Source organism: Rhamphochromis longiceps, linkage group LG20 (genome assembly GCF_057381845.1).
Source record: "Rhamphochromis longiceps isolate RC_006_pf linkage group LG20, R_longiceps_female_GT1.1, whole genome shotgun sequence".
Lineage (NCBI taxonomy): Eukaryota > Metazoa > Chordata > Actinopteri > Cichliformes > Cichlidae > Rhamphochromis > Rhamphochromis longiceps.
Window position 1 is genome coordinate 30,960,538 of NC_140576.1, and position 60,948 is coordinate 31,021,485.

General features: G+C 39.0%; 1 protein-coding gene and 1 long non-coding RNA gene across 6 annotated transcripts; both read left to right on the top strand.

Moving 5' to 3' along the window:
- Positions 1-6,839: 6,839 nt before the first annotated feature.
- On the top strand, positions 6,840-9,211 carry LOC146645633 (uncharacterized). Of its 5 annotated transcripts, none has more exons than XR_014909081.1 (5): positions 6,840-7,480; positions 7,966-8,086; positions 8,338-8,446; positions 8,552-8,673; positions 8,750-9,211. It is a non-coding gene; the product is annotated as an uncharacterized LOC146645633 (long non-coding RNA). The 5 variants fall into 5 exon arrangements; XR_014909080.1 differs by having other exon boundaries at positions 6,841-7,480; positions 7,961-8,086; positions 8,338-8,376; XR_014909082.1 differs by having other exon boundaries at positions 6,841-7,480; positions 8,794-9,211.
- Positions 9,212-32,855: 23,644 nt separating this feature from the next.
- Positions 32,856-59,314, top strand: LOC146645634 (uncharacterized). Its single transcript, XM_085394703.1, has 26 exons — positions 32,856-33,005; positions 33,086-33,137; positions 33,396-33,539; positions 33,631-33,816; positions 34,485-34,640; positions 34,737-34,904; positions 35,367-35,396; positions 35,927-36,082; positions 36,196-36,363; positions 36,666-36,695; positions 37,470-37,625; positions 37,739-37,906; positions 38,035-38,143; positions 38,228-38,822; positions 38,931-38,983; positions 51,587-51,699; positions 51,824-52,042; positions 52,802-53,005; positions 53,208-53,336; positions 53,430-53,608; positions 56,236-56,412; positions 56,514-57,887; positions 57,982-58,023; positions 58,497-58,547; positions 58,663-58,729; positions 58,963-59,314. Exons 1-26 carry the CDS (start codon positions 32,856-32,858, stop codon positions 59,019-59,021), a joined length of 4,935 nt encoding a protein of 1,644 aa, XP_085250829.1. The 3' UTR covers positions 59,022-59,314.
- The last annotated feature ends 1,634 nt before the right edge of the window (positions 59,315-60,948 follow it).

Here is a 60,948-nt window from a genome sequence, read left to right on the forward strand (position 1 = left end):
GTTAAATAATCAGCAGATGGCCCCGCCCCTCCCTTAGCCTGAATCTGCCAGAGGTTTCTTCCTGTTAACACCTGCAAAGCCAGGCTTCCACCTTTCTACCTATAAAACCCGAGAGCAGCCAAATGGCTGGTAGGCTTTTAGCTAAGCTTTAGCTTCAGCCAAGTGGAAGCTAAATTGGCTAGTCATTCATATGTATATTAGGTCGTTACCTGGGAATTCTGGAGGGAGGGGAGTGGGGGTGTGTGATTGAGGGCGTGGGGGAGCTGCTAAAAGCTGTGCACTTCCTTTTGTGTTTCATCTTGATGCATTCTCAATCATCCAGGGAAATAAATCTCCAAAAGTCACCAACTTGGAGTGTTTCAGTTTGCCATCTTAGGGAGAAATCAACACACATGGGTGTATGTCCTTTGTTGCTGAGATTTATTGATAAAAACAGTACAAAAAACCAACCATTTGTACACATATTTACGGGCTTTGTGCCTTCAGAACTGCCTTAATTTTCAGCAAGATGATGGAAAGATTCCTTAGACTTTGACATGATAGCATTACTCTGTTGCAGTAGATTTGTCAGCGAATATCCATGATGCACATTTCCCATCTAAGGTGCTCTACTGGATTGAGATCTGGTGACTGTGGAGTCCATTTGAGTACTGTGAACAAGGAATGGGAATGGATAAGAATTTAGTAATTATGATTCTATTATTGATATCACTTACTGATTCGATTCCTCATTGATTCACTTTGACAATGACCACCATTGCTAAGCTGCATACGAAAGACATTACATTGATACAATGTTGTTGCATGTTTGTTGTGATCAGTGTTCGGATCTCTACTCAGAAAAAGTAATTATTACACACATTACACTGAATGCGTTTCCCTAAAAGTAATGCAGTATGTTAATTACACCAAGAAAAATTAATTCCTCCACTTTACCATCGCGGTGTTGTGCAATAAAAATAAAAGTTATGTCCATATCCACACTATATACTGCAATGCCATTTCCCTCCTCTGGCACACAACCTGAAATCGGATGGATAAACAAGCAGACTAGCAAATTCAAAAAATTGGATGCTGGGTACCGGTTTTCTACAAGAACCAGTTCACGATTTTTCTATGGTGCCAGTTAATATTACTTTTTATTTTTCGCATGTATCTTTTGACAGTCTAGTCTGGCCATGCATCTTGCGGGGGGTTACCAGGGTTCCATCTCTAAATGACTGCTGGTCAGCAAACCTGGGAAACCCACAGATAATTGGAACTATGGCACGAAACCGCTTCCAAGACATCATGCAACACCTACGCTTTGATGAAAAGTCCACCCGCAGTGATCGAGCAAAGTTCGCTGCAATTTCCAGTGTGTGGGGATCATTTGTCACCAACTGCATCACGTGCTACAACCCTGGTCTACATATTACCGTTGATGAACAGCTTTTCCCATCAAAGACTCAGTGCTGTTTCCTGCAGTATATTGCAAGTAAACCTGACAAGTTTGGGACACAAACACACAAATGCAAGAACAATCATGCCACTGTGCGATGTGTTCACTGCAACAGATACACATGTGGTAAATGCAGACTACAGATACCATGGCAGTGCCAGGATTGTGAGTGATTGCTGAAAATGTTGAAATGTACTCACTCACTTTTTATTATTATTTGTAAATATGTGTACAAATGGTTGGTTTTTTGTACTGTTTTTATCAATAAATCGCAGCAACAAAGGACATACACCCATGTGTGTTGATTTCTCCCTAAGATGGCAAACTGAAACACTCCAAGTTGGTGACTTTTGGAGATTTATTTCCCTGGATGATTGAGAATGCATCAAGATGAAACACAAAAGGAAGTGCACAGCTTTTAGCAGCTCCCCCACGCCCTCAATCACACACCCCCACTCCCCTCCCTCCAGAATTCCCAGGTAACGACCTAATATACATATGAATGACTAGCCAATTTAGCTTCCACTTGGCTGAAGCTAAAGCTTAGCTAAAAGCCTACCAGCCATTTGGCTGCTCTCCGGGTTTTATAGGTAGAAAAGCCAAATGGCTGGTCTCTGAAAAACTCTGAAAAACTCTCAGAGAGTTTTTCCTTTCCACTGTCCCCATAGGTCTTGCTCATAGGGGGTCATATGACTGTTGGGTTTTTCTCTCTATATATTATTATTATTATTGTAGGGTCTACCTTACAATATAAAGCACCTTGAAGCGACTGTTGTAATTTAGTGCTGTATAAATAAAAATCAATTGAATTGAATTGAATTGAATTGAATTGAATTGAATATCCACTCGTGCCTGCTGCCTCTCACCAAGTGCAACTCTACATTGGAACAAAGTCCAGCTCCTCTTGAGGAGACTGATTCCAAAGCTCAAGCGCTGCATTGTGGTGAGCTCCATCATATCTATCCGGCATATCCCAAGCTCACGTATTACCTCAGGCACCTTCCACACCGATGAGGTGACGTTCCATGTCGCAATGACCAGCGCGGGATTGGCCAGGTATTTTTTTTTGGTTTGTTCATTCAGATGGTTGTTGCAGAACACTAGTTAATGTGTTTCTGTTTCTTTAATTATTCATTTGATTTTTTTTAACAAAACAAAACAAATCAATTACATTACAAATCATTAAAATTTATATATAATTCATATATAATTCACAGGTATACCATTAAATATGCATTTATACAACAAATATAACGTCCAAGTAAGATCACAGTGATAAAAAAGTTGACTGTCACAGTTGTAAATGTTTTCAGGGAACAGATACTTTATAAAGCTGAAATACTGGATTATATAATTAAATTTTGACATATCCCTTTTATTATATATGTATTCTGACAGTTTATTGCAGCCTTAAAAAATTCAGAGTACAGTAACTATACTGAACATAGGGTTCTAAAAGTCAGCAGTATAAATTCATTTGAGCTGTTTGACTTCATTTACTCAATATTCAATACTCATTAAGGAAGTCATGATGCATGCTCAATCATCCAGCTAAGCAAATCCCAAAAGGTTGATTCTGTTCATCTGGACGTGTTTTCAGAGGGAGAAATGTTTTGTCACTTATCCAAGCGACTTCTTCAGTCTCCGCTGACTGCAGGTTTCCCGCTCAAACCAGCATTCCTTCCTGTCCAGAATGTGTACATCCTTATCATTGAAAGAGTGTCCACTGGCCTGTAATTGTGAATAGACTGCAGAGTCCTGGCCTGACGAGTTAGCTCTTCTGTGTTTTGCCATGCGCTTAGCCAAATAATTAATTGCCATAATTGCCATGATGTGTAAATCATAGCAATTATCCTGGCACTTAACAGTGTACACTATATTATTCTGTTTGTGCTGGGCAGAGCTAATTCTTGGGGTGGACCAATTTTTGGCACAGCATGCTTTGGTGTTAGAAATTCACAGAGAAGCAGTGTTTAGAGAAAATGCTTCTCAGCTGTTCTGATACTCCTGGCACATAAGGGATTACTAAGGGTTTCCGCTTAGGCAACAGTTGTGCTTCTTCTCTCCCTGGTCACCTGGAGCTTTCTTTAGGTGCCTTCCCAACTTTGACAAATGTCCAGCTTGGATAACCACATTTACTCAGGGCCTTCTTGATATGATGTCCCTCTGCATCCCTGACCGCTGTATCTGTGGGGATGGTGTTCTCTTGGTGTTGTAGTGTCCTGATGACACCCAGTTCGTGCTGTAGTGGATGATGAGAGTCGAACCTTAAATACTGATCCGTATGTGTTGGTTTATGGTACACATCAACTTTTAAATGTCCCCCATTACTGATGGAAATCTCAGAGTCTAAAGCTAACATATCATTTCATATCCTGCCTGGTGAATTTGATGTCTTTGTCCACCAAATTGATGTGATCAGTGAATTGTGGTACATCCTGAGATTTAATCCTCAACTCATTGTTAGGCAGCTCAAACTCAAACTAAGGACATCTCTTGGATAAGTGACAAAACATTTCTCTCACTGATAACTCTCTGTCCAGAAAAACAGAATCAACTTTTTCAGATTCATAAAGATGGCTGACTATTTGGATGGATACTTCTTTTTTAAAGCTTACCTTAAAAATGTACTGTAGAATTTAGTGAATTATTATTGTAGGGTCTTTACCTTATGATATACAGGGAGTGCAGAATTATTAGGCAAGTTGTATTTTTGAGGAATAATTTTATTATTGAACAACAACCATGTTCTCAATGAACCCAAAAAACTCATTAATATCAAAGCTGAATGTTTTTGGAAGTAGTTTTTAGTTTGTTTTTAGTTTTAGCTATTTAAGGGGATATCTGTGTGTGCAGGTGACTATTACTGTGCATAATTATTAGGCAACTTAACAAAAAACAAATATATACCCATTTCAATTATTTATTTTTACCAGTGACACCAATATAACGTCTCCACATTCACAAATATACATTTCTGACATTCAAAAACAAAACAAAAACAAATCAGCGACCAATATAGCCACCTTTCTTTGCAAGGACACTCAAAAGCCTGCCATCCATGGATTCTGTCAGTGTTTTGATCTGTTCACCATCAACATTGCGTGCAGCAGCAACCACAGCCTCCCAGACACTGTTCAGAGAGGTGTACTGTTTTCCCTCCTTGTAAATCTCACATTTGATGATGGACCACAGGTTCTCAATGGGGTTCAGATCAGGTGAACAAGGTGGCCGTGTTATTAGTTTTTCTTCTTTTGTACCCTTTCTTGCCAGCCACGCTGTGGAGTACTTGGACGCGTGTGATGGAGCATTGTCCTGCATGAAAATCATGAAAATCAGTACTCCACCTCCACCTTGCTGGCGTCTGAGTCGGACTGGAGCTCCCTGCCCTTTACCAATCCAGCCACGGCCCATCCATCTGGCCCATCAAGACTCACTCTCATTTCATCAGTCCATAAAACCTTAGAAAAACCAGTCTTGTGATATTTCTTGGCCCAGTCTTGACGTTTCAGCTTGTGTGTCTTGTTCAGTGGTGGTCGTCTTTCAGCCTTTCTTACCTTGGCCATGTCTCTGAGTATTGCACACCTTGTGCTTTTGGGCACTCCAGTGATGTTGCAGCTCTGAAATATGGCCAAACTGGTGGCAAGTGGCATCTTGGCAGCTGCACGCTTGACTTTTCTCAGTTCATGGGCAGTTATTTTGCACCTTGGTTTTTCCACACGCTTCTTGCGACCCTGTTGACTATTTTGAATGAAACGCTTGATTGTTCGATGATCACGCTTCAGAAGCTTTGCAATTTTGAGACTGCTGCATCCCTCTGCAAGATATCTCACTATTTTTGACTTTTCTGAGCCTGTCAAGGCCTTCTCTTGACCCATTTTGCCAAAGGAAAGGAAGTTGCCTAATAATTATGCACACCTGATATAGGGTGTTGATGTCATTAGACCACACCCCTTCTCATTACAGAGATGCACATCGCCTAATATGCTTAATTGGTAGTAGGCTTTCGAGCCTATACAGCTTGGAGTAAGACAACATGCATGAAGAGGATGATGTGGACAAAATACTCATTTGCCTAATAATTCTGCACTCCCTGTAAAGCACCTTGAGGCTACTGTTGTTGTGATTTGGTGCTATATAAATAATAATAACAATGAAGAGGCCTGTATAACACACAGATTTTAGGCTGATAGCCATCTTCACATCTTACTTTCAGCAAGAAAGTAAGCATATTACTTTGGTTATTAACCACTAAGGTATTTTCTTTTTTTTAGCTGTAAACTAAAACAAAAACAAACAAAAAAAGAACACCTACAGGCAAAACTAGGCACAATTTAGCTCTATGACAGTACAGAGAAGCTGCCGTAGCGCAGTTAAAATAATGGCCAGCATATGGATTGACTACACACACACACACACACACACACACACACACACACACACACACACACACACACACACACACACACACACACACACACACACACACACACACACAGACAGGAATAATTTACCAAAAACATTACATTACAGAGAACTGAACTTTTCTACAAACAGAGAGATCATAATGGAACAGAAACATCATAAGCAAGGATGTTTCTGTTCTTTTTGTTTGTGAATGACCCCTCCAATAAAATGACTAGCTAGTGTTTACAGAAGTGAATATGCATATAACCTCACGTGGTTATTTAAGTTTTGTAATGAGTGCAAAAACAAAAACAACAGCAACAAAATCAACAACAACAATATTATTAATAATAATAATACCAGAAGAAAGGAATATAATAATGTAGAGCGAAAGATGGCTCCTCCTCCCTGAGCCTGGTTCTTCACGAGGGTTCTTCCTGATAAATTGAAGTTTTTCTTTCCCATTGTTGCCAAAGCACATTCTCATAGGGAGTCATATCATGTTGGGGTTTTCAGTGTTTTCTCTCTATTAATGTAGGGTCTTTACCTCACAAACAGCTTGTTCGCCTGGGCCATTCAGGCTGTTAACAAACCCTATCCTCTTACGCTCCACCCCTGCCCACTCACCTCACCAATCTGACCCATGGTCTCAGTAACTTTCATATATTTTGCTTGATTGTATATATTTCTCCTGTTTGTTATTTATTCCTGCTGTTTTACTATTTATATCTTATACCCCCACAGTTGCTATGGAGCACTCATAATTTCGTTGTACATGTAAAATGACAATAAAGGGCCAGAGCACCTCTGACACTTTCTGTGTAATAAGCAGGAATGTAATAACAAGGCAGTGATAACTGATTAAAATGCATCAGGAAGTCTGGAATGAACTGAAAACATGTATGCATACATAGTTGTGGGGAGTCCCCCTTACTGGGGGGGGGCCGGATGACAGACCAGGGGGCTCCTCCAGACAGCATTTTCTATCTCCCAGCTGGAGTTTTTGTTTGTCTGTGACTGGAGAGTCAGATTTTTGTTGAGCTTCACACTTGCAGACCTAAGTCAGTTTGCAGAGATCCCTCCCACTCTGGCTTTTATGTCCTAGATTTCTTATCTGAAACAGTAATATTTCAGTGACTGCTGCTTGTACCACAGGTTAATACACGCTACTGATCCCTGATAGGAGAATCATCAATTTTGGCAACAAAGAAGCCTGGTGGATGTTTGTTTACAGTCTGATGATGGGACATCATGCTCTGCATCGTCAAAGTTTGCCTCCTCATTATTATTCATACCCAGTAATGTGAAGTATGCTTATATCTACTATAACTGAACCAACCTGGTGCTCTTCATTTATGGAGGCTGTTGAGTCTGAATGTTGGATGTTGTGTATCTCGTGTTCTCTGGGCTTTGTTGTCCTCAGTCTTTTCGCAGGATCAGAAAACAAAACCAGGAGGCGCGTAAATGTTTCTTCAAATGTTTCTTCTGGATGATGATAAGACTGTGACACGGGATGCCACCTTTGGTCTTGTGATGAAGCAAAGCTCAGGAAGAAGTGGGATTAAATGGTACCCACATGTGTGCTGCTGAGAAGGATGTACAGGGGCACCTGCAGCCAAATCCAAGCCTCAGGTTAGTTGTAGTTGCAGAACGCTATAGGACTGAGACAGCTGAGGCATCAAATGTTTGATTAAACGGATGAAAAAGAGAAGTTTCTTCCCTATAATTATCACTTCTTAAAATCTGTAGCAACTTCAAGTCTTTCAGCATGCTGAGCATGCAAAGAATGTGACAATATATTTTTGTTCAATATTTAATTTCTTTTAGTTGCAATTGTTAAATGAAAAAAAATATATATTCTTATAATTTAGCAAACTAATTTATCAAAAAAAATATACATATATCTGTATTAGTTTTAATAAATTAATTTGACACCTGTATTGAAAATACCATATTGTATTCATACAGAATCAGTTTGGTATCATTGTTTGTCTGCTCACTGATTGTTGAAACTAAGAGCTACTTTGATCTGTTTAGATCTAAAGTATCCAAAGTTGAGCTCTGATGTTTCTTCACCCCTGTGTGTGATATGTGATTCCTACATGCTGGCAGAGCAGCAGTTTGTGCTCACAGATGGTGACGGTGTGGAGAGACGGTGGTGTTTCCTCAGAAGAACCAGCAGAGTCACTTGCTGACTGATGCTCATCTGCACTGCACAGAGGAAATCAACTGACCGAGGTTTGTCCAGTGACGTGTTATGAATGTATATTTGTTTTATGCTTACAGTTATGTTTTTCTTGACAGAGGCTCTGCAGAGGTTAGACAAAGCAGAGAAAACATGTGCTTTACATTTTACTGTGATTTATTGAGATATTTGTTGCCTGATGTTCAGCAGGAATGGAGAAATAGAATCAAAGGGAGATGTTTTTGATGTTTTTGTAATGATGTAAGTAAATCTTCAATATTATTTATTTGCTTGGTTATATTAGGAGTGTTTCTGAGTGAGGGGGAGAAGAGTCATCATCCAGGTAAAGTGACGTAGATCAGTGGATACACTTGTCTCCCCTTTAAAGGAGACAATCCAAGTCATCCTTAAATGTTAGTGCTTTCAAATACACAAACATTTTTAAAGGACAAAAATGAACATCCAACTTTGACTGTAACACAAAATAAATCTTTCCATGTGTGTTTTCAAACTCTCAGATGGGCAGCATATCAGTCTTGGACTGTCTAACCTGCCGGAGCAGCACTGAATGACCACCACACATGAGCATGTTCCTGCAACATTCAGCATCTGATCCTTCATCTGTGTGCTTCTGCTTTTGGTAAGTAGAGTTACCCAACTCCAGTAACTCTACACACATGCCATCCATTTCTGACGGCCTGGTTACTTCCTGTCAGTTACTTTAGAAACCATGTGGTCACCTGACCTAACACTATTCAAGTGTCACATGTCAAACAGCTGGAGAGGAAACTACACCAGTGTACTGGGATGTTTCACCAACACGTGCCAGATGCTGTTCCTTCATGGTGACATCACAGAGACAGCCCCACCCACCTCAGGACCTCGCCATTTATCATGATGATTATAATGATGACAGCGAGCGGAACTAAGACTGTAAAAATCCACGACCAGAATTTTTCTTTCTAATTATTAATGAATACTGAGAGCCTCTTTCTGTGTTTTGTATGTTTTGGGGTTGTTTTTTTTTTTACCTCATTTGTTACTAACAAAGTTCACCAAACTCACACAGTTTACATTCTGTATGTTTCCATCTTTACCAGCCACACTCTAACTGCATTTAAGAAAATAATCCTTAGAAATCATCATTTTTCTCTTTTGTAATTGATGATAATTCAGTGAATATAAGATAAGATAAGATAACTCTTTATTGTCATTGCACAGTCATACATAGTACAGTAGTACAATGAAATTGGAAAAACTGTCCTACGTCGGCACTACATATAACACAACACGACACGATATGACACATCACAACGTAACAAACAACACAACACAGTAACACACTGCTTCCTTCTATTGCGTCACACATTGCTTTAAGTTTTTCAGTGTCCAGTTATTTTTTACTGCTGTTTAAATTCTCTGAATGTTTGACCCTGTAGACTGTTTGATGGACTGCTTGTCTTCCTGTTTGTAACCGCCGCCTGTTTTTTTAAATAAAGATTTGGATTTCTGACTTCAACACAGCCTCTGCGTGTCCTCCCTTTGAGTCCTCTTCCTCTGTGAACGTGTTGCATGTGTCACAGATTCATTTTATTAGCAGCTTTCCCACAGTGAGTTGCATCAGCATTCATTCACAGCACATTTCAGAAGGATTCAGATTAATACAGTGATCTTATAGTCAGAATGATCCTGACAGAGTGCCACTGTAAACTATCTTTCATCAGGTAAATTTCAAAGTTCAGTATTTCAAAGCAGGAGTTATGAAGACTCATACTGGCATTAGGACTAATAATATGTACTTACAAAGTCAAAGTTTTTTAATTATGCTAGAATATTGGAAGACAATCAACTTTTAGTGTTTTCCGCATATTAATTATTCTGAAATAGAGACGTGACCCTAACTGTACAGAAGCAGTAAACAACTGACAATCTTAACAGACATCATTGGCCTGAGCTGTCATGCACAGTGAGTCTGATCCTTTGCTGTGAGAGTCTGACAAGCATGTTTCTGGTCAGTTTGGAAGAAATAATATCACAATGTTGATCTTTTTTTCAATATTCCTTCTCTTTTACAACACAAACTGTGATCAAAGGTACTTATGTTCACAGCATGTAACTATACTGACAGTCCAGGGCATTGTGGTCTGTTGAGCTAGGGTTAGCAATTCAGACATATGTAATCAATATTAAACGTCTCTGACGTGGGCCACTGTCCACAGTGTTGGGAAATCCATACCAGGCTGGAACGAGTCAAGGTAGGTGAGCATCCACGAGAAGACACAGCAGATGCATCCTACTAATACTGACAGGACCAGGAGACTCCAGAAACCGAGCATCTTCTCTTCAGTGCCATCCTCGCCTGTCACCCTCTCTGCCCGCAGCTGAGTATGGAGTAGATAAGGGCGCAGAGAAACCCTTATTACTAATTTGTATTATAATTCAATTTTCATGAAATATTCATATTCAGTATTGGTCCTTTTATATTAATAACCACGTATCCACCCAGGCTCATGGTGGGGCAGGGCTCTGTCCTGGGATACTTGAGTACAAGGTAATGTACACCCTGACCAGGTATCCAGTCTGTCAGAATTGTTTTCAATATTTGGTTCAAAAATATGAGTGACAACAAAAATCCAACTAGGATTCTTGCATATGATGAATGAAGTCTGTCTTTGACTGAATTGTCCAGCTGATCCATCAAACCCCCAGCAGGTAAACCTTATTCATGACATAACACCGCAACAATGTAAAAAATGAAACAGCAACAGTCTAAATGTAAAGTGCATTCTAAAGTCCTCTTCAATAAATCATATGCAAAGAGTCATTCAGGACTGTAAAACGTGAACTACAGAACCCAGAGTCTTCATCATTAAATCTCTGGTTGCTTCGTTTTTCTATCCTATATCAGATACTTTAAGGTTAGGTTAGGTAAACTTGCATTCTCATGGTGAGGCAAAATGCTTTATGTGTGTGTGTGCGTGTCATGAACGGCTATAAAAGGCCTATAATTAAAGAACAAAGCGGGGTTTGAGTTCGAGTTGCGGCAGACTGTCACTACTTGTAAATGGAACGCAGCCTTCCTACGGCGGACAGCTAATAACAGGAATCGGACGCGGTCCACCCAAGTCCACAGCAACCACCATAGCAACCGCCTAGCATGACCTTAAAAACATATTCTGTCTTCATAACTATCAAAACCATGAAATGATTTGCAAAGTGTGAAAGTGTTACAGCTGCAGAGAGCTATGGCGGTATCTTTGGAAGCTGTTTACACAGCTAATAATATACGATGTAACCATGGAGACAGTCAGTCACGTGAGCTAGCGGTGCATGTTTACTACAGTGAATAAGGTGATTGTGTGCACAGCGTCCACACGCTGCAGAGGGTAAAAGCATTACTTCAATATTTTTTTATATTGATATATATTTGCCTTCTGTTGACCATCACCTCAGGTTCACCATTACAGTTTCAGCATACAGATGCACACTGTCTAAATATCAACACATTCAAAAACTCATGTCTCAGAAATAAGCAGTTAATTTCGATTTTTTATCGGACCTGTCTGTGGTCTTTGAATTATTCTGACCCATGTTCAGTGATTTCCAGAGGGGTTTACACGCTTGAAGGATTTATGTTAGTATTTCGCTGCGGCACAGCTGAGGTTACTTTAAATTTATTGCTAGCAATTTTTGTTTGGGTGAGCAACTCTCACTTAACGAGCAACTTCTCGCTTAACGAGCAACTTCTCGCAAAACAACAGGCAACTTCCTGTGTCTTTCTGCTTTTAATTTACTGCTTTTAACCCTTGTATGGTAATCGGGTCTGTGAGACCCGTGTTCAGTTTTCTTTTCTTTCGTTTTTTTTTTTTTTTTAAAGAAAAGTTAAACAATTAATTATTCTTTCACGTGTAAATGTGTTGTGTCTTTCCACTTGATTATAACTGATTTATTCATAACATTTTATATAAAAGAAAAACGAGAAGCACATTAATTCATAGTAATTTAACATAAAATTGTTTGATAGTGTTAATTTGGAAAGCCACAACTCTAGCGGGTCCACCAACACCACACAAGGGTTAATTTACTTTATTCGGGGACTGAGGAAGTCGTCAGTGTATCTCTCTGGATCACTAAGTGAAACTTCGTCAGCATATCCCGTTTTTTTTATGGATCGATCACTGAGAGAGGTATAATACGGTCTTTATATAAATATGAAAGACGCATATTTACCTTCTGTCAGCCAATCCCACTTCTGACACCAAAATTGAAGGAAATTCAATTTTCCTCCAAGGCGTGAGCGATAAGCAGAGTTTTGTCCTTTCCTTATAAGATTCCTAATTATTCAAAGTAACACTCAGGTATGCCGCTCAGCTGGGTTAGTTACGACGTCGGGAGCAGCTTGGGAGAACAAGGAAACACAGACTGCTTCAGGTTGCCTTCCCAAATCGACTCAAAGGTTTATTTAGTACATAACAGCTTATATAGAGGAAAAAAAGGTTCGTGTGTCAGCAGGTTCCGGTACAGACCAAATAAGGAAACGTCTTCCTGCCTTCTGAGCAAAGAAGTATCCTTTGTGTAGTTTATCTCTTCAGTTACAATTTATGATCATCCCAGCAAAATACACTCCTAGACATAGAATACAGAGTTCTTTCATTAGTGAATTCTGAAACAAACCACCTGGCCTTTAACGAGCCTTTTTCTAAGAGATAAAGAAGGGAGGATGGGAGTAAGGAAGTGGTCTCGTCTCTGTGGTATTTTCGACCTTGGGGTACCAGCCTGTGATTCTTACACATCAATTCTTGGGTCAGAGAGAAAGAGAAAAACAACTAGTAAATGGGCCTTATTGAGTAACTCTTTTCTGTATAATATCACTACAAAACAATATCCTGTAAATGCTACCATGGTATCAAAATATCACAACAGTCTCTAATGTAGACATGTACAGTGTAGTGTAAGCATTAAAAGATCATAAAAGAAAACACTCATAAGACCCTTATGAAAAGGACACCGAGGGAACAGTTTACCCTGCCCGGGATAGGGTTACCGGGGCCCCGCCCTGGAGCCAGGCCCGGGGAGGGTGCCCGAGGGCGAGCGTCTGGTGGCCGGGCCTTAGTCCATGGGGCCCGGCCGGGCACAGCCCGAAGAGGAGACATGGGCCCATCCTCCCGCAGGCCCACCACCCGCAGGAGGCGCCATAGGGGTCGGGTGCATTGTGTGCCGGGTGGCGGCCAGGAGTGGAGGCCCTGGCGGACTGACCCCCGGCTGCCAAGACTGGCAATAGGGACATGGAATGTCACCTCTCTGGTGGGGAAGGAGCCTGAGTTAGTGCGTGAGGTTGAGAGGTACCGGCTAGATATAGTTGGGCTCACCTCTACGCATGGCTTGGGCTCTGGAACCAGTCTCCTGGAGAGGGGCTGGACTCTGTCTCAGTCTGGAGTTGCCCCTGGTGAGAGGCGGCGGGCTGGGGTGGGTATCCTAATATCCCCTCGGCTTGCTGCCGGTACGTTGGGGTTTTTCCCGGTGGACGAGAGGGTTTGTTCCCTGTGCCTTAGGGTCGGGGAACGGGTCCTGACTGTCATCTGCGCTTATGCGCCGAGTGGCAGTTCAGAGTACCCAGCCTTCTTAGAGTCCCTGGGGGGGGGGGGGGGGGGGGGGGGGTGCTGGAGGGTGCTCCACCTGGAGACTCTGTTGTCCTGCTGGGAGACTTCAATGCTCACGTGGGTAACGACAGCGAGACCTGGAGGGGCGTGATTGGGAGGAACGGCCTCCCTGATCTGAACCCGAGTGGTGCTTTGGACTTATTGGACTTCTGTGCTAATCACAGTTTGGCCATAACGAACACCCTGTTCGAACATAAGAGTGTCCATAAGTGCACGTGGCACCAGGACGCTCTAGGCCGTAGGTCGATGATCGATTTTGTAGTCGTATCAGCAGACCTGCGACCATATGTTCTGGACACTCGGGTAAAGAGAGGGGCTGAGCTGTCAACTGATCACCACCTGGTGGTGAGTTGGATCAGGTGGCGGGGGAGGACGCTGGACAGACCTGGTGCACCTAAACGCGTAGTGAGGGTGTGCTGGGAACGTCTAGCAGAGGCCCCAGTCCGCGAGATCTTCAACGCACACCTCCGGCAGAGCTTCGACAGCATTCCGAGGGAGACTGGGGACATTGAGTCCGAATGGACCATGTTCAGCGTCTCCATTGCCGAAGCTGCGGCATTGAGCTGCGGCCGCAAGGTGGTTGGTGCCTGCCGTGGTGGTAATCCCCGAACCAAATGGTGGACACCAGAGGTGAAGGGAGCCACCAGGCTGAAGAAGGAGTCCTATCGGGCTTGGTTAGCCTGTGGGACTCCGGAGGCAGCCGACAGGTATCGACAGGCCAAGCGGAATGCGGCTCGGGCAGTGGCTGAAGCAAAAACTCGGGTGTGGGAGGAGTTCGGAGAGGCCATGGAAAAAGACTTTCGGACTGCCTCGAAGAGATTCTGGCAAACCGTCAGATGTCTCAGGAGGGGAAAGCGGTGCTCTACCTGCACTGTGTATAGTGCTGGCGGAGCGCTGCTGACGTCGACTGAGAAAATTGTCAGGCGGTGGAAGGAATACTTCGAGGACCTCCTTAATCCCACTGACACGTCTTCCAAGGAGGAAGCAGAGTCTGGGGATGAGGGGAATGACCCGCCAATTTCCGGGGGCGAGGTCACTGAGGCAGTTAAACAACTCCTTGGTGACAGAGCCCCCGGTGTTGATGAGGTCCGCCCCGAGTTCCTGAAGGCTCTGGACGTTGTAGGGCTGTCCTGGTTGACACGCCTCTGCAATGTAGCGTGGAGATCAGGGGCAGTACCTGTGGACTGGCAGACCGGGGTGGTGGTCCCCATCTTTAAGAAGGGGGACCGGAGGGTGTGTTCCAACTACAGGGGGATCACACTCCTCAGCCTCCCTGGGAAAGTCTATGCCAGGGTGCTGGAAAGGAGAGTTCGTCCGTTAGTCGAACCTCGGATACAGGAGGAACAATGCGGTTTTCGTCCTGGTCGCGGAACACTGGACCAGCTCTTTATCCTCTCCAGGATACTTGAGGGTGCATGGGAGTTTGCCCAACCAGTCTACATGTGTTTTGTGGACTTGGAGAAGGCATTCGACCGTGTCCCTCGGGGTGTCCTGTGGGAGGTGTTGCGGGAATATGGGGTGTCTGGCCCATTGCTACGGGCCATTCGAATCCTATACAACCGTTGCAAGAGCTTGGTTCGCATTGCCGGCAATAAGTCGGACTCGTTCCCGGTGGGTGATGGGCTCCGCCAGGGCTGCCCTTTGTCTCCGGTTCTGTTCATAATTTTTATGGACAGAATTTCTAGGCGCAGCCAAGTGGCGGAGGGCTTTCGCTTTGGTGGCCTCAGAATCTCATCTCTGATTTTTGCAGATGATGTGGTTCTGTTGGCTTCATCGGGTGAGGGCCTCCAGCTCGCACTGGAACGGTTCGCAGCCGAGTGTGAAGCAGCGGGAATGAGGATCAGCACCTCCAAATCTGAGGCCATGGTTCTCAGCCGGAAAAGGGTGGAGTGCCCACTCCGGGTCGGGGATGAGTTCCTGCCCCAAGTGGAGGAGTTCAAGTATCTCGGGGTCTTGTTCGCGAGTGATGGGAGAAGGGAGCCGGAGATTGACAGACGGATTGGGGCTGCAGCTGCAGTAATGCGGACGCTGCACCGGTCCGTCGTGGTGAAGAGGGAGCTGAGTGTAAAAGCGAAGCTCTCAATTTACCGGTCGATCTACGTCCCTACCCTCACCTATGGCCACGAGCTGTGGGTAGTGACCGAAAGAACGAGATCGCGGATACAAGCGGCGGAAATGAGCTTCCTCCGAAGGGTGGCTGGCCTCTCCCTTAGAGATAGGGTGAGAAGTTCGGCCATCCGGGAGGGGCTCAGAGTAGAGCAGCTGCTGCTCCACATCGAAAGGAGCCAGCTGAGGTGGTTCGGGCATCTGACGAGGATGCCCCCTGGGCGCCTCCTGGGTGAGGTGTTCCAGGCATGTCCCACCGGGAGGAGGCCCCGGGGCAGACCCAGGACACGCTGGAGAGATTATATCTCTCGGCTGGCCTGGGAACGCCTTGGTATTCCCCCGGATAAGCTGGAGGAGGTGGCTGGGGAGAGGGAGATCTGGGCCTCTTTGCTTAGGCTGCTGCCCCCGTGACCCGGCCCCGGATAAAGCGGATGAAGATGGATGGATGGATGGATGGATGGATGGATGGAAAAGAAAACACTAACATTTATGTGAAACTAATTGTAATAAAAAAATGAACAGGTGGTTAATAGATGTAAAAGAAAGAATCTGAAAACAACACTTTTTTGGTCTAAGTGATCAAAGTAGAAAACAGAACTGATGTTCAAAAACAAACCGTAGCTGCACTAATATTACACATCTCCATTGTTGTGGTGAACAGACATGTTGCTTTTAAAACCACATGCAGTGTGTGACCATGACTGTTCACTGAGACCATGGCTGTGTCCCAATTAAGAGACTGCATGCTTGAAGTACGCATTTTAAGTGCGGTTACGTCACCGCCACGCGACGACGGCTGTCCCAATTCGAAGTGTACTTCAAATGCATACTCCAAATGCGCCGTCGATTTCCTTTTTTTTTTTTTTTTTTTTCAAAATATTAAACTTTATTAAGAAACAGTATACAGAACATGTATACAATCAGAACAAAATTAACATATGCCAGGGGGTGTAATACAAAGAATTACATACATTCAAATAATTTGTAATTACTACAAATAGTAATAGTTTTCATAGCCTTTTTGTTAAGTGATCCACTAATCAATTTTATGTAACATAAAACATCATTATAGTAATGTTTAAAATTAGGTTTTCTGTTACTGTATTTGCATTTTTGGGTATCGGGACTGTGGTACCGGCCTGCTTCAAATCCACCTCCATCGTCCCGATACCCAAAAACTCCAACCCATCTTGCCTCAATGATTACCGCCCAGTAGCACTCACCCCCATCATCACTAAGTGCTTAGAGCGACTGGTCCTAGCACACTTCAAATCCTGTCTCCCCCCCACCCTGGACCCCCACCAATTCGCATACCGCCGGAACAGGAGCACAGAGGATGCAGTCTCCATCGCAATGCACTGTCCTCTCACACCTGGACAACAACAACACCTACGCCAGAATGCTGTTTATAGACTTCAGTTCAGCATTCAATACAATCCACCCCTCACAACTCATCAGGAAACTGACAGACCTGGGTATCAGTTCCCTCATCTGCAAATGGTTACTGGACTTCCTGACCAACCGCCCCCAACATGTCCGGCTGGATAACCGCTGCTCATCTACCATCACAATGAACACCGGTGTACCACAAGGCTGTGTGATGAGCCCTTTCCTCTACTCCCTCTTCACCCACGACTGCAGACCTGCTGGTGGTTCCAACACCATCATTAAGTTTGCAGATGACACCACGGTGATTGGCCTCATCAGTGACAACGATGAGGCCGCCTACAGGGAGGAGGTGGATCGTCTGGCTGAGTGGTGCGACAGAAACAACCTGCTGCTTAACACCGAGAAGACCAAGGAGCTCATCGTGGACTACAGGAGGAATGCTGACCCACATCCACCCATCCACATTAAGGGGACGGCTGTGGAGCGTGTGAGCAGCTTCAAGTTCCTGGGAGTCCACATCTCCGAGGATCTCACCTGGACGACCAACTGCTCCAAGCTGGTCAAGAAGGCTCACCAGCGCCTCTTCTTCTTGAGGACTCTGAGGAAGAACCACCTGTCCTCAGACATCCTGGTGAACTTCTATCGTTGCACCATCGAGAGCATCCTGACCAACTGTATAACAGTCTGGTACGGGAACTGCTCTTCCTCAGACCGGAAGGCGTTGCAGAGGGTCGTGAAAACTGCCCAGCGCATCGCCGGAGCACCACTTCCTGCCATAAAAGACATCTACAGGAAGCGGTGTCTGAAAAGGGCTGGGAAAATCATCAAAGACCCCAGTCACCCATCACATGGACTCTTCACCCTCCTGCCCTCTGGGAGGCGCCACAGGAGCCTCCGGACTAAGACCACCAGGTACCGGAACAGCTTCTTCCCCACAGCTGTCAGACTCCTGAACTCTGCCTCCTGACATCTGACCCACGTTAAACTCATGGACTGAACATACACACACCCACAATGGACAACTGTACCCTCAAACACAATAATAACATGGACTGAACCACCACTCACAACCACTAGCACTTTATATAGCCTCTGTAGAAATTATCCACATATCTCACTTATCTTAACTGCACTACTGTATAGCTCTGTAAATAATCATTCTGTACATTCGATAATCTTTAATCCTACAACTGTTTACAACTTGCATAGTTCCCATTTCTGTATAGCTGTATATCCCAGATTCTGTAAAGTTATTTATTTCATATTCTGTATAGTTTTTCATATTTATATCCTGTCCATATCCTGTACATAGCCTGTACTCACTACAGCCTGTACATACTTATAGTTATAGAATATTCACAACATACTTCATACCGTGTACATTATAACATACCATAATAGACCCATTTCTGTAATATACTCACATATCTATATTATTGCTAATATATATTGTAATATATCTATATCACTAAAGCACTTCTGGATGGATGCAAACTGCATTTCGTTGCCCTGTACCTGTGCATGTGCAATGACAATAAAGTTGAATTCTATTCTATTCTATTCTATTTGTGAAAATAAAATTTAGCTAAGATAACTAATAAGTTTATTATAAAGTAAACATCTTTTTTTTGCCTTCGAAAGAAACAAAATACAACATTTTCCCATTTCACAGTAAAGTCATTATAGAGATGTCCAGCAATGAATCTACTGAAGTCTTTCCAAAATGTTCTAGCGTATGAACAGATCCAGAAGAGGTGTTGCACAGTCTCAGGATGGCTTCCACAAAATCCACAGTTCACATTTATGTCCCTTTTGAACTTCGTCATGTAATGATTAGCAGGATAAAATTTATGCAATATTTTAAATGAGACTTCCTTCACTTTATTCGTTACCAGATACTTGTTAGGAATTGTCCATACTCTTTTCCAGTTAATGTCACTGACAAAGGAATTCCAATAAGAGACCACATGTGGGATAGTTAGAGATTCTGTCTGGAACAAAGCACGAATATTCTTATTACTTTTACTGTGGTTTGTTAGACAGATTCTTCCTATGTGTGAATCTAAAGGGTTGGGGAGAGAAACAGATGATATGCAAGGTTGAATACCTTTAAAAAGCATTATAATACCCATAGGTATTGCATCAAATAATATGGCATATTCTTTGGGTGTGGCTGGAAATTTATAGGTGTTTAAAAATTCTGAATAGGACATGAGCTGCCCATTAGGATTAAACAGCTGATTCACTAAAACAATCCGTTTCTCAACCCACCTAGAAAAAAATAATGATTTATTTTTATACACTATGTTCCTATTATTCCAAATTGAATACGTATGGGGTGTAAAGTTGTGTTTATATATAAGGGACCAAGCTAATAGAACTTGTTTGTGAAACATCGAGAGCTTTTCTGGAAGCTTATCTATATTATAATCACAACCTAAGATAAAACTTAGACCACCAAACTTAGAGAAAATGTAGTGAGGAATAAAATTCCAAATGGATACCGGATTTTTAAGAAAATGTTTAGCCCAATTAATCTTAAATGTATTGTTTAGAGTAGTAAAATCCAAAACATTGAGACCACCGTGTTCATAGTCATTCATCAATACACTTTTTCTGATGTAATGTGTCCGGTTTTTCCAAAGGAAGTTGAAGAGCATTCGGTCAATATCCTTACAAGTTTTGCCGTCCACATGCAGAGAAATTGCTGCATAAGTCAGTTGAGACAGACCTTCTGCTTTTGAGAGCAATACCCTTCCTCTTATACTTAAATCTCTCTGCAACCATTGATTTAATTTGGTTTGAGATTTTTTAATAATTGGGGGAAAAATTAGTAAAATTCTGTCTTTTGTATCTTTGCAGATATTCCCATCCATCCATTCGCTTCCGCTTATCCTTTTCAGGGTCGCGGGGGGCGCTGGAGCCTATCCCAGCTGTCATAGGGCGAGAGGCAGGGTACACCCTGGACAGGTCGCCAGTCTGTCGCAGGGCTAACACATAGGGACAGACAACCATTCGCACTCACATTCACTCGCACATTCACACCTAGTGGCAATTTGGATTATCCAATTAACCTATCCCCACAAGTTGCATGTCTTTGGACGGTGGGAGGAAGCCGGAGTACCCGGAGAGAACCCACGCAAACACGGGGAGAACATGCAAACTCCACACAGAAAGACCCCGGCCTGATGGTGGAATTGTGGTATCATCTGCCAATTGACTGATGACAATCTCTCTGTCTGCTATGTTTATACCCTTCACAGGGCTATTCGAAATATGAGAGGCAAGAATTTGGGTGCAAAGTAAAAAAAGATAAGGGCTAATCGGGCAACCTTGGCGTACACCTCGATTAAGACTAAAACGAGAAGTGGTGCCATTTTTCATTCTAATAGAACTATTAGCATTGGAATACAGAGTTTTGATAGCTCTGCAGAAGATATCACCAAAACCAAATTTCTGAAGTGTAAGAAATATAAATTCATGCTCAATTGAGTCAAAGGCTTTATAGAAGTCCAGGAGAAGGATAAATGAGTCATCAGATATTAATGCTGAGTAGTCCAGAATATCCAAGACGAGTCTAATATTATTGGAGATGTGTCTGTTTGTCATAAAACCAGACTGTGTCTCGTCTACAATATCGTCCAAAATATATTTAATTCCTCTAGCTAGCAATAGAGCTAATATTTTATAATCATTATTGAAAGAAAACTCCGTCTGTGAGGATCGGGTTTCCTTCGAGACATGGGCAGCGATAAGCAGAGTTCATCCTTTAACATAAACAAAATTAAAATATTCTCATGCATGATCAATGGTTAATCACGGTACCAGCTGGAGTACCGGGAGCAGTTTGGAAAAACAAGAAGACGCGGAGACTGTTCTAGGTTGTCATTCCAAACTGACTCAAAGGTTTATTCATCTTACAACAGTATATATAGAGGAAAAAGGTTCGTGTGTCAACAGATTCTCAGTTCAAACCGGTACAGACCAAATAAGGGAACGTCTTCCTGCCTTGTGAACAAAGAAGTATCCTTTGTGTAGTTTATCAGTTCAGCTACAATTTATGATCATCCCAGCAAAATACACTCCTAGACATAGAATACAGAGTTCTTTCATTAGTGAATTCTGAAACGAACCACCTGGCCTTTAACAAGCTCCTTTCTAGGAGATAAAGAAGGGAGGATGGGAGTAAGGAAGTGGTCTCTGTGGTATTTTCGACCTTGAGGTACCAACCTGTGATTCTTACACATTAATTCTTAGGTTACAGAGAAAGAGAAAAACAACTAGTAAATGGGCCTTATTGAGTAACAGTTTTCCTGTATAATATCACTATAAAACAATATCCTGTAAATGCTACCATGGTATCAAAATATCACAACAATTATTTAGGAGGCTTATTGGTCTCCAGTTGTCTATAAAAAGTAGGTCCTTCTTAGGTTTGGGAATTAAAGTAATAAGTCCCTGAGTAAGGCTGGGAGGAAGAGTGCCCCTTTTAATACTTTCATTATAAACCTGCAACAAAAAGGGTGCAAGCTGACAAGAAAATGATTTATAGAATTCAGCCACCAGCCCATCTGTGCCCGGAGATTTGTTGTTTTTAAGAAATTCAATAGATGTCAATATCTCTTTTTCAGTAATTGGACTGTCACAAAAAAGCCTATCAGCACTTTTAATCATTTCAACATTGTTTACAGAGTCAATGAATTGGGTAGCGACCTTTGCGTTATAATTGGATTCATACAACTTTGAGTAGAAATTACAACAAAATTGAGAGATAATTTTTGCATCATCACTGACCGTACCATTTATATTCAATTTATGAATAGTATTGGTTTTAGATCTATGTTTTTCTAAGCGGAAAAAATAAGCAGAATTCTGCTCTCCCTCCTCTATCCACCTTTTTCTTGAACGAACAAAAGCTCCTTCAGCTTTCTGGCGGTAAATCTCATCCAGTTTAGATTGAAAGGACCTAAGATGTAATCTATCCTCCTCCGAGACCTCGTCTGGTGGGAGTTGATATATTGCGGAAATTTGAACAATTAGATTTTCTTCTTCTGCTGCCCTTGACTTAGCTATTTTTGCCCCATACTGTCTCAACATTTTACTTGTCTCAAATTTAAAAATTTCCCAGTTTGTGCTATAGGAATTCTCAATATTAGCCTTGTGTATAAAGTGTTTTAACAGTCGTGTAATTTCAGATTTTACAATTGTATGGCTCAGAAGCGAGCTATTTAATTTCCAATAGGAGGATCTATTAATTGCAATAGTAGGAAAGAGTTGCAGATTAATATATATTGCTCTATGATCCGTAAGTGGAGTTGTAAGGATATTGACCGTAACACTGTCCTTTGATAGACTACTTGATATTAACCAGAAATCAATACGTGATTTCCTTGAACCAGAACGGTTACTCCAGGTAAAAGATATATCATCAGGAAATTTGTCTCTCCAAATATCAATTACATTAAGTTTGATTTGTCACCTTCCTTACGTACTATTTTGGTACAGGAAGTGCTGAATGAAAACAGACCAACCATCAACTAGGGCTAGGGTTAGGGCACAATTCAGTGTTGCTTAAAGAAATATCTAAATAACTGATCACTAATCAGTGCCAGTGTATTTAGATTTAAGAAATATTTAGATTTAATATCAATTTTATATTAGTAAATATTTCAATTTAACATTCAGTCATAACACTTGAATTCAGATGTAAATGTTTGTAAAATTTCCTGTGGAAAAAGGGTGTGTTGAAAACATAATAATCAGAGCCCCATATCCTAAAGATTTTTTTAAACTGTAATTGCTAAAGTTAAGACATATATGGGATGGGTGGGGTTGAGTTGATAATAAATCAGTGCTATCCAGTGACCAATAATAAAAGTTGTCATGTTAAATATAACAAGAAACTAACATCTAACCAGATTATTATGTTTGCAAAGATGGGAATTTCTGCAGAGTAATATTTTATCAAAGGCTGTGTGAATGAGGAAATGAAACCAAGTCAGTCAGCTGGATCAGCTGTAGCAGGACAGGAGGAGTCAGAGAGAAACTCAGAGTTTGTTGAAGATAACTTGCCAGCATGCAGCTTCACTACTCAGGTGACTGTCTCAGAGATCTAGGTAACCCTCTTTGTCGAACAGAAAACCCAGTCGCCCCTATCTTTCACTAAGTCTCTTGTTTAAAAAAATAATATTTTTATTAAATTGTTGGTAATCAGGTAACAAAGAAAATAATAAATTTAACAGTTACATATCAAAAACAATCACACTTTTAAAGAGTCGATTGTGCCGTTCGAAATATAGAATTAGGGTAGAGTTAGGGTTACAATTGTCACCTATGATGGCTCAAACCCCAAAAGTTAAAAAAAAAAAGTCTAAAATTAGATCACAGTAAAATTCATTAACAAATAAGGAAATTTACTTTTTCATTTATTTGTTGAGGAAAATTACCCACTAGTGAGTGACAAAGGTTTGTAAATCTCTCTCTATATATATTTTAAAAAGTTCTCGCCACTCGCCATGCAGGTGGTCTTTATCCTTTAAGCCTGGATCTTCTACCAAAGGCTTGGGAGCTTGAGGGTCCTGCACAGGATCTTTGCTGTTCCTAGGACTGCGCTCTTTGGGACAGAGATCTTGGACGTTGTTCCTGCGATCTTTTGGAGCAACTCGCCCAGCCATGGGTCACTGTCCCAAGTGCTCTGACTACCAGGGATCACTGTTGCCCCACTGTTGCCTTCACCCTCCACCACGTTGTTTCATCCTGGATAGTGGTTCTGACACTCACTAGTTCTCAGTCACCTTCCTTAGCATACAATCTCAGGGTACTGGATTTGGGGTAAAAACTTCCATGCACGGTAAAAAGCTTTCTTATTTTGATGATAGTGGCTTCTACCTCTTTCTTTGGTCATCTTATTATCTAAGCAGGGTATCTGATAACCGGCAGGACGTAGGTGTTAATTGTATTCTTTCCATTCAGCTGACTCCTCAGGACTTGCTGGACCCTCTGCAGGTATGTTGCAGCTTTCCTAGCAGCCTTTTCATGATTTGCCTTTGTGATTGGATTTGCCTTCCAATAGCACAATGCCCTTTGTTGTGACTACTTTCCCTCTCATTGATACCATACAATTACACTCCGATATCATTGCTATAAGTGCTCGTGGTTGTGTATCACTTGTTTGATATCACATTCACTCCTTAATGTCATGAGGTTAGCTTCTAGAATGAAAATTTTCATCAAACAAATTGAATGACAAATAATGATTAAAAAACAAAACAAAACTGCATGACATCTGAAGCAAATATCACAAATTTTAAAAAATGAAGCAAATATGTTTCTGGATCCAGGAGCTAAATGCATGCATATTATGAATTTAGTTCCTGACAGCCCTGTTTGGTTTTCTGTTTGTTTTTGGATGCCTCATTTCATGAGCTGTCTAAAAGAATAGTGTACTTTCTAAACATATGTTATCAGCCAATTTGTAAATAACAGATTAGATCGTGTTACAGTATTAGCTAAGGTGAGAGCACAGATTGAGCTCAGATAAAAGCACTATACAGGGAGTGCAGAATTATTAGGCAAGTTGTATTTTTGAGGAATAATTCTATTATTGAACAACAACCATGTTCTCAATGAACCCAAAAAACTCATTAATATCAAAGCTGAATGTTTTTGGAAGTAGTTTTTAGTTTGTTTTTAGTTTTAGCTATTTTAGGGGGATATCTGTGTCCGCAGGTGACTATTACTGTGCATAATTATTAGGCAACTTAACAAAAAACAAATATATACCCATTTCAATTATTTATTTTTAACAGTGAAACCAATATAACATCTCCACATTCACAAATATACATCTCTGACATTCAAAAACAAAACAAAAACAAATCAGCGACCAATATAGCCACCTTTCTTTGCAAGGACACTCAAAAGCCTGCCATCCATGGATCCTGTCAGTGTTTTGATCTGTTCACCATCAACATTGCGTGCAGCAGCAACCACAGCCTCCCAGACACTGTTCCGAGAGGTGTACTGTTTTCCCTCCTTGTAAATCTCACATTTGATGATGGACCACAGGTTCTCAATGGGGTTCAGATCAGGTGAACAAGGTGGCCATGTCATTAGTTTTTCTTCTTTTATACCCTTTCTTGCCAGCCACGCTGTGGAGTACTTAGATGCGTGTGATGGAGCATTGTCCTGCATGAAAATCACGTTTTTCTTGAAGGATGCAGACTTCTTCCTGTACCACTGCTTGAAGAAGGTGTCTTCCAGAAACTGGCAGTAGGACTGGGAGTTGAGCTTGACTCCATCCTCAACCCAAAAAGGCCCCACAAGCTCATCTTTGATGATACCAGCCCAAACCAGTACTCCACCTCCACCTTGCTGGCGTCTGAGTCGGACTGGAGCTCTCTGCCCTTTACCAATCCAGCCACGGGCCCATCCATCTGGCCCATCAAGACTCACTCTCATTTCATCAGTCCATAAAACCTTGGTAGTAGGCTTCCGAGCCTATACAGCTTGGAGTAAGACAACATGCATGAAGAGGATGATGTGGACAAAATACTCATTTGCCTAATAATTCTGCACTCCCTGTAAAGTTAGCCTTGCAGATCTTTATTTATTTTAGCACCACTGGCAAGAGTTTCTAAATTAATCTTACTGACACCAACCATTAGTATGACACTGCAGGCGTGTTTTTGATTTTGATATTCTGTAACAGAGGTGCACAAAGCACTTTGTGAATAGACAAACAGACTGGCCACACAGTAAACACCTGTCAGCCAGTTTGAGATACTGAACAAGGACCATGAGGCACTGTCTGCCTTAACAAGGACAATCAACATAGTTTTTTACACATTCAACAAATGTATCAACCTACATTCGTCTCAGCGAAACCAGACAGACAGGTGTGTGACTCACACAAAGCAATGAAGGAAGTTTATTTTCTCATGTGGTGCTGTAGTCTGTATGTGAAGGTGTGCTCTTGTATTGTTCCAGGGATTTCTTGATCCATGTTTGAGGTACTGAGTCATAGGTTTTCTTGTAGTGAATCCAGACTACAGTTTGTCAGTTTGATCTATCTACTAGTAGCAGGTGTTCTGCCCCTCTGATGTTTCTGTCAATTCCTTTCTGTGCCCGTTTCATGTATTGAGCCATGTGCCTGTTATTCATAGTCACTATGTTGCTTGACAAGGGCTTCCATACTAAGGCAGGTTATTGGCCAGTAGATGGCTGGTAGTTGGATGGGACCAATGCCTTCTGGCGATCCTTGGGGACCAGGACTGTCCGGCATTTGGTTAGCCACTCTGGATGTGTCTTCTCCCTTACCAGCAGGTTCATTTGTGCCACCAGACACTGGTGCCTCTTTAGCTTGTAAGTGCGAATCATGTCAGGGAATGGTTCTGTCCAACTCTTCATACAATATTGGCGACTCTGTCTTGGATGTCTGCCACTGCGATGGTTATTGGATACTATTCAGAGAGTTTGCTCTAGTCTGCTCTTAGATCTACTAGCCACTGAGCAGTGTCGCTATTAGTGGTGTGCGGATCGATGTTGAAATATCAATTCTTCCGATACCAGTAATTTATGTTCTAGAATCGATTCTCACATTAAAATATTGATATTTTAGTACTTTGGGAAAAATTTGTAGTTTTTTATTAACAGGAACACAGTGAAAAGAAACTGTATCATTCGGATCGTCTAAATTGGAAGGAACTACTTCCTGGCCAGGGGCCTTTCATAGTCATATGCAAAATATGGCTGTATAAATGTGTCGCAGCCCCTGGCCAGTGTTGCCAACTCCTCAGTAAGGAAAATCACTATTGGCTATCCTAAAAATCTCTAGAAGTCGCTATAGCATAATCGCCTAATTTGCATAATTGGTCATGCTAATGCAATTGTAACCCACGTTGTAGGAGAGAAAAAAAGAAGAGACATAAAGTGAGTAAAAAAACGTCCTAAATGCATTTAGAATTTATTTAGAACTACAAATTAAATTTCTTTTAGCGATTATTGTTTTTTTTAATGTCCCAATTCTAACCCTGCTCCTTTATCTGGGCTTGGACCGGCAAAAGTGACCCGAAATAGGCACTCTGGTGGAGTTACTTTGTGTGTGTGTGTGTGTGTGTGTGTGTGTGTGTGTGTGTGTGTGTGTATTAGAGATGGACCGATCCGATATTACGTATCGGTATCGGTCCGATACTGACCTAAATTACTGGATCGGATATCGGAGAAAAATAAAAAATGTAATCCGATCCATTAAATATCACGAAAGCACCTCACAAAACTTGCAACACACCATAACTCACCTCAGAACGTTAGCACGTCGGAGCAGTATGCATCACGTGATAGAGCGGCTGTGGCATGCGGGACCTGTCGGTGGTCTGGATAGCATTTGGAGCTTCGCTAGCAACCCGGCATTTCATCTCCGACAAAGTTATCCCGAGAGAGTGCGTGTGTGTGTTTAAGTAGTTTTAAACCTTGTGAGCCACAAAACAACATAACAGTAAAAGAAGAATTGATTGCGTTACAGTCATTGCGGGAGCAGAGGTTTCACTCATGCATGATCATTTGCAGTTTGGACGCATAGGTGGGAACATTTCCTGCCCTGATAGCAGCTGGGGGAGGACTATCCTCTGCCCGTGAGCGCTTTGGCACGGGCGAGGTGCCCACGGCAGCACCCGCTGCTTGTTGAGAAGAGCAATACATACTTTCACGTCAAAAGTTGTCATAAATAAGTCTCCAATAACACCAGAAAAAGTCACCAGATTTGATTTCATTTTGTAATTTTGCAAACAGGTTTTAATCAGGTTCGTACAGTTTTTGGGTTCGGGGACCTTAGTTTTACTGCAACTTAGTATAGTATGGTACTGTAACATGTAGCTGACTTCACTAATGAACTGAATGAAACAAAACATGTAATAATCACAACCTACAGTTTTGAGATTTTCTTTTTTTTATTATTTTCTTGTAATATTACATTTTTGCTTCATTTCTATTTTTTCCTAAAATTATTATAAATAACAGCACTAGTAATATACAACATGATTTAAAATAAATAGTTTAATATGTGATATCGCAAATGCAAACTCATGTGTTAATTATGTCTCAAAAGCCTTCAATTAAAGGTGTGATTATATAGTGTGAGTGTTGCTGGGCCCTGAGTTAATATGTTACCAAACAACAAAACACAAATATATTCTCCTTCCCCAGATCATCTGAGGTGTTCAACATGGGGCCTCACTCTTTTCCAGCAATAAGAAAACTAAAAAAACAAACCAATTAATGGCCATTTAATGATCTGAATAAAGTGAGATTATACCCACAGAGTCCAATTAACATGAAAAAAGGAAAACAGACAAGGGAATACATTCTGTGTATTTACAGGAACACATCAGAAGTTCACTTCATCCACTTCATGATGTTAGTTACACAGATATCTAAACAAATAACTATCAGATGAGTACCACAACTTTGGAACTTTTATAGCACTAGTAATATGTATAATAATACACAATACATAATAATTCACATAAACTTACCACAAAACATAAACCATGTTTGGCTCATTGTTTCTTTTCTGCAACAATGGTTCTTGGCAATAAATTTCATACAACTGGAAAGCCCATTTATTTGCTTTTTACCAATGAACAATAAAATATGAAATTTTTCATCAAACAAATTGAATGACAAATAATGATTAAAAAAAAAACCTGCATGACATCCTAAGAAAATATCACAAACTAATAAAATAAAGCAGATATGTTTCTGGATCCAGGAGCTAAATTCATGCATATTATGGGAGAAATTTTCAGATTTGGCACCCCTGTTTGGTTTTCTGTTTGTAAACACCAGTCAGCCAATTTGAGGTACTGAACGAAGACCATGAAGCACTGTCTGCCTCAACAAGGACAATCATCAACACATTGAAGTTTATCAAGTGTATGATCTACATTTCTCTCAAAGAAACCAGACAGACAGGTTTGTGACTCAGAAAAAGCAATCAAGGAAGTTGGTTTCTCATTTGATGCTGTAGTCTGTATGTGAAGGTGTGCTGCAAAATGATTATGCTCTCCTGACAAGTCTTTACAGACGGCAACAACGGCAAAAGGTAATCAACTTAATGTAGAATTTCCATTACTCAGTGTCTTTTATATTGTATTATTATTCCTCATATCTTCAGACCAATTTTAAAAAAGTATCCTAGAATGTTTACCGACATATCTAATATCTAGCTATTTTGCATTTACTGCTATTCAATAAGCAGTATTGAATAGCATACTGCTATTCAATACTGCTAAAAACAAACAAATAATTAACTTTGCAAGCAAACAGCAATAAATTAAATATTTTGAATGTTTGCTATCTGTTATCGTATGACAGCTGAGACAAGCTTACAACTCCTGCTACCCTGAATAGGGTATGTTGAGGAAGACGGATGGATTAATGGATGGATGACTGGAGATAATACACTTTTCAATTCAGGAACAAACATCAATAACATCAATAACAGATCTGAGACAGTCTCAGGGGTACACATGCGCATTAACTTATTAGTTTCCTTTTAAAATAAATTATAAGACAAAAATCTTATTAGTAAGGTTGAACTCTTGGGGTATAATGCTGCTAAGAACTGTGAAATATTTATCGGGTTCATGATCCAGAACAACTAATAAACATGGGCACATTTCAGCAAACCAAACGCCATCTTCACCTAAACTTAGACTAATCTCATTGTTACGTTTTTATGTCTGTGTCATTTCTCTAACTTAACGAAATTCTACTCACACTGTGCTGCTAAAGTCAAAAGTGAGTGTTTAAATTCTTTACCACTGCTGTACATATAAACTTTATTTTAATGCACTTAGTATGTATTGCACAACACAGTGTCTTTGTTTCAAAGTCTGACATAATTAGGGATGGGTATCGAAACCCGGTTCTTGTTGAGAACCGGTTCCCACTGTTTCAATTCCTTGAAATTGTTTGCCATTTTTGCAAATGATTCCCTTATCGATTCCAGTTACCACGAATGATGTCACCACGTTGCGGAGCGTCATTTACCTGTCAGGAAACACGGCGCCTAAGCAGCTCAAACGCTCAAATGTTTTGTTATACTTTATGAGAACAGGGCAACTTGCAATACTTGCAAAGTAGATATTTCATTTAAGGGAGGAAACACTATGAATATGCAAAAGCATTTGCTCGCGATGACCTTAAATGAATGTCATGTTTTTAACCCTTTCAGGCTCAAATTAAGTTTTTTGTTGCTAATGCACAACCAAGTCCTGCAGTGGTACTTCTGAGTAAAACAAACTCATAAAATATGTATGTGGGGTAATCAGATTGTTAGTTTTTAACTGTTGCAAATCGGCAACGCCTGCCTCGAGACGGTTAATTCCGCCCCGGACTCGTGAATCTCAACCCAGCAGCAGCGGTGACATTGCACGTCCTCTCCCGTTAATGCGGCAGGTAAATAATCAACTAACAGTGCATATTATGTTAGCGCGATCTGCCTTATTACAAAACCTGCCATTACTGTGTGTTGCATTTAGGTGACCATGATGAGAGAGAGCCTCTCTCATCATGGTCAGAGTCTGGCTGGCTCAGATGCTGGCAGTTCTCGCTGCAGTCTACAGGTAGTGTCTCCTTTCAGGCCAGGATAGACGAATGTCACCGAGCAGTGACTAAGTTTGAGGTAAAAGGCTTGCACTGTTAGGAGTTGGGTTCTGGTTATGTAGTGTTTTTGTCTGTATGTGTTTTTTGGTGCCTCCCTTTTTGTATAGGTAGGCGGGGCAGTGAGTCACTGAACCTGGCACACCTGTTAATCATCAGATGCAGTAGCGGTTTTTGATACGGGCAACACAGGCGGTTGCCTCCCAGGCAACACAGGCGGTTGCCTCCCAGTCAACACACATATGTGGGGCCCAAATAGGGAGCAGCAGGGCTAATATTTGGGGCCCACTTGGGAAACCCAACTAGGGTCCAGCTAATTTTGTCCTCAGTTTCCATGGTGGCCCCAAATGTGTTTTCGTAGATGGGTTTATGCTGGGTCCGAGATAAGCCCCAAATCAAGCCCAGCCAACAAATGAGTATGGGGCCCAGATGGGTAGAAGCGGGTCTGATGGTTGGGGCCCACTTGGGCTACCCACCTGGCACCCAGCTACTTTTGTCCTCAGTTTCCATGATGTCCCCAAATGTGTTTTCCCAGATGGGTTAATGATGGGTCCCAAATCAGCCCCAGACAACAAATGAGTATGGGGCCCAGATGGATAGAAGCAGGTCTGATACTTGGGGCCCACTTGGGTTACCAACCTGGGACACAGCTATTTTTGTCTTCAGTTTCCATGGTGGCCCCAAGTGTGTTTGTCCAGATGGATAATGAAAGTAAGCTATAATTTAAATCACCTGTACAACAAAGCCAGTTTATCTTTTTCCCCCCTACAGTTTATAGGAAAAACAAATGCAGCAAACCACAGCTTCTCACTCATTCACCAATCCATTGGTCCTGAAAGAAATAAAATAAAATAAAAAATTAGTGCATTTTTACAAACAAAATCAGATTTGCGATAGTACTGGAGTTGTTTTGGAGGTTGTGCTGTTCAAGTTGTTTGACCTCCTACATTGAACTCTTTGAAGACCATGAGTATTCACGGAAACAGAAAAGCTATTTACAAAAGGATTTACCAAGTAGGCACTCAAAAATACATACATGAGGTGATCAGGGGAAGTGGAGACACATGAGGACACAGCTGACTAGAATGAAACATAATGACATTAAAGGGGAGAGTAAGACTAAACATGTAGTACAAAGAAACACAAGACCTTTCAAAGTAAAATAGGAGCCATGGGGACACGAGCCAACAGGGAATACTTAACACAGGGATGACTACATAAATGGATCTACTAAAATGGCCTGTATTTATATAGCGCTTTACTAGTCCCTAAGGACCCCAAAGCGCTTTACATATCCAGTCATCCACCCATTCACACACACATTCACACACTGGTGATGGCAAGCTACATTGTAGCCACAGCCACCCTGGGGCGCACTGAAAGAGGCGAGGCTGCCGGACACTGGCGCCACCGGGCCCTCTGACCACCACCAGTAGGCAACGGGTGAAGTGTCTTGCCCAAGGACACAACGACCGAGACTGTCCAAGCCGGGGCTGGAACCGGCAACCTTCCGATTACAAGGCGAACTCCCAACTCTTAAGCCACGATCGCCCGTACTAAACAAGGACTAAAGAAACCTAGAAGCTAATACCAAAGAAAGAAACAATGAATATCAAAATACAAGGAAAACTCAGAACGCTGGGTCACACGACCCAATACCGTGACACAACTGTGATAAGAAAATTAAAACATCAGTTACTATTTTCTTATCTAAGAACAGGAAAGATTATTGGCACTCGAAAATTCTCATACTGTATATAGACCATCAGTTTTTTGTTTTTTTGTTTTTTTGCTTAGTATTACAAGTTGTTGACTTTGACAATGTTTGAAGTTAAACATTTTTAAAACTCTGTTTGCATGCTAACAAATAAACATTGACAGGCTGGTATGATCCAAATACATTTAAACAAGTTGAGCAGCACATTATCTGGAAGGCAGAAAACCTTTTGCCTTCCTGTTGGCTCCCATTTACAGAAGGAATGCCAGCAGCATGACACCGTGAATAATGACTGATTTTATTAAAAGGACTTGTGTTCTTTTCTCTTTAGTTAGGATGACATTACGAAAGGTCTCGTTATGCATCGTTATTCTCCTAGTCATATGGAACTGTCTTAAGTATGAGAGACACAGAGAGTTTCTAAACGGCTTCTTTGAGGTAAGAATAAAAATGAATGAATGTATAATGATGAAAAAATACAGTGAAACAAATCATTTTCCTCCTGGATTTTCTTCCAGGAGTTAATGAGTGCAGAAGAATCCAGCATTCATCTAAGACAAAAAAGAGAAAGTGAGTAAAATTTTAGCAGTGTTACTACAACGTAACACATGTTTGTTGACTAATAATATAATTATATAATAATTGTATTTATTAAAAAAAAACATGCTTTGCAAAGTGCTTTGAAAAACTAGACGAGGGAGGATATTCAATGAACAAGCAGAACTGAATAGCAATAACAGTATCTGACCAAGTCCAGATTATCAGTGTTATCATTGCTTTATGGTTTGTTTGGGTTTTTCTTTTTTTTTCTTTTTTTTTTACCTTTAGCTTCATCAAATTCCACTGAGTATGAGTTCCAAGCTGTTATAAGCGTCTCAAATCTGGAACAATTCCAGTCGATACTGAACACTCTCAGTTTTCCTTTATTGATCAACGCCACTGGTGAGATTACAAGCATTAATACAACAACAGGTAAAACATCCATTTATGTTGCATCTCCATTGCTTGCCAATCTTATTCACTCAAAGTGTCACATTGAACCATTGTGTTGTGTTCTTCTCAGTGTGTTCACCAAACATAACTGCAAACATAACTGGATACCAGTGCACATGTGAGGAGAGCTTTGCTTGGTCATATAACAAATGCATTGACTATGAGGCCTGTGATGCCATCGTTGGTGATACGTGTGGATGCATTAATGGACTTCCAGCAGATGGGCAATATTGCCAGTTAAAAACCAGCAACCCAGGTAGGACTAGGCAAACATGTATCACATGTGATAGGTAAGTAAGTATGTAATGTAAATGTAAGTACATTTATCCAGCATATGTAGTTAGACTGAGGTTTCTACGTCTGTGTTCTGTGAAAGGATTTAATAATGTAATTTTTTTTAAAGTGTAAAGGATGTTGATTTGAATTCTATCCTAAAGCCATAACTTTGTGTAAAAATGGTAAATGGCCTATATTTATATAGCGCTTTACTAGTCCCTAAGGACCCCAAAGCGCTTTACATATCCAGTCATCCACCCATTCACACACACACATTCACACACTGGTGATGGCAAGCTACATTGTAGCCACAGCCACCCTGGGGCGCACTGACAGAGGCGAGGCTGCCGGACACTGGCGCCACCGGGCCCTCTGACCATTTGTATGAAATTTGTTTCAAAGGTTCAGTTGCTGTAGTCGCAATTTTCTTGTTTACGAGAGATATTTAAAATTTATGAAATGTTTGAGAAATGTTTTCTCAGTGTCAACACTAGCTACACCAACAGCTATATCACTAAATGATATATCACATGTAATTTAATATACATGTGATATATGTATTTCACATGTATATTATATATATAAAGTTGCAACAGAAGTAGAAACATCTTAAATAAATGGGGTGATTGTTTTTTGTCTCCTCTACAGTGCCAGTGGAGTATGATATAGACTTTAACTTGCTCTTGCCAGTATCCAGCCTGCCCCCAAATTTCATTGATCTGTTCAGAAACTATGTGGGAAATTTGTCATTCCCCAAAACCATCACTCAGTCTTTAATAATTGAAGACTTGAACTTCACCACATGTAAGAATTTTGTACTCGGACAGATTTAAATGTGTTCATACTCTGGTGCATGGTTTATGAGGTGTGTTTTGTCATTGTTTTGAATGACTTTAACAGGGTGCTATCCAAACTCCACCGGAGGAATGCAGTGTCAGTGTGAGGACCACTTTGGTTGGTCATGTGAAAAGTGTGGCCTATACGGTGCATGCAGTAATGTCACCTCACAAGCCTGTGGATGCATCAAAGGGGTTCCTCCTGATGGAGAGTTCTGTGAACCAAACGCAAGTAAGAAACTTGCAGCTGAAGAAATAGAAGCATTTTAGAAGCATATTAAAGAAACATTAACAGATCTAACATTGCGTTCAAAATCCTTACTGACATTGCTATGACATAACCAAAAGTTATGGACTTCCTCTGAGTGGGGAGTTCTGGCAACCAATCACAAGTAAGAACTGCAATTGTCTAGCTGTTGGATGAACAGACTACTTCCTTTATCAAATAGATGAATGAACTTTTCAACTGTCTGATTACCTAACATTGTGTTATGAGAGTGATTAGACATTAGATATGAATTGCTCTGTGGAAACACACTGCAATTAATTCTATACTCACTGTATTAAAGAAACATTAACACACCTAACACTGCATTCATTATCCTTGCTGACATTTCTATGACATAACCAAAGTCATGGCGTTTAGTTTCTGGCTTGAAATTTAAATAATTAAACATGTAATGTTTTTCCACAGGTGTCGCTCCTTGCCCAACACCACCTCCTGGTATGACAAACATCTTTGATATTCATTTGTGGAAGCACAGTTCAATTCATTCTATACACACTGTATTAAATTATCTGATTGTTTGTGTTCAAAGACACAAATGATCTTGTTATGTTTAATTTGTATTTTGGGTGTGTTATCAAATATCAATATGTAAGAAATTATTTTTACAATGGAAAGTGTATACAATATTTTATTTAGAGAGAAAAACGTGGAGGCCATCAATTTGGCAACAAAGAAAACACTTTCAAAAGATATGGCTACTGTTGTGCTTTAGCTCAGCCGCTGCTAATTTTCTAAAACTTACCAAGTAGCTTTTTAGGCATTGACCTAAACCCATGTGTTGGTAATGGATAAACCTGGACAAGTAACATACTTTAATAAGTAATGCATTCTTAAATGATAAAGGTATTTGAAAATCTGTAACATGCATGAGTCGAACTTGGGTCAGTTTTACATTTTCACGTAAATATAGTTTCCCATCATTGCAACAGTTGTATGTGATGGATTTCCCCTTTTCTCCTTCACAGCACCAGTGGACTTTGATATAGACCTTGAACTGCACATCCCAGCATCTAGTGTGCCCCAGAATTTCAGTGTTGTGCTCAGAAATATTCTGAGAAATTTCTCCTTCCCCAAAATCATCACTGGGTCTTTAACACTGAAAGACTTGAACTTCACCACATGTAAGGACCTGATCTTATTTGACTTCCAACACTCCAACACATTTAATGCTGTTCATATGGTGCTGTATGACTTGTGAACTGTGTTTTGTTATTCTTTTAAATGTCTTGAAAAGGGTGCTATCCAAACTCCACTGGAGGACTCCAGTGTCAGTGTGAAGACCAGTTTGCTTGGTCATGTGGCAAGTGTGATGAGTACAGCACATGCAGTAATGTCACCTCACAAACCTGTAATTGCATAAAGGGATTTCCTCTGAGTGGGGAGTTCTGTCAACCAATCACAAGTAAGAACTGATATCATCTAGCTGTTGGATGAACAGACTACTGCCTTTATCAAATAAATGAATGAACTTTTCAACTGTCTGATTACCTAACATTGTGTTATGAGAGTGATTAGACATTAGATATGAATTGCTCTGTGGAAACACACTGCAATTAATTCTATACTCACTGTATTAAAGAAACATTAACACATCTAACACTGCATTCATTATCCTTGCTGACATTTCTATGACATAACCAAAGTCATGGTGTTTAGTTTCTGGCTTGAAATTGAAATAATTAAACATATAATGTTTTTCCACAGGCGTCGCTCCTTGCCCAACACCACCTCCTGGTATGACAAACATCTTTGTTATTCATTTGTGGAAGCACAGTTCAATTCATTCTATACACACTGTATTAAAGAAACATTGACAGATCTAACACTGCGTTCATTATTTGCAAATTCTTTAAATGTGACACACATTTATACATTCTTATTCTTTAAAAGAATACTGTACAGGATGTTCTAAACATCACCTCTATTGTTTCTTTGTATGCCTGAGATATAGTGTAAACTCTTAAAACATAAAAAATTGTATTTGAAGAAACACCAGACGAACTGAGCATCCCAGTCTCATGGCAGTTTGTGAAGTCATCACTACAGAATTATCTGATTGTTTCTGTTCAAAGACACAAATGATCTTGTTATGTTTCATTTGTATTTTGGGTGTGTTATTAATTATCAATATGTAAGAAATTATTTTTACAATGGAAAGTGTATACAATATTTTATTTAGAGAGAAAAACATGGAGGCCATCAATTTGGCAACAAAGAAAACACTTTCAAAAGATATGGCTACTGTTGTGCTTTAGCTCAGCCGCTGCTAATTTTCTAAAACTTACCAAGTAGCTTTTTAGGCATTGACCTAAACCCATGTGTTGGTAATGGATAAACCTGGACAAGTAACATACTTTAATAAGTAATGCATTCTTAAATGATAAAGGTATTTGAAAATCTGTAACATGCATGAGTCGAACTTGGGTCAGTTTTACATTTTCACGTAAATATAGTTTCCCATCATTGCAACAGTTGTATGTGATGGATTTCCCCTTTTCTCCTTCACAGCACCAGTGGACTTTGATATAGACCTTGAACTGCACATCCCAGCATCTAGTGTGCCCCAGAATTTCAGTGTTGTGCTCAGAAATATTCTGAGAAATTTCTCCTTCCCCAAAATCATCACTGGGTCTTTAACACTGAAAGACTTGAACTTCACCACATGTAAGGACCTGATCTTATTTGACTTCCAACACTCCAACACATTTAATGCTGTTCATATGGTGCTGTATGACTTGTGAACTGTGTTTTGTTATTCTTTTAAATGTCTTGAAAAGGGTGCTATCCAAACTCCACTGGAGGACTCCAGTGTCAGTGTGAAGACCAGTTTGCTTGGTCATGTGGCAAGTGTGATGAGTACGGCGCATGCAGTAATGTTACCTCACAAACCTGTGATTGCATAAAGGGATTTCCTCCTGATGGAGAATTCTGTGAACCAGTCACAAGTAAGGACCTTGTCGTTTTTATAACAAGATGTATTTTTTTTATTCACTTTAAATTCATCAAGTTTGCGTCATGAGTGTTCTCCGTGTCACTAAAACAATATAAGGAATTCTTGAATGTTTCTCCACAGATATCATTCCCTGTCCACCAATGCCAAACACAACAACACCAGATCCTACAACTACAACACCAATGCCAAACACAACAACACCAGATCCTACTACTACAACACCAATGCTAAACACAACAACACCAGATCCTACAACTACAACACCAATGCCAAACACAACAACACCAGATCCTACAACTACAACACCAATGCCAAACACAACAACACCAGATCCTACAACTACAACACCAATGCCAAACACAACAACACCAGATCCTACAACTACAACACCAATGCCAAACACAACAACACCAGATCCTACAACTACAACACCAATGCCAAACACAACAACACCAGATCCTACTACTACAACACCAATGCTAAACACAACAACACCAGACCCTACTATAACAACACCAATGCTAAACACAACAACACCAGATCCTACTACAACAACACCAATGCTAAACACAACAACACTGATTCCAAACACAACTACACCAGATCCTACTACAACAAAACCATTACCAACAACTGCACCAACACCAATTCTAACCAATACAACAATTCTGATGCCAAATACAACCACACCAATGACAGACACAACAACAACACGGGTTTCGAGTACTACAAGAGTGCCAACTACTACAACCACAGCGATGTCAACTACAACAACAACAGCAAACACAACTACTACAATAACACCAACTACTGCTTCTGTTACAACAGATCAATTGACCATAAATGTGGAATTTAGTGACACATACAATAATCCAAACAGTGTTTTTTTCAGAAATGTTAGCACTGCTGTAAGTCTCAATTAGCCCCATCTTTGTGTCATTCAATTTTCACATAATCTCAAACTACTCAATTCAGGTGGTTTAATTCATGTTTGGCAATGTCACTATCTCAAACAGATTCAAGCAGAAGCACAGAAGAACAAAATCACAGCACAATTAATTAAATTCCGGTAAGTCACATTATCTTTTTTAATATACCAATCCTAACAATTGTTTCTTTGTTTAGGTTTTTTTGTTTGTTTGTTTTTTTACAGTTGTTACAGTCTTTGAAAAGTTTCTCCTCTGTGTCAACACTGCAAGTCAAAAGAAAAAATCATTATGTGGCTACCTTGAAGCTTCTTAACATAAATGCCCTACAAAAAAGGGATAACTACAACCTAAAGTTCCACTACCCATGAATCACTTACACACACACCATACTGGCAAAAACATCTAGTATAACATCTGTATAATCATCACCTTATACAGAGGCAGACTGAGACTCTAATACAGGCCAAGAACTTGACTTACAGTTTTTTACAGCCGCTAGGACACATTTCTCAATACTTAGGTCACTTTTGCAAAACTCTTCACACAATTCTCCTAACTGACCTTCAGCTTGGCAAAGCAGTTCATTTCACATTCAAAATGCACTACAACTACCAAAACACTTTATTCAGGTCTCAAATAAATTCATTCTTCCAGAACACTAGCAAAGGTTGACAGCCGACAAACACACTTTGTCACCCACAAAACAATGACCTAAAAAACACTAGCAACATGTAGCATTACACAGTGTTTTCTTGTGTAAAACAAGGACACATCTCTGTTTATAATTTCAATATATGTTACTGGAATGAATTAGACATCATGCAGAATTCGTCAATATTTGTTTATGTATTTTTAGTTTTTTGCACTAAGTAATCCCAAAATACAAGAATTTGTATACACACCATCCACTGATACACATACAATAGTAATGCTAATCTACTCGGTCTTCTCCATTTGGCCACAGGTTCCCATCCACATCACATCTTATGTCATCTAGGGCAATACACCTAGGAAAGAATCTTCTGGCATGCCAGAATTGAAGGAGTTGAAAAATTGAAGGAGTAACACCTGTGTAGATGTTCATCTACAATGAGAATCAGCTGTGGCTGGTTAAACTGCATTTTTAGATTTACAGTTTTTTCTGATTGCTTAAGCACATTTTTTGTAACTATTGGCTAATTTTGCAAAACTCTTCACACAAATAAGAAAACCTGTCACCCAATAATCAAAACATTGTAGTTCTCTTGCAAAAGCAAACACAGCTAGATTAACTCTTCACACCTTCGTAAAAATGGTGTTTCCGTATCAAACAGTACACACAAGCCATCATCTACTAAGCACACAATGCGCCAACTGCACATTGATGGTATGAATACAAAACACATCTGGCTTTTGCTTTCTCTGTGCACAAGGTAGGCTATGTCAGTTTGAGCTCATACTTCTGTCATAGATCCATAAGCATGGAGGGATCCAAACTTCAAGTACTGGGCCCTGTGCTTCGTACGTCGCTTACTACATCCAAGATCAAATGAAACATCCAAGACCAAATCATCGCGCTAACTCTGAGCTCGCTATTCCGGTTCCCCGAACACACCTGTTGTTGACGATTAGTATAGCTGGATGAAGTAATGTGAGATCACTGGGTGGCCCAACAGGGGCTACGCATCGATAGTAGAAACATTGATCGGCAACCCTTTGATTGGTCGGCGAAAATGTCGAAGGAGCGCGCTCGGTATTTTTCGGCAGCAGAGCAAGAACTCTTGAGTGAGGGATTTCAGGAGTTTCAGAGTTTAATTAAAACGCAAGGGAACACTGCAAAGGCTGCAAAAGCAAGGAGAGAGGGCTGGCAGAAAGTTGCTGACAAATCAAACTCGTAAGTAATTCAATAATAACAATAATAATGGAGTGGATTTATATAGCGCTTTTCAAGGTACCCAAAGCGCTTTACAATGCCACTATTCATTCACTCTCACATTCACACACTGGTGGAGGCAGCTACGGTTGTAGCCACAGCTGCCCTGGGGCAGACTGACAGAAGCCAGGCTGCCATATTGCGCCATCGGCCCCTCTGGCCAACACCAGTAGGCGGTAGGGTAGATTTATCATATCACACCATATTATCCAATATTATATTACATTATATTATATTATATTATAATATGTTATATTATATCCCCTTTCACATGAGAGCCACAACAGGACCCACTAGAACATGGGAACAAGTAAAAGTGAAATATAAGAATATTCTACAGAATGGTAATATTTATCACTTATATTGCTTGTCGTCTCTTGGAAAGAGACCCTGAAATAATCTGTTTGTTTGTTCATAACAGCAACCAAGAAAAGGGCAGAGCAAAAAAAAAGACAGGTGGTGGTCCTGCACCCCCTCGTCAACAAGTTGGTTAAGTGAATAATACCCTCACGGGAAAATCGATATCTCTCTATGAGCACACTGTCGCGCTGAGCTAAAGGATCCTGTCTGTCCCGCAATATACGCTGAATTCTGAGGACTCTCCTTATCAATCTTGCACCTTCCGCATGGGTTGCTCGCGTAAACGGACAGGACATGGCTGCGACAGACTTCCCAAATCCACCTTCGCTTTTATAGCCGTGGTCTCTCATCTTGATTACACGAAGTAATTTACAATTACTACTCTGAAATATGAATTACATCTGTAATAATCACATACATGTAATAGAATGTTAATAGTACATTTCCCTTTTTTAGGGAATGACCTGTATGTATCTGTGTGAAATCAATAAAAGGATCAAGTGCTGCATTATCTTTAGTTACATTGATGTTATTTATTTATGGTGAAACAGTGGTGGAATATCGCTGTTGCTTTCGTATGAATGACGCGGACATACCTGCGTGGCCGCGATCTAATCCTGTTTACATAAAGTAAACCTGCTCCCCAGCAGGTTTACGCTTACGGCTCTGTTGCTATGACAGCAAGTCCCGGATGGGCTTCGGGGAACCGAACGATCCAGGATCACGCGAAATCGTCAACAATCTCATCCAGCTAACTCACTTAGCGCGGTACGAAGAACAGGCCCCTGGTGTTTATTCAAACACATCAAAACAAACACAAGTGTTTATTTCCAAGTATAGGATTATTTGCAATCGCCATAATGACTATATGGGTTACTTGGTCTGCAGTGAACATGCTTCCTCTGCCCCCAGCATCTGGTCATCTAGCAATTCTGTAAAGTAACAATTTCAGTATTTTTACATCAATGGTATTGGTGTGTTTCTCATTGGCATATGGCAGTGCTACAAATCTTTGTGCGAAGTGACTGTACTAACCGATTCTCATTTCAAGATGTCCTTATGGTGCTTGCTACAGTGTAGCGGCTCGAGTTAGGCTGGACCCGTTGGCCAGCTACCCTCAGGGTCATTCCACGGTTGATTACATGGTCCACTATTGTAGCTCTGATGTCATCAGCAATTCTATTTCTTACTCTTCCTACCCTTCCTCTCCCCCCTCCTCATCTTCCTCTCCCCCCTCCTCGTCTTCCTCTTGCTCCTCCTTGTCCTTGTCATCCTCTTCATCCTACTTCTTCACCTCCACGTCCTCTTCCTCGGCTTCCTCTACTTCTCACTCTTTCTGCTCCCTCCATTGTACTCCGCACACACAGCTTACCTGTATTATAGTGCTTAGGCTGATTGCAAAGTGAACTAATTATCTAAAAAAGTTTTCACATGTGAAAGTGTGCCAGACAGTTGGCAAATTAGTGTTAATGATAGCCATACATGTGTATACTTTTGCTAGGAGTGTGTTGGAAATTTGGTAATTGAGTGTTGTGCAGTGAATTGTGCCTACAGTTTTGCAAAGTGTGTGTTACAAAATTGCAAACTGAGTGCAAAGCAGTTTTTGTGCTTTTAGTTTTGCAAACTCAGTGAGTGGTTTTGCTATAAGTCTGAATAGTTTTAGAGATTGTGCTACAGGAATCACAGTTAGGGTTTAAGCATTCAGAAAAAACTGTAAAGAATAATATAAGTTTCTACATGCTCCAGAAACCTTCAGATAAAACTCAGCACTTTTCCTCGACATTTTGCCGCAACATTTCAAAGAGCCGTAAAGTAAATAAACGGCAGACGTTTCATGCATACGCAGTACAGGAACGTAGCTTTTTCAGTGTGGATGAAAACAACTGAAAATGATAGTGTGGACGCGGAGTGTTTCTAGACATAAACACCGTTTTCAAATTTATCCAGATTAGTGTAGACGTAGCCTAAGCTGGTGGTGAGGAAATTCACGTAAATCCAGATGAGGCAACCCAGGAGCAATCGTAGAGGTAGGCACATTCAACTGCCACATCTATAAAATCAGTTTTCCTGAGTCATCTATGGACTTGGTGAATAGCAAGGTTAAACTTTAGTGCCCAGGAAAATAGGTCCCAGAGATCTGTTAATTTTAAGAGCTAGAACAACCTGTAAGAAGCATTATGAGATGTGATATTCATACCCTAGTTTTACTTTTGATGCTTCACAAAGAGTTAAAAGAAAAAAAAGGATTGTCCACAATATTAGACTTTAAATGGAGATTGGCATTTGCTTTGCCATGCCTAATCCTTCAGTGCTCCTCACTTTAAAAACAAAGCAGATGGAACATTTTGAGGAAGAGTTTGCTCTCTAAATGGTTCATCTGCTTGTGACAAAATCCGGAGAGCAGTTCTTTATTAAGAGAAACATCACTTTATACGCTTTCACAAACTTTACTCTCCCCTTTCCCTAGTCCTGTTGAAATCACTTTTGACCCAAATGACACCAGTTGCACCATGCTTAAATCCTTTTTTTACTGTTCATCGTGACCTTTGTACAAAAACACCTCCTATTCATGATACTATTGCACTTCATTCATTCAGAATCATTACAGAATGATTACTTCCACTTATTTTGTTACATTTATAATCCTGAATTTTAAGAAAATAACCATAGCGCAAACAAATTTTATATATTCCAGAACTCCATACTTTACCAATAATTATACGGCTAAAGATTCAGCACCTTATTTAGACCGACTCAGGCGGATGAGGCTTTGAGGATTTCAGTCTCTTCAACAGTCAGTCGTATACAGTTTTTCTGGCAACCACCAGAGCAAGATCGTATACAGAGAAGCGTTATTAATCACTCCAGTGCTCTTGAGTCTACTGGCAGCATGCTTTACACCACCACATCCTACACTTTGCATTGCAATTGATGATGTAAGGCTTGGCCATGGAAACCCATTCCATGAAGCTCTCTACACATTATTCTTGAGCTAACCTGGAGGCCACATGAAGATTAGACAGATTTGTCTAAGTATCTGACAAGTCATTGGCTGTAACAATTGACTCTGCTGAAACTTGGCAACATCTGAGCACTATTTTATATTACCCATCACATAAAATCCCCACTGATTGTTTGCCACTAATAATTGTCTCTAGAATATTCAGTACTAAGAAAGGTTCACAGCTGTACCATTCTAGAATTCACTGAGAATGACCCATTTTTTCACAAATGCTAGAGTTCAAATTCAGATTTTATTTGTCACATACACAGTTCAACATGTAGGGAAATGCTTGCGCCCAAGATTTAAGTGGGGGAGTGAAAACCTTTGGCAATATTGTGTATCTAGTGAGCGACAGTTCTCTGTAATAAATAAATAAATGAATGAATTTTAAAAATGCATTGCTAATATCAAAGCTCAGAGGAAAGTGCCCTAACTGCTTTGAGCAGATAGGAGGGAAACAGCAACTCAAATAACCACTTGTTGCAACTAAGCAGTGCTGGGGAGTAACGGAATACATGTACCAGCGTTACGTATTTGAAATACAGAATATGAGTAACTGTATTCCATTACAGTTACCATTTAAAATGATGATATTCAGAATACAGTTACAAATAAAGGAATTACACAGCGGTCTTTTCCTGTTTCATATGTTAGGCAATGCCCTCTCTATTTTTGGTAATTCCACGCCAGTGGAAACCCAAACAAAAATGCATTAAGAGGATCTAATGCCTGGGTCTCAATCTTGCAGCCCATGTCACCCCTACTTGCGGCCTGCATAATGACATGAAGAAATATTTTTCAAAATTATTATTCAAAAAATTATTTAACCCACTGGGGTCGACGGACACGCCGGCACGTCAAAATCGCATGACCAATTTGAATTTGAATTTGAATTTGAATTCAATTTAAGATGAAACAGCAACAAGATGCAGCAACCCAGAGTCTCCTTTTCAACCAATACCAATACTTTGTTCAAAAACTCAATGTGTTATTGTATTTCAAATTATAGCTTCATAATGATTACAGGACATCAGACTACTTGTTCTCATTGTTTAGTTATAAGAATAATCACATAGAAATTAAAAAACCTGAAGTTGTGTGTTAATTGACGCTATTTGAACACGTATATCTTTTCATTTTACATGTATATACTTGCCTGGATATTTCAACAAAAACATTCAACATTCACACTTTCACTCATTCACAGAAGTGCTCTGCCACACTACAAAGGCAATCAGGCAGCTAACTGGGGAAAGGGTAGTGTGCCGTGACTTATGAGATGAAATCTCTGAACACATTTTAATCACCACTATATCACTGTGATTGTGATCACTGTGATCTACATGTGTTTTGAAACTGGGTTTTTGGCGACCTGGTATATGTCAGTGTTTCTGTCTGTAGAGCACACAAAAAGGTTCAGACATTTTTCATTGTGCATGGTTGAGGTTTATTTTTTCCAAAGGAAAATAGGTCTACATATTCAACTTGAACGATAAAAGCAAAGTATCGATCCAATTTCCTTTCCTTCCTTAAACAGCTCCATTTCCTTCCAATTCACCTCTGTGTCAATTTCAAGATCCTGCTTCTTACTTTCAAAGAGCTTCATAACCTCGCTCCTCCATATTTATCTGATCTTCTCCATATGTATGCGTGACTACAGACCTGTTGGGTCTAACACTTAAACGCCGCTGGCTCAGAGACCAATCATTTGTGTACGACCACAGTGCTTTTTGTCTTTTACTTGCTGCAAGGGGAGCCTGAGCTCTTCATCTGATCTCAGCCAACTCCAAACTCTGGGACCCCTCTCACAGTCCTTTTATTAACATCAGTATTTACACAAACATCTCATTAATCATGCGACAGATAAGACACCCACCTGTGAACATGGGACGTGTGTGTCTGCGATGTGTGAGCATGTGATGTCACCAATATCCTCAGTCACCCCATATATGGCGTAACATTTTAACGAACCAGTGTTTAGAAAACAGAGCTGAGCATTCTTGCTAAAGATCTAATCACCTTGCTAAAGATCTAATCATCTTGCACAATGACAACCATATTGATGCACAATTCTCTAACAGGACTTTTAGTTGCTCTGCCCCAAGACTTTAGATGCACTTCCACCAGCTCTTCAAACTACAAACTCTCTCTGTACTTTTAAAACACGTCTCAAAACCCATCTATTCAGAACTCCATACCCTTTTATACTTGTTTATATACTTTCATGCTTGTTTTTTTTTTTTACCTTATGTTTAAATTTTGTTTTGCTATACTTTATTATATTGTATTGTTGTATTATTGTAAGGTGACCTTGGGGGTCTTAAAGGCACCTATAAATAAAATGTATTATTATTATTATTATTATTATTATTATTATTATTGTTATTATTAATAATAAGGCAAGGCAAGGCAAGTTTATCTGTATAGCACAATTCAACAACAATGTGATTCAAAGTGCTTTACAGAGACATTAGAAACAAAAACAAATAAAAAGCATGATTTAAAATTGATTAAAACAAGCAAACAAACAAACTAATTAACAAACAAACAAAACAGTATATAAAATCAAAACAGATAAAATCAGAACAATAGATAAAATCAGTAGTTAAATGTAAGTTTTGAAATTTAAGCTTAAAAGTTTTCTTCTACAACATCAGCTGTAACTGCTGCTACTTCACTGATGAACAGTTTAAGCACACCATCAACACGGAAAATAAATTATCAATAATCCATTTTAATAGCAGAAGTCTGTATGCCAACTTCAACAATATAAAGGAATATCTAAATGAGTTGGCAAATCCATTTGGAATTATTGCCATTTCTGAAACATGGATCAATGCGGAGAAAGGAATGGACTTTGGACTGGAGGGATATGAAGTGAATTTTGTAAATAGAAGGAACAAGAGTGGAGGGGGAGTAGCTGTGTATGTGGATAAAAACCTAAACTACAAGGTGGTAGAAAGTATGACAACTGTAATTGATAATTTACTAGAATGTATAACAATTGAAATTTATAAGGAAAAAGAAAAAAATGTAATAATTAGCTGTATATATAGAACACCTGGCTCTAGTATTCAAGTATTTAATGACTTCATAGAGGAAATATTCTCTAAAACAAATCAAAAAGTTATGTTTATCTGTGGTGATTTTAATATTGACCTGTTGAATCCAAAAAAGCATAAAATGACCGACGAATTCCTAAACACTATGTACAGTTTGAGTTTACATCCTAAAATAACCAGGCCTAGCAGAATTACACCACATTGTGCCACCTTACTTGACAATATTTTCACTAACAATATGGAAAACAACATTGTGAGCGGATTATTAATTAATGACATCAGTGATCACCTACCAGTTTTTGCAGTTTATGACACTAATTATAAGAAAAATCAGCATGAAGAACAACTGAGATACAGACGTGTAAGGACAGAAGAAACTATGACTGCATTTAAGAACGATCTATTAAATCAGGACTGGGACAATGTGTACAAAGAAGCTGATATTGATATTGCATATGGCATATTTTTAAGAATATTCATGGAGTTGTACGATAAAAACTGTCCAACAATAAAATACAACAGAAAGCACAAATATTCAGATAGACCATGGCTCACTAAGGGTTTACAAAATGCATGTAAAAAGAAAAATACACTCTATAGGGAATACCTAAAACCAAGAACAAAAGATGCTGAAAATAAATATAAAAAATACAAAAATAAGTTGACCAATATTATACGTGTATGTAGAAAGGAGTATTATAGTAAAATATTGAACAACAATAAACATAATATGAAAGGAATATGGGATGTTTTAAACGGTATCATTAAAAATAATTCTGGACAACAAAGTTATCCACAATACTTTATCGATAATGGCAATATTATGGAAAACACTGCTGATAAGGTCAACAGCTTTAATCATTATTTTGTAAATATTGGACCAAAACTGGCAGAACAAATTCCTGAGTCACTGCCATCAGTAGAATGTAGTGAAAACCTGATTGATAGGAACCCTAACTCAATGTTCCTCACATCAGTGGAGGAAAAAGAAATAATACACATGTGTAAATATAAAACATCTACTGATTGTAATGATATTGACATGAAAATCGTCAAGAAGGTCATTGAAGGAATTGTAGGACCTCTAACATATATTTGCAACTTATCATTTCAGACGGGAAAAGTGCCAAACAAAATGAAAATAGCTAAAGTTGTGCCGCTGTATAAAACCGGGGATAGACGCCACTTCACAAATTACAGGCCTGTTTCTTTACTACCACAATTCTCCAAAATCCTAGAAAACCTGTTTAATAAACGATTAGACAAATTCTTAGATAAATATAAATTACTCTCTGACAGTCAATATGGATTCAGATCAAAAAGATCAACATCTCTGGCATTAATCGAATCAATTGAGGAGATTACGAATGCTATAGATCAGAAACAGTATGCAGCTGGAGTATTTCTGGATCTCAAGAAAGCATTCGACACAATCAATCATGACATATTAATTAATAAACTGGAACGGTATGGGATTAGGGGGGTTGTACTGCAATGGGTGAAAAATTATTTAAGTGACCGGAAACAATTTGTGAAGCTGGGTGTCCATTCCTCATCATGCTTGGACATTGCTTGTGGTGTTCCACAAGGCTCTGTACTGGGTCCAAAATTATTTATTATTTATATAAATGATATTTGTAAGGCATCTGATATATTAAAATTTGTATTATTTGCAGATGACACAAATATTTTTTGTTCTGGGGGGAATCTAAAGGAGCTGCTGGATACAATTACTTCAGAAATGTGCAAAATTAAAAAATGGTTTAACAGGAACAAACTATCGCTAAATCTAAGTAAAACTAAAATTATCTTATTTGGGAATTCCCTTAGAAATGCACAAGTGCAGATTCATGTAGATGGTGTGGAAATTGAAAGAGTACTTGAACATAAGTTTCTTGGTGTGATTATAGATGATAAATTAAACTGGAAATCTCATATAAATCATATACATAACAAAATTTCAAGAAGTGTCTCAATCTTGAGTAAAGTAAAACACATTCTGGACCACAAATCACTCCACATTCTCTATTGTTCCCTGATTGCACCGTATTTGAATTACTGTGCAGAGGTTTGGAGCAATACTTACAAATGTTCGCTATCATCAATCTTTATATTACAAAAAAGGGCCATAAGGATAATCCATAAAACTGGTTACAGAGATCATACAAATCCACTATTCTTAAAATCAAAAATTCTAAAATTCACAGATCTGGTTCATTTTCTCACAGCACAAATTATATATAAAGCAATAAATAACCTGCTTCCTGACAATATTCTAAAAATGTTTTCTAAAAGGGAACGGGGATACAATTTGAGGGGGGAATTAAATTTAAAACATCCTCGTATCCGTACAACATTAAAAAAAATTTGCATCTCTGTGAGTGGAGTGAAGCTGTGGAACAGACTAAGTAAAGATATGAAGCAATGTCCAAGCATGGCGCAGTTTAAAAGCGGTTTAAGGATACGGTTTTTACAGGGTACAGGGAAAAGGTAGAGATTTGATAGGGTGTTCTTGTCTAATATTTTCATGTGTGTGCGCATGCACGGGTTTGTTGGTATGGGTATATATATATATATATATATATATATATATATATATATATATATATATATATATATATATATATATATATATATATATAATTGTAGGCTGTGTATCCTTGAGGTGTTAATGGGGTTATTGAAAATGTGTATATGTGCGTATGTGTGTATATACGTATGTATGGATAGATAGAAACATATATGTGTATATATTTAAAAAATAAAAAATAAAAATTACACATAACATATAATGTAATTGCAAGGAGGTATTTCTGTAGTCTATTGATACTAGATAGTGGAAAAGGGGTGGGATTAAATAAGCTTATGCTTCTTCCTGCTCCTTTTTGAACATGGACGTTATTTGGAGTTGTGGTTGCTCGTTTTCCTTTTGTTTGCTTTGTTCATTTGTCTCTTTTAATTCTATTTTTTTTATACTTTTTCAACATGTTCAAAATAAAGATTCAATCAATCAATCAATCAATCAAAGTGTGGATTTGGTGCTTTATTAAAATGCAGCTGAGAATAGGTGAGTCTTCAACCTGGATTTAAATAAACTGAGTGTTTCAGCTGATCTGAGGCTTTCTGGGAGTTTGTTCCAGATATAAGGAGAATAAAAGCTGAATGCAGCTTCTCCGTGTCTGGTTCTGACTCTGGGAACTGATAAAAGACCAGATCCAGATGACCTGAGGGATCTGGAAGGTTCATACTGGGTCAGGAGGTCACTGATGTATTTTGGTCCTAAACCATTCAGAGCTTTATAGACCAGCATCAGAACTTTAAAGTCTATCCTCTCACGGACAGGCAGCCAGTGTAAAGACCTCAGAGCTGGACTGATGTGGTCCACTTTTTTGGTCTTAGTGAGGACTCGAGCAGCAGAGTTCTGAATGAGCTGTCTGACGGATTTTTTAGGTAGACCTGTAAAGATGCTGTTACAGTAATCAAGCCTACTAAAGATGAATGCATGGACTAGTTTTTCCAGGTCCTGTTGAGACATCAGATCTTTTATCCTTGAAATATTCTTGAGGTGATAGTAAGCTGATTTTGTTATTGTCTTAATGTGTTTTTCTAAGTTTAGGTCTGCATCCATAACTACACCCAAATTTCTCGCCTGGTTTGTGGTTTTTAGGTGTATAGATTGAAGTTCTCTGGTGACCTGTAATCGTTTTTCTTTGGCGCCAAAGACTATGACCTCAGTTTTGTTTTTGTTTAGCTGGAGAAAATTGTGGCACAACCAGTCATTAATTTCCTCAATGCATTTACCAAGAGCCTGTACAGGGCCTCGGTCTCCTGGCGACATTGTGATATATATTTGTGTGTCATCTGCATAGCTGTGGTAGTTTATTTTGTTGTTCTTTATAATCTGTGCCAGTGGGAGCATGTAAATGTTAAACAGAAGGGGTCCCAAGATGGAACCTTGGGGAACTCCACATGTGATACTTGTCTGCTCAGATGTGAAGTTACCTATTGATACAAAGTATTTCCTGTTTTCTAAGTATGTTTTGAACCAGTTTAGTACAGTTCCTGAAAGACCTGCCCAGTTCTCCAGTCATTTGAGTAATATGTTGTGGTCATAATAATAATAATAATAATAATAATAATAATAATAATAATAATAATAATAACTTGATTTTACCAAATGGTAAACTACTAACTCGTAAATTGAAGAAAAATGTGAGGTTTTTGGAGAATTCTTTTTAAGTTAAGTATAGTGCAAAGCTATTTAGGGGATTGGATTCCAAGTGCTAGTAGACTGAAAATATAAAACTATGACTCAACTATCATTGACTTATCTGTAGGTGTGAGAGTGAAAATGTACATTACATGCCAGAAATGTTAGCGTTTCCAATCCTTTTCCATATTATAGGAGTGGAAGCACCATCGCTGAATATAATGTCACTGCTGCTACTACAGTCATCCAAACACTAAACAATGGAATTTTTGACCAGCTAGCAAAAATCTACTCTATGATATCAGATGGTAAGCACTTGTCTACATTTGTGATTTTATTCAATTTTACATATATGTTTAATGTCATATCAAAAAACACATGAGATCAGATGATTGTTTAATCATTTTTTTATATTTATGTTCATTTTTATAGAGCCACGTTTTCTGGATTTTAAAATTGAAGGTAGTGGATTTTGGGAGGATAAAGTCATTGTAACATGTGGCCATCCACCATTGGATCTCTTTGGTACTGACTGGAGAGCAGAGTGGAGACGTGATGGCAATGTCATAGTTGCAGATAGAGTACATACCATTTCAAAAAACAACAGTCACTCAGTCTTATCTGTGTCACAGTTCATTCGTGCTGACAGTGGTAAGAAGCAAACAACTGCATTCCATGGGGAAATTCACAAATCATATACATTTAAAATGCAAGTGTAGTCTCAGCATTTTTTAGTGATTCAGCAAGTGCAATTACAACATTCTGATTGGCTTAAGGGTAAAACTTGTTTGGTTCAGAAAAAAACATCACATGTATCTTTTATCATAACTCTTTTACGTGGCCTATCGACACAATTTAAAATCTGGTATATAGTTTGAAGTCCGCACTTCTGACCCAAGTTGAAATGGAGTCGCTGGGTCGCTGCAACCCCAGAGGGTTAAGGAAAACGTTGTTACTGCAATGGAGCAATCAATATTAGTGCAGAAGGACTGAAATCATTTGATTTAAATAGTTAAACCATTGCTGTTGCACAAGCCTTTCTCAAGAGAAAGAAATACCAAATTACAAGTGCCAGTGTAAATGTGTACTTGTGTGAACACAGATGTCAACTAATTCATATTAGAAATCCTATTTAAATTTGGAAATAAGTGGTTGCTGAGCTCTTAATAATATAACAGTAAAATAAAATGTTGCTAGACAGAGAATGGTATTCTTGAAACAAAATGGAGCAAAAACTCGTTATCAGCTACATTATTGCTTTTTTGTAGGAAACACTGAATCTGCATAGGAGAACCAGCCATATTACAACTGTATAATACAGAAATAAGTGACACTGTCAACCCATATATTATTATTTTTGTTTGGCAACACAATTTTATTTATGTATATAATAATTTACTTTCATTCCAGGAAATTATGAATGCAGGCTCATACGGGAAAAGGATGAATCATTTTATCGACAACGATCCAATGGAGCCTTCACACTCAAAGAGAAACCCTTGATCAGAGTGGACCCAATTCAAAAATTTTTGAATTGTAGTGGTCAAAATGTGCCACTAAGCTGCACTGTCAACAATGACTACAATATTAATTTCACAAACGTGAATATTAGCGGTAAATCTGAAACAAAGAATCAACAAAATGCAAATCAGCTATTGGGAAATAATTTCTCTGCTCATCTTGCAATACTTACGTTATTTACTAATATGAGACAAAACTTTTTAAAAACTAGTCTGATTAATATTACATCAGATCTGAATGTTTAGCTTGTATTGCTATTCATATTGACTTTGTTGTTTCTGCGATTTATCCAAAGGTAAAAAAAGCATTTCCTATCAATATAAAACTGATAGCTGTACAGACAAAGAGCAGGATAATATTACCTGTCAATCAACTACCTATCCTGAATTCAAAGAAACAATAACACTCAGATTTTACAAAGGAAGTGAGTATTAACACATTATAAAGCAATTTATTAAATTCAGGTTAAAAATTATCTACATTTAATAAGGTCTTTTTTTTGTTTTTGTTTTATTAGATCCTCAAATGTGTGATGATAAAGAATTTGGAAAGGCAGTTAATGGTTCCAGAGCCAGAATACCCTGTGCAAACAATGAGGAAGGAGAAAAGAGTGCATTGTGCAACATCACAACATATACTGAAATACGAGACACCTGCATACTGCAACCCATTAAGGAGCTGCTTGACCAATCTGAGGTGACGTATATAAACTGCCATGTTCTTTTTAGTTCTTTGTATTGTGGAAAATGTACCTTAGAGATAAATCACAATATTACATATTTTAAAGAGTTTAGAAAGTTCACCTAAGTGAAGCCACAAAAATATTACACAAACCTCTCTTTAAGTTACTCTTTTAATTAAAGTTAATTTGCTATGTGTTTTACTTGACAACTGTGACTATAAATTTCAAAACTAGATTATATCAAATGGTAAGATAGGCTCTTAAATGACTAATTTTTTCTACTCTACATTTCAATTTTGCTGATGATGGAAATGACCATGTAATGTAATGTAAAATATAAATGGTTCTCAACACAATCCTGTTGATTCTATTCTGGGCTATAATGGAAGATGAATCCACCTCTCAAATTATTACAGCTCCTTCAACCAGTTTCCAAATGGATGGTATCCTGTTAGACAGCAAAACGATCATGGTCTTAGGATTAAGTGGTGTTTTTATTTCTTGGTGAACATACTTGAGTTTTAGTTGACTTTAGTTTTCTAGTGTTAGTTTCAAGTTCCAGGGCTCTATGTACTACAAAGTAAGTTAAATATATACAGGGATTCTTTCCATTATTTGGATTCAATTGCCCTAACGTCAAACATCACAACTACTAAGTTAACTAAGTTTCAGCTATAAAATTAGAGATATAATTCTCCTCTTTCAAGGAACATTTGAATTCTCTCTCTAGCCCAAAATGGTTAAAGCATTACAGTGATGTGAACTGCACATGTTAACTAGTATCTAGTAGAAGCTGATTTTTCTGTCTGTGTTCAGACAACAGTACCTTCTGAATGCGTTGTGCTAACATGATACTTAAAATATCACCATAAAGCTTGTCTTCTCTTCCTTCCGAAAGCATCAGAGCTGGGGCAGGTGCTGTGCCAATGGTGAAAAAAAAGAGTTAAATAAATGTTTAAATTTGCATAACGCAGTTTTAGTTATTATTCTTTCAGCTGGAACCTTGATGTTGTTTAATAGTCTGAGAATAAGTAAAATACAAATACAAAATGTAGGAAATGTAATATTCCCTAATTTAAAGTAACCAATTTATATTGTCCACAAGTACAAATAGATGCCCCTAAATTGTACGTGCTTTGGAGTTTGTATGTGCTTTTCGAGTTTTGGGAGCTGAAAGAGCCGGTTCTCTAAAAGGAGCCGGAAATCCCATCACTACAGAAAACCCTGGTTCACCCCAAAGTTACCCGGATAAGACAAAGTTCTGCTTCATAGTACAAACCTCAGAAAGCTAAAAAGAAAAAAAAAGATAAAAAAGGATAACCACTGCACCAAAAAACCCCGCACAACAGAAATTAAAGTAAGCTGCAATGAGTCAATGCTTATCAAGTCCTTTAACTTTGTGCAATACATGTTTTACAGTTTTATACCATTTGTGATGACAGACAAACTGTTAATACAATTTGTGATGACAGACAAACTGTTAATACAAAATAAACTTGTCACCCATTTAATAAAAATAAAACTTGTCAAATAAATAACCACAAAGTAAGCAGGTAGTTTAAGTTTATAAAGTATGCACAAAAAAACACTTTTTCAATAAATAACCACAAAGTAAGTAAGTAGTGTTTCTTTGTTTTGCCACTACAGCACTATTTACAATTTGTGATCAGAAGACATGGAAGGCACAAATGAAACACGGTATTAGCGATGGTAAATTCGATTCTTTTTACTGAATCGAGTTTTAATGAGTCACTTACCAAAGTGAATCGGTTTTTTAGTCATTTGATTCACTGTGTCAGTTGACCAGAGAGTGCAAAAAATGTACATTTTCAATCAAACTTAATTTGTTTCCCTTTTCATGTAAATCCTACTGCTAAGATGAATGATTCTAAAAGAAAACAACTATTTTATAGAGCAAAAAAGAGCAAAAACATTTCTAAAATTAAGCAATTTCCTATCAAAGTTGCTTAATAAACATTTATTTTATTTTATTTTATTTTATTAGTATTTTCCTTAAATGTGTTAAATATATATTTTCTCATCTAAATGTCCACTGAGCTGTGAGCCAGGGGGCGGTAATGCGCCTTAACATTGGTTGCCAACCAAGAAGAAGAAGAAGCTGTGAGCCAGGAGGGAGGGGGTGAGCGAGTCCTAAGTGATTCGCTTAGGCAGAGCGATGCTACTGTGAACCGAGGAGCTATTTTCTTGATGTGAGCTTCTACTCAGGGTTTTTTCTTCCAGTTCAGAGCAGAAGTTTTTTTGTTACGATACTGGATGTTGTGTTTTTCTCCACAATTTTAATTATAAGCTAGATACATTGCTGCTAAAAGCAACAGGGATGAGTCAGTGAGTCAGTTGGGCTTGTGAATCATGATTCATGAGTCAGTAAAGTGATTCTCGAGTATTGAACGATTCATTCATGATTCGCGCATCACTACACGGTATTCACTGTTCGGTTTATAACTGCAGGCAGATTAAGGTTAAAAGACTGTAGTAAACGTAAGCCAGATTCTGTGAGGATTTCTACAAACAAAAACCTTTGAGATAGGAATTAGTAAATAGGAAGCCCAAGTTTGTCATTCTAACTTAAACATTGAGTTAAATTGTGAAACTAAATACTTTTTCTCTTCAACTCTTGCAGGTCTTGACTGCCACTACACTGCCAGCATTTTTGCAACAGCTCAGCAATGTTACTAATGGGAATTCTGAGCAAGTGGTTAACTCACCTAAAAATATTGATGCTGTTGTTCAAATCCTCAGAAATGTAGCCAACAGAATAGAATTATTCAATATCTCAATCAATGAAAACTCAATGAAGGTACATGCTAGTTTACTGAAGTTTGAGTATTCTAAATAATACATGCTTTTTTTTAATTTTGTATTTGTTTATTCAATCTAATACTTTTTTTTTTACTGTAGGATATCCTGATAACTGCAGGTGTTCTCACCACAGATCAGGCAAGGGACTCATGGAACTTTCTGAACAAAAACAATGAAAGTATCTCGTATAACATCTCTAACCCTGACGGTGTTAGTTCATCATTATTGCAGTCTCTTGAAATAATAACAAAACACCTTGCCAGTTTCAATAATTCTGGTATTGACACGCCTTTTATCATCTTGAACAGAACTATATACACAAACCCTATCATTGGTGATTTTAATTCTTCAGTGGTGATAGAAATACCACAGAATGAGGGTAAAAATAAGTCAATCACAGTGATAACATTTGCCTCGCTGAATAATGTACTCCCTGCAAGAGAAATAGACAATTCATCGATTAAGGTCATCGGTGGCAGGGTTGTACTTGTTCAGTCCAGTGGCCAAATCAATAATATCTCTTTGACATTTGATATTTTAAATGATACACTGAGAGATCCAAAATGTGTCTTCTGGAACTTCAGTCTCCTTAATGGTCTCGGAGGATGGGATGATGAGGGCTGTGAAGTGGTAAATACAAATGAAACTGGAACTGTCACCTGCAACTGCAACCACCTGACCTCATTCTCTATCCTGATGTCACCAAACAGTCCAATTAGCCCAATTTTGGACTATATAACCTACATCGGAGTTGGCATTTCCATGGGTTCCTTGGTCATATGTCTCATCATTGAAGGCCTCATATGGAGAAAAATAAGAACGAATGAAACCTCTTACCTGCGTCATGTTTCCATAGTTAACATTGCTGTGTCCCTCCTGATTGCAGATATTTGGTTTATAATTGGAGCAGCCATTTCAGATGCAAATCATAAAAACCACTCAGCATGCACTGCAACTACCTTTTTTATCCATTTGTTCTACCTAGCTCTGTTCTTCTGGATGTTTGCCTCAGCTTTGTTGCTGCTCTACCGTACAACTAATGTCTTTGGTGGGGGTTTGTCTAAAGCATCTATGCTGGCCATTGGATTTTCTCTAGGCTACGGAGCTCCTCTAATCATAGCAACAGTAACTATAGCTGCAACTGCACCAGACAACAAATATATCAGAGAAAATGTAATCTGCTGGCTCAACTGGGATGAGTCCAAAGCTCTACTGGCGTTTGTGATTCCTGCACTTTCAATAGTGCTGATAAATCTCATTATCCTGGTTGTGGTTTTGTACAAAATTATAAGGAGAAGGGTTGGAACAACTGCTGCACAAGCAGGTGAAAAGAGCGTTTTACTGGTTATTGTCAAGAGCTTGGCTGTGCTTACACCATTTTTTGGAATAACTTGGGGTTTGGGAGCTGGACTTCTGGTGCATCCAAGAGACATAGGAATCAATATTGCATTCGCACTCTTCAATTCGCTACAGGTACAAATAAACTTTTTACCTTTTTATACCATAATAGCAGAATCTTTAATCACTGAATCCTTGATAACGGACATTACTCTGTCTTTTAAAAAAGGGCTTCTTTATTTTGGTGTTTGGAACACTGCTGGATGGTAAGGTATGTACAGCTCAATTTTAAGTCAAGTTAATGAATAAGTGCTTATTGTTGAATTACTTTAAATTAATGTTAAATGATATAATTTGGTTTAACCAACAAAGTGCTTAATGTCTACAAACCTTTACTGACAAAGGAATATGAATTGTAATAATACTACACTAAAATCCTCTTGTCAAGTCAAACTTCTGCCTTTTAGTGCCATTTCATGGTTTCTCTGTAAATCCATATAAATGACTAATTCAGACTTGATGGTGAAAGTATCAAACAGCAGGTGGGCCCACACTTCAATAAATAACAGTTATATGTATGTGTTCGTATCCCACACAAGCACACAAAAAAGCAAGATAAACATCACCATAGACTTACAAAAAGATTCCTTTTAGTGTTTGGCTGGGCATCATGAATTAATTTACTTTTACAGCTAACTTGTGCAACTTCCATTGTAGTGTAACATTTGAGATTTCACTTACCAGGTGCGGTCAGCAATATCATCATATGCACGACCGTCCAGAAGTGGGACAGGGGTAAGAACAGTTTTCGTGTTCCTTTTTTCTTTCCTTATTTTTGGATCTCAGCCAACTTGTTTTTTGTTTTGTTTTTTCAAATATTGCATGATTTGTTTTTTGTATTGTATTTTAGAGCACAAGTGCTGGAAACTCATCGTCAAGTGGACTTCGATTTTTAAGGAACTGGAGACGTGGAAGAGGTAAATAACAATTAAAAAATTAACATAAAGATGCAGGAAAAGCTGTGTGTTGTTAGGTGTGCTTGTACCTTAATCAGGCAGTCCAACACAGAAAACAATTGGATGGGTTGCACATTAACACAAATTAATTTTTTTAATTTTATTTATTCATACAATTATTTTACTTCTTACTTCAGTGTCTACTGTGTATTATTTTTTGCCACAGATTAACTATACTGCTCTGTTTTTTTTAGATGGCTACAACATGACATCCAGTGCATCCAGTGATTTACATTCAGCTAGCAACACATAATGAATGCAGAAATCTGTGGTTATTCAGATAACCAACAAGAAGTCAGGCTTTTCTTTGTTCCTTTTTTCCATAGTATCAGTGAGTTAATCTGTTGTGTTTTTATTAATAGCTTATATAATATTTAATCCCAGAAGAATTTGGCTTGGTTTTTAAGGAAAACAAATAAAGAAAAATATGTGTGATCACCAAAATATTTTTGAATGGCATAATAAATTTTGGAATTGTAATCAAACTTTAAAAAAAATTATGTCATCGTTTTCATCTTTGATTTTGATTTGCATGCATGATTATCAACACAGCACAGAGCATAGATTTGTAGTTATACTAATAGATTTTTATCAATCTATAGATGTTTTTAAAGAAAAGAGTTGAGTGTTCTTATATTCTAAAGAGTGAGTAGATTTGATGTCTGATGTAAACATAAGTAAAACATTGTACTCGCAATATACACAGAAATACAAACTACCTTTGTTTAAAAAAACGTTTTTGTGTTGGGGACATCTACTCAAAATCTTGCCGTTTCATTCTGTGTCAGTATGTATCATGGCACACAGTCCCACAAAGATCCACATGAAAACTGTTAATTGAGCTGTAACAATTTCATTCATTTGTAATTCAATAATTTCTGGTAATCTTTTATTTTGTGCATTTTGTGAAGTAGCCATGTGTTGTAAAGATGAAACAGATGTCAGGGAACTGTTGCACATTAGGTAGATCTTAATGCTGAAATTTCTCATACTCATGTTAATTTTACCCATATTTATTTTTTTCTTTGCAGAACAGATAACTGTTATTCTAATTAGCACCTTCATAATCTTTACTGGCTACTCAAAGATTAACTAAGTATGCTTTCTGTGCGCCTTTTGTGCATTTAATGTGGTATGTTTTTGGATAGCTTTGACATGCCTTAATTTTGATCCTGATTAATAATGTATACAACTAGCTTTCTATTACTTTCTATTACTAATTATGTCCTGAATTTGTTAAACTTTTATTCAGAATTTGGTGATTTAAATCTTTTAAAAATACCAATCTTGTGTCAAACTCCAGCTTCACACACCCTGTTAATCTGGCAGATTTGTTTGAAGTATCCTAAAATCCAAATTCCTAAAACAAACAAACAAACAAATAAATAAATAAATAAATAAATAAATAAAATAAAATAATAAAAACCTGAATTGGAATGACACACAGACGAAGTTCCTAATAGTGGTGTGCGGATCGATATTGAAATATCGATTCTTCCGATACCAGTAATTTATGTTCTAGAATCGATTCTCATATTAAAATATCGATATTTTAGTACTTTGGGGTAAATTTGTAGTGTTTCATTAACAGGAACAGTGGAAATAAACTATATCATTCGGATCGTCTAAATTGGAAGGAACTACTTCCTCTTACGCCTTTGTCATTTGTGAAATACGGCTGGATAAATGTGTAGCAGCCTCTGGCATGCACACTCACAGCAATGGCTGAGCATAAACGGAGTCATGTGTGGATGTATTTTACCTCCACAAACAGCTAAGACGCGGTTTGCGATACATGTGGCAAGACAGTAAGGTGTTGTGACAGCACCATTAACCTCGTCAAACACCTGAGAGTAAATCATAGAATATGATGAGCTTATGTTGAGGCGAACTGAAGAGGAGTAGAGGGACAGACTCAAGCGCAGAACACAAACTCCTTTCGAACAAGAGTGAATTTATTTACAGTGATCTGCCACAGTGCAATATATATACAAAGGTGTTTGGGGGAAAGGGCCAGGGTTCCAGGGTCCAGGAGTGAAAGGGGCCGGAGTCCAGGGGAGGGGGTTTCCACACACAAACAGCTCCTCTTTTCTCCACCACTCTTCTTGCTCAGTCACAGTTGCACAGGGAACGGGTCCGGTGCCGATCTGCGATGCGTTTGTTGTTCTCTTTTGTGCGTA

What these genes read in the sequence shown, in the direction of transcription:
- LOC146645634 (XM_085394703.1), top strand. Translation starts at nt 32,856, where the DNA reads ATGACTGATTTTATTAAAAGGACTTGTGTTCTTTTCTCTTTAGTTAGG. An exon ending in AGACTTGAACTTCACCACAT is followed by an intron (nt 37,626 to 37,738) that starts GTAAGGACCTGA and finishes TGTCTTGAAAAG; the next exon opens with GGTGCTATCCAAACTCCACT. An exon ending in ACTACTACAACACCAATGCT is followed by an intron (nt 38,144 to 38,227) that starts AAACACAACAAC and finishes AACACCAATGCC; the next exon opens with AAACACAACAACACCAGATC.